This window comes from Hordeum vulgare, chromosome 1H (assembly GCF_904849725.1).
Source record: "Hordeum vulgare subsp. vulgare chromosome 1H, MorexV3_pseudomolecules_assembly, whole genome shotgun sequence".
Classification (NCBI taxonomy): domain Eukaryota; kingdom Viridiplantae; phylum Streptophyta; class Magnoliopsida; order Poales; family Poaceae; genus Hordeum; species Hordeum vulgare.
The window spans coordinates 334,224,665-334,296,258 of record NC_058518.1 but is presented as its reverse complement, the minus strand read 5'-3'; the positions used below and the strand labels follow the sequence as shown (position 1 = coordinate 334,296,258).

Sequence of the window (71,594 nt, the reverse complement as noted above, 5' to 3'; positions counted from 1 at the left end):
CCGGCGACGAGCTTGGCGGCGGCCAAGGCTCGGGCGTCATCGGGGTCTTTGATTCAGAGGGTACTACGCTCGGTTCTTAGCTCCTACAGCATCTACGCGTCGACCTGAAGCTGCTGGTGCCCTCGGAAGGACGAGCTGATCATCGGAGGGCTACCGGCGACGAGCTGCAGCGGCGGTCCTCGTCGGGCTCCGGTGAAACTAGGGCTAGAGGAGGGGATCGACGGGGAAAACTTAGGGGAAATGACCGCATGCTCACGAGGAGTGCAGAGCAGGGCTTAGACGGCTCGAGGAAGGCCTGGGGGCGACGAATCGGGCAGAGCTCGCCGGCGGCCGGAGGTTGAAGACGACGGTGCCGCGGGCGTTGCAGGGCTCGGGGTGGCTTCGGCTTCTGCAGGGAGGACCAGACCGACGAGGCGGAGCTAACGGCATGCTCTGAGAGGGGATCCTATGGCTAGGGGCACGGGCAGCTCGAGCTTTGCTCGGCTCCAATGGCGGCAGGAGGGGGAGGAGAGATCCGAGAGGAGGGGAAGGAACCGACGCTGGGAATGGATAGGGGTGGCCTCGGGGAGCTTATCCCCGGCCTTGCCAGCGCGAGGCGGCGGCCAGGCAGGCGCACAGGTGCGTGGCCGCGCCGGAGAAGGCGGCGGCCACCTCCTGCTCCTACTGGTGCGAGGGAGGAGACGACTCAGGGAGATGGGCCGGGCCAGGCTAGGCGACAGGTAAGAGTTTCCCATTTTTTTCTATTTTTGTTTCTGTTTTAGCTACTTCAATATTTTGCTATTTATTTCAGCTTCAAAACAAAAAGTAAAAACTATTTTAGACACACCTGAATAATTGTTATAATATTCCCAACCATTTCCAAAGTTTTCAACATTTTTGAAAATTTATAGTTTCTGATTTCAAATTTAAAATTTGAAACCAGTGGCTTTTTGCATTAATTTAAAAATGCTTAAAGTGTCAAGAAAATAGTTTTCTCCAATGCTCATTTACTTTCATGATTTATCAGAAAGTTTGAACATTTCTTGAGGCCATTTTGGGTTCATTGATTTCAACTAGTTTGAGATTTCCTTTATTTAAAGTAGTGGCTAGGGTTTTGAGTTTTTCCTTTGCCACTTTCTTGTTCTTGTTGAAACTTCTTAGATGCAAAATGCAAAGAAGACATGAGCACAAGACTAACTTGCTTAAGGTGTCAGGGATGTGACATGTATATGATGCAACCCGAAGGTTTTGTCGATCCAAAGAATGCTAACAAAGTATGCAAGCTCCAGCGATCCATTTATGGACTGGTGCAAGCATCTCGGAGTTGGAATAAGTGCTTTGATGAGGTGATCAAAGCATTTGGGTTTATACAAGTGGTTGGAGAATCTTGTATTTACAAGAAAGTGAGTGGGAGCTCTGTGGTGTTTCTAATATTATATGTGGATGACATATTGCTGATTGGAAACAACGTGGAGTTTTTGGAGAGCGTAAAGGATTACTTGAACAAAAGTTTCTCTATGAAGGACCTAGGAGAAGCTGCTTACATTCTACTCCCTCCATTCCTAAATATAAGACTTTTTAGAGATTCCACTATAAGACTACACGGAGCAAAATGAGTGAATATAGACTCTAAAATATGTCTATGTACATCCGTATGTAATTCATAGTGCAATCGCTAAAGGTCTTATATTTAGGAACGAAGGGAGTAGGCATTAAGATCTATAGGGATAGATCGAGACGCCTGATAGGACTTTCACAAAACACATACCTTGATAAAGTTTTGAAGAAGTTCAAAATGGAACAGTCCAAGAAGGGGTTCTTACAAGTGTTACAAGGTATAAAATTGAGTAAGACTCAATGCCCAGCAACTGCGGAAGATAGAGAACAAATGAGTTTCGTCCCCTATGCTTCAGCCATAGGTTCTATCATGTATGCAATGTTGTGCACTAGACCAGACGTCAGCTTGGCCATAAGAATGGCAGGCGGGTTTCAAAGTAATCCACGAGTGGATCACCGGACGACGGTCAAGAATATTCTGAAGTACCTGAAAAGGATTAAGGAAATGTTTCTCGTTTATGGAGGTGACGAAGAGCTTGTCATAAAGGGTTACGTCAACGCAAGCTTCGACACTGATCCGGATGACTCTAAGTCTCAAACCGGATACATATTTATTCTTAATGAGGGTGCGGTAAGCTGGTGCAGTTCCAAGCAAAGCGTCGTAGCGGATTCTACATGTGAAGCGGAGTACATGGCTGCCTCGAAGGCAACTAAGGAGCGTGTCTGGATGAAGCAGTTCATGACGGATCTTGGAGTTGTGCCGAGCGCACTAAATCCAATAACTCTGTTCTGTGACAACACTGGTGCCATTGATGTAGCAAAGGAACCAAGGTTTGACAAGAAGACCAGGCATATCAAACGACACTTCAACCTCATCCGCGACTACGTCGAAGGAGAGGACGTGAATATTTGCAAAGTGCACACGGATCTGAATGTAGCAGATCCGCTGACTAAACCTCTTCCACGGGCAAAACATGATCAACACCAGAACTGTATGGACGTTAGATTTATTACAATGTAAATCGCATGGTGATATGAGGACTAGATTATTGACTCTAGTGCAAGTGGGAGACTGTTGGAAATATGCCCTAGAGGCAATGATAAAATAGTTATTATTATATTTCATGTTTCAAGATAATCGTTTATTATCCATGCTATAATTGTATTGAATGAAAACATAGATACATGTGTGGATACATAGACAAAACAATGTCCCTATCAAGCCTCTAGTTGGCTAGCCACTTGATCAAGGATAGTCAAGGTTTTCTGACTATGTGCAAGTGTTGTCACTTGATAACTGAATCACATCACTAGGAGAATCATGTGATGGACTAGACCCAAATAATGAACGTAGCATGTGATCGTGTCATTTTGTTGCTATTGTTTTCTGCGTGTCAAGTATTTATTCCTATGACCATGAGATCATATAACTCACTGGCACCGGAGGAATACCTAGTGTGTATCAAATGTCGCAACGTAACTGGGTGACTATAAAGGTGCTCTACAGGTATCTCTGAAGGTGTCCATTGAGTTAGTATGGATCAAGACTGGGATTTGTCACTCCGTGTGACGGAGAGGTATCTCGGGGCCCACTCGATAATACAACATCACACACAAGCCTTGCAAGCAATGTCACTAAGTGTAAGTCACGTGATCTTGTATTACAGAACGAGTAAAGAGACTTGCCGGTAACGAGATTGAAATAGGTATGCGGATACCGACGATCGAATCTCGGGCAAGTAGCATACCGAAGGACAAATGGGATGACATACGGGATTATATGAATCATTGGCACTGAGGTTCAACGGATAAGATCTTCGAAGAATATGTAGGATCCAATATGGGCATCCAGCTCCCGCTATTGGATATTGACCGAGGAGTGTCTCGGGTAATGTCTACATAGTTCTCGAACCCGCAGGGTCTGCACACTTAAGGTTCGATGTTGTTTTCGTATAGTTGAGTTATATGTGTGGTTACCGAATGTTGTTCGGAGTCCCGGATGAGATCACGGACGTCATGAGGGTTTCCGGAATGGTCCGGAAATGAAGATTGATATATAGGATGGTTTCATTTGATCACCGGAAAGTTTTGGGCATTTTCGGGAGTGTACCGGGAGTGACGAATGGGTTCCGGGTGTTCACCGGGAGGGGCCCACCCACCTGGGAGTGAGGCCATGGACTTAGGGTGGCGCACCAGCCCTTAGTGGGCAGGTGGAATAAGCCCAAGAAGGCTATGGCGCCACAAGTGAAAAAAACCAAAGGAAAGAAAGAAAGAAAAAGGAAAAAGGAGGTGGGAAGGAAGGGAGGACTTCCCAAACCGAATTGGAGGAGGAGTCCTCCTCCACCTTCGGCCGGCGCACCCTTGGGGCCCTTGTGCCCCAAGGCTAGCCCCTCCCCTCCTCCTATATATATTGGTGGTTTTAGGGTTTTTGAGACACAACTTTCCACGTGCAACTCAAACCTATTCCACATAGTTTTGCCTCTAGGTCGGATTTCTGCGGAGCTCGGGCGGAGCCTTGCAGGAGTAGATCATCACCACCACCGGAGCGCCGTCACACTGCCGGAGAACTCATCTACTGCTTCGTCTCTCTTGCTGGATCAAGAAGGCCAAGATCTTCATCGAGCTGTACGTGTGCTGAATGCGGAGGTGCCGTCCGTTCGACGCTAGATCATAACGGATCGTGGGACGACGGTGATTTGAATCACGAAGCTGTACCACTACATTAACCGTGTTTCTTAATGCTTCCCGCTTAGCGATCTACAAGGGTACGTAGATCTAATCTCCTCTCGTAGATGGACATCACCATGATAGGTCTTCGTGTGCGTAGGAAATTTTTTGTTTCCCATGCAACGTCCCCCATAAAGGACCAGCTTAGACCAGCTGCGCCGTGGCGAGGATGGCCCACCTCCACGCCAGCCCAGCCAGGCCTCGCCTGCCCAACCTCCGACCGGCCCACCTCCCTAGCCTTCGGCCCACTCCAGCTTCAGATCGAGCCCATGGCCGAGGTGAGTAGCCGCTCCCATCCAGCGCCCGAGCACTTCTTAGTTAATGTGCGTCCATGCCATGCTAGGCCCAATAGGGCAGATTCGGCCTGTAGGATTTTTATTAATTCCGATGAATTTATTAATTTCAGAAACATGCATGATTTTCAAACATCCGTAATTTTTAAACCGGGCAAAAAACGTAGATATGAAAAACATGTAGAATTTTGTGTAGATTAATATTTTACAACTCTCATGCATATTTAAAACTCTTAGCCATGTTGTTTGCATTGGTTTGCATGACAATGTGTTAAAAACGGTTTAGTCCGTAGTTAATTAATCGTAGCTCCATTGGAGATGAGCCATATATGTAAATGGACAAGAACAACAAGTAGAATCACGTGAACCACTTGTTTTGCTCTTTAACAAACTTAAAATACGTTTAGGACACATCTAGACATATTTAGAAGTTAATGCATGGGGTCAATTCAGAGATGCTATAAGTCATTTCCGACCTCATTTCAAATGCCTAGATAGGTAGTTTAATTACGCTTCACCCTTTGCCATGTTTAACAACATTTAATATTGCATGTAAATAAATGGGAGTGAACTAAATAATTAAATGTGGAGTTATGTCAATATGCAACTCATTGCATATTGAGCTTCACTTAATGTGTGGTGTTTGATTGTTGTGAATTGCTATGGCGTGCCTTGCATAATTGAACCGATCATGCATCATAATAGGATCTGCATCATATTGTGCATGTGTGGTGGTGTTATCATGTGTTGATTGTTGTTTGGTTGTTTCTTCTCGATAGAGTTCCGATCCACTTCAGAGTGTGAAGATCCGTTCGACTACGTGTTGGAATTATGCCCTAGAGGCAATAATAAATATAGTTATTATTATAATTCCTGTATCAAGATAATCGTTTATTATCCATGCTATAATTGTATTGAATAAAGACCTATACACATGTGTGGATACATAAACAAAACACTGTCCCTAGCAAGCCTCTAGTTGGCTAGCCAGTTGATCAAAGATAGTCAGTGTCTTCTGATTATGAACAAGGTGTTGTTGCTTGATAACTGGATCACGTCATTAGGAGAATCACGTGATGGACTAGACCCAAACTAATAGACGTAGCATGTTGATCGTGTCATTTTATTGCTACTGTTTTCTGCGTGTCAAGTATTTGTTCCTATGACCATGAGATCATATAACTTACTAACACCGGAGGAATACTTTGTGTGTATCAAACGTCGCAACATAACTGGGTGACTATAAAGATGCTCTATAGGTATCTCCGAAGGTGTTCGTTAAGTTAGTATGGATCGAGACTGAGATTTGTCACTCCGTATGACGGAGAGGTATCTCGGGGCCCACTCGGTAATACAACATCACACACAAGCCTTGCAAGCAATGTGACTTAGTGTAAGTTGCGGGATCTTGTATTACGGAACGAGTAAAGAGACTTGCCGGTAAACGAGATTGAAATAGGTATACGGATACTGACGATCGAATCTCGGGCAAGTAACATACCGAAGGACAAAGGGAATGACATACGGGATTATATAAATATTTGGCACTGACGTTCAAACGATAAGATCTTCGTAGAATATGTAGGATCCAATATGGGCATCCAGGTCCTGCTATTGGATATTGACCGAGGAGTCTCTCGGGTCATGTCTACATAGTTCTCGAACCCGCAGGGTCTGCACACTTAAGGTTCAACGTTGTTTTATGCGTATTTGAGTTATATGGTTGGTTACCGAATGTTGTTCGGAGTCCCGGATGAGATCACGGACGTCACGAGGGTTTCCGGAATGGTCCAGAAACGAAGATTGATATATAGGATGACCTCATTTGATTACCGGAAGGTTTTCGGAGTTACCGGGAATGTACCGGGAATGACGAATGGGTTCCGGGAGTTCACCGGGGGGGCAACCCACCCCGGGGAAGCACATAGGCATTGGGGGTGGCGCACCAGCCCTTAGTGGGCTGGTGGGACAGCCCAAAAGAGCCCTATGCGCCATAGGAAGAAAAATCAAAGAGAAAAGAAAAAAAAAGAGGAGGTGGGAAAAGGGGGAAGGACTCCTCCTTCCAAACCTAGTTGGACTCGGTTTGGAAGGGGAGATCTCCCCCCCCCCTTGGCTCGGCCGAAGTCCTTAGGGGTCCTTGGACCCCAAGGCAAGGCTCCCCCTCTTCCCCCTATATATACGGAGGTTTTAGGGCTGATTTGACAGAACTTTGCCACGGCAGCCCGACCACATATCTCCACGGTTTTACCTATAGATCGCGTTTCTACGGAGCTCGGGCGGAGCCCTGCTGAGACGAGATCATCACCAACCTCCGGAGCGCCGTCACGCTGCCGGAGAACTCTTCTACCTCTCCGTCTCTCTTGCTGGATCAAGAAGGCCGAGATCATCGTCGAGCTGTACGTGTGCTGAACGCGGAGGTGCCGTCCGTTCGGCACTAGATCGTGGGACTGATCGCGGGACGGTTCGCGGGGCGGATCGAGGGACGTGAGGACGTTCACTACATCAACCGCGTTCACTAACGCTTCTGCTGTATGGTCTACAAGGGTACGTAGATCACACATCCCCTCTCGTAGATGGACATCACCATGATAGGTCTTCGTGCGCGTAGGAAAATTTTTGTTCCCCATGCGACGTTCCCCAACACTACGTCGGTTCATCTGCTTGATGGAGTCGTTCTTCTTCCAAGCGGGATCTCAGGCAAGATGATCATTTCCCTAGATACCATTACTATCATTGCCATGCTAGTTGTGTTGTTTATTTCGATATGTCTCGCTGCCTACCACTTAAATGTCAGCCTCCCAACATTGCCATGAAAACATCTAACCTTTCCACAACCGAGCAAACCACTGTTCGGCTAAGTTACCGCTTGCTCAGCCTTTTGTTAGCGTTGCTAGTTGCAGGTGAAGTTGCTTCCATGTGAAAACATGGGTTCCTTGTTATATCACCATATTATTGCTAATTAATTTAATGCACCTATATACTTGGTAAAAAGTGGAAGGCTTGGCCTTCTAGCCTGGTGTTTTGTTCCACCTTTTCCACCCTTAGTTTCGGCTACCAGTGTTATGTTCCATAAATGAGCGCTCCTAACATGCTTGGGGTTGTTATGGGGACCCCCTTGACTTTTGTTTTGGGATAAAACTCGTCTGGCAAGGCCCAACATTGGTACTATATTTGCCGAACATAATAATTTTGTTAATACTAAAAGCATAGGGCGTCTTGAACTCGAGGAGTAATTCAACATAATACATGGGGGCCAGTGCTGCTAGTGATGGTCCAAACTAGAGTCGTTTGCGGGGCCAACCCGGGGCAACTCGGGAGATTTCTAGCAGGCCATCGTACGCTGTGCTTATCCGTTGTGTCCTGAGAACGAGATACGCGACTCCTATCGGGATCGTCGACACGTGGGGCGGCCTTGCTGGACTTGTTTTACCTTTCTTGAGTGTCTTATGCATCGGGATTCCGGTGATGCTTTGGGCTATCTCAGAGTTGAGGTTTTCCACTAAGGGATCCGAGGAGATCACGAGATTCGTGGCCGAGGGTTTCTATGCAATGTGTGTTAGTTTGTGATGGACTAATTGGAGCACCCCTGCAGGGTTAAATCTTTCGGAAAGTCGTGCCCGCGGTTATGTGGCAACTTGGGAACTTTGTTTAACATACGGTTCTAGATAACGTGAAGTAAACTTAATTAAAACTTGCCAATTGAGTGTGTAACCGTGATTGTCTCTTTCATGATCTCCTTCTCCGATCAAGGACACGGTGGGTTTATGTCTGACGTAAGTAGGTGCTCATGATCATTCATTTGATTATCAGTAGTTCACGTCCACTATGCGTAGATCATCCCCCTCTTTTATTTTGTACTCGTAAGTTAGCCACCTCAAATAAATGCTTAGTCGCTTGCTGCAGCCTCACCACTTAACCATACATCACCCATTAAGCTTTGCTAGTCTTGATACCTTTGAAAATGAGATTGTTGAGTCCCGTGTGGCTCACAGATTACTACAACACTAGTTGCAGGTACAGGTAAAGAGTTACTTTGACGTGAGTGTGTTGATTGTGCTATTTGGAGTTTCGTCTTCTTCTTCTTCGTCGATCTAGGATGGGTTCCAGGTCGGTAGCCTGTGATAGCAAGGATGGACATCGTTCTTTTATCGATTGTTTTCGTCAGTAGTCGGATCGTGCTATTCTTCATGATGTTTGTATATTGTTGTATTGATGTAGCTTGTGGCGAGTGTAAGCCAACTCCTTATACTCATCTTTTCAGTACATGTACTTGTAACGATATCCATTCTTGCAAAACGACGAGATGCGTTTACATCCCTCTCGAGGCCCTCGCGGCAAAATAAGGATAGGACCGCATCTTGGGTGTTACATCCTGCGTGCACTTATTACTATTACTTAACGTCAAGAGCACTTCTATGCTTGCCTCTCTACGTATTAAGTTTATGACAAACGAAGTAATGCATGGAGTAAGATGACATGTGATACGTCCATTTTGCATCATGCTTTCATGTTGATATTTATTGCTTCTTGGGCTGTTATATTACTTGTGGTATCATATTTATGCCTTTTCTCTCTTATTTTGCAAGGATTATTTGAAGAGGGAGAATTCAGGCAGCTGGAATTCTGGACTGGAAAAGGAGCAAATCCTAGTCCACTATTCTGCACATCTCCAAATGCCCTGAAAATTACCGTGGATTTTTTCTGGAATATATTAAAAATACTAGGCGAAAGAACTACCGGAGGGGGGCCACCAGTGCTGCACAAGCCCCCACTCCGCCACCACCCCCCTAGTGGCGGTGGGCAAGCTTGTGGGCTGCCTGAAGGCCCACTAGCCCCCCTCTTTTGCTATATGAAGCGTCCTGGTGTGGAAAAAATCAAGAGGGATCTTTTTCGTGGTTTCGCCGCCACCACGAGGCGGAACTTGAGCAGATCCAATCTAGAGCTCCGGTAGGACGATCCTGCCGGGGAAATTTCCCTCCCAGAGGGGGGAATCGTCGCCATCGTCATCACCAACACTCCTCTCGTCAGAGGGGGGCATCTTCATCAACATCTTCATCAGCACCATCTCCTGTCCAATCCCTAGTTCATCTCTTGTAACCAATCTTCGTCTCGCAACTCCGATTGGTACTTGTAAGGTTGCTAGTAGTGTTGATTACTCCTTGTAGTTGATGCTAGTTGGATTATTCGGTGGAAGAGTTTATGTTCAGATCCTTGATGCTATTCATTACACCTCTGGTCATGATTATGATTATGTCTTGTGAGTAGTTACTTTTGTTCCTAAGGACATGGGATAAGTCATGCTGATAATAGTCATGTGAATTTGATATTCGTTCGGTATTTTGATACGATGTATGTTGTTTTTCCTCTAGTGGTGTTATGTGAACGTCGACTACATAACACTTCACCATATTTGGGCCTAGAGGAAGGCATTGGGAGGTAGTAAGTAGATGATGGGTTGCTGGAGTGACAGAAGCTTAAACCCCAGTCTATGCGTTGCTTCGTGAGGGGCTGATTTGGATCCACTAGTTTAATGCTATGGTTAGACTTTGTCTTAATTCTTCTTTTGTAGTTGCGGATGCTTGCGAGAGAGGTTAATCATAAGTGGGATGCTTTTCCAAGTAAGGGCGGTACCCAAGCGCCGGTCCACCCACATATCAAACTATCAAAGTAACGAACGTGAATCATATGAACATGATGAAACTAGCATGACAGAAATTCCCGTGTGTCCTCGGGAGCGTTTTTCCTCCTATAAGACTTTGTTCAGGCTTGTCCCTTGCTACAAAAGGGATTGGGCCACTTGCTGCACCGTTTCTACTACTTGTTACTTGTTACTCTTTGCTTGCTACGTTTCACCTCGCTACACAATCACTTGTTACCGCTATTTTCAGTGCTTGCAGTTATTACCTTGCTGAAATCCGTTTATCAGAGCCTTCTTCTCCTCGTTGGGTTTGACACTCTTACTTATCGAAAGGACTACGATTGATCCCCTATACTTGTGGGTCATCAAGACTCTTTTCTGGCGCCGTTGCCGGGGAGTGAAGCTCCTTTGGTAAGTGGAAATTGGTAAGGAAACATTTATATACTGTGCTGAAATTTATTGTCACTTGTCACTATGGAAACTCTTCCTTTGAGGAGTTTGTTCGGGGTATCTTCACCACGAACGGAAGCACGAGGAGTTGCTCCTCAACCTGAGGTACCTACTAAAAATATCTTTTATGAAATTCCTTTGGGTATGCTTGAGAAACTGCTGGCTAATCCTTTTAGAGGAGATGGATCTTCACATCCAGACTTTCATCTAATCTATGTAGATAAAGTTTGTGGTTTATTTAAGCTTGCAGGTTTGCCCGAGGATGAGGTAAAGAAGAAAGTATTTCCTTTATCTTTGAAGGATAATGCATTGACATGGTATAGGCTATGTGATGATGCTGGATCATGGGGCTACAATTGGTTGAAATTGGAATTTCATCAAAAGTTCTATCCTATGCATTTAGTACATCATGATCGGAACTTTATTTATAACTTTTAGCCTCGTGACAGGGAAAGCATAGCTCAAGCTTGGGGTAGGCTTAAATCAATGCTATATTCATGCCCCAATCATGAGCTCTCGAGAGAAATCATCACTCAAAACTTTTATGCTCGGCTTTCTCATGAAGATCGTACCATGCTTGACACTTCTTGTGTCCGTTCTTTTATGAAGAAGGATATTGATCACAAGTGGAATTTATTGGAGAGAATCAAATGCAACTCTGAAGATTGGGAGCTGGAGGAAGGTAAGGAATCAGGTATGAATTTCTAGTTTGGTTGTGTTAAATCTTTTGTTGAGACAAACACTTCTAGAGATTTTAGCACTAAGTATGGACTTGACTCTGAGATAGTATCTTCTCTATGTGAATCTTTTGCTGCTCATGTTGATCTTCCCAAAGAGAAGTGGTTTAAATATCATCCTCCTGTAGAAAGCAACATAGCCAAAACCAATCAAGTTGAGGAGAAAAACATAGCTTTTAGTGATCCTGTTGTTCCTTGTGCTTACACTTAGAAACCACCATACCCTGCAAGGATGAAGGATTATTCTAAATCTCCAACTGTGATACGTAGGGGTTACATTAGACCACTTCCACCCCCTGAAGAGATTAGAGTTGAACCTAGTGTTGCTATTATCAAATATCTCTTAGCCGGAGACATAGACGGGCATTTATCAAATTCTGTGAGGACTCCGCTAGAATTGCTAAACCTCACGCGAAAGACAAGCACGGACCTGTAGTTGGCCTGCCTGTTGTTTCTGTTAAGATAGGAGATCATTGTTACCATGGTTTATGTGATATGGGAGCTAGTGTTAGTGCAATACCCCGTTCTCTATATGATGAAATCAAAGATGAGATTGCACCTGCTGAGTTAGAACCCATTGATGTCACTATTATGCTAGCTAATAGAGACACTATCTGCCCTCTGGGAATTGTGAGAGACGTAGAAGTCCTGTGTGGTAAGACGAAGTATCCTACTAATTTCCTCGTCCTTGGTACTGCACAAGATAGCTTTTGTCCCTTCATATTCGGTAGACCCTTTCTCAAAACTGTCAATGCTTACATTGATTGCATTAAGGAGACTGTCACAGTTAGTTTCGAGGGTGTGTCTCATGAATTTAACTTCTCCAAGTTTGGAAGACAACCCCATGAAAGAGAGTCGTCTGGTAGGGATGAAATCATTGCTCTTGCCTCTATTGTCGTACCTCCTACGGATCCTTTAGAGCAATAACTACTTGAGCATGAAAATGATATGCATATGGAGGAGAGAGATGAGATAGATAGAATTGTCTTAGAACAACATCCTACTCTCAAGAATAATCTGCTTGTTGAACTGCTTGGGGATCCTCCCCCACCAAAGGGTGATCCCGTGTTCGAGCTTAAACAGTTGCCTGATACTCTTAAGTATGCCTATCTTGATGAGAAGGAGATATATCATGTCATTATTAGTGCTCTCCTCTCAGAGCGCAAAGAGAAGAAGTTACTAAAAATTCTGAGGAAGCACCGCACTGCTATTGGATATACTCTTGATGATCTTAAGGGTATTAGTCCTACTCTATGTCAGCACAAGATTAAAACCGATCCTCACTTTAAACCAGTTGTTGATCATCAAAGGAGATTAAATCCTAAGATGAAAGAGGTCGTTAGAAAAGAAATATTAAAGCTTCTGGAAGCAGGAATCATTTATCATGTTGCTCATAGTGATTGGGTAAGTCGAGTACATTGCGTACCTAAGAAGGGAGGTATCACCGTCGTTCCTAATGATAAGGATGAACTAATCCCACAAAGGATTATTACCGGCTATAGAATGGTGATAGACTTCCGGAAAGTGAACAAGGCAACCAGGAAAGATCATTATCCTTTGTCGTTCATCGACCAAATGCTAGAAAGGCTATCAAAACACACTCACTTCTGCTTTCTAGACGGTTATTCAGGTTTCTCGCAAATACCTGTTGCACAATCTGATCAAGATAAAATTACTTTCACCTGCCCTTTCAGTACCTTTGCCTATAGACGTATGCCTTTTGGCTTATGTAATGCACCTGCCACCTTCCAAAGATGTATGATGGCTATATTCTCTGACTTTTGTGAAAAGATTGTCGAGGTTTTCATGGATGACTTCTCCGTTTACGGGTCTTCCTTTGATGATTGCCTCAGCAACCTTGATCGAGTCTTACAGAGATGCGAAGAAACCAACCTCGTCTTGAATTGGGAGAAGTGCCACTTTATGGTCAATGAAGGTATCGTCTTAGGACACAAAATTTCTGAGAGAGGCATTGAAGTTGATAAGGCTAAGGTTGATGCAATTGAGAAAATGCCTTGCCCCACAGATACCAGAGGTGTACGAAGTTTCCTAGGTCATGTTGGTTTCTATAGAAGGTTCATTAAAGACTTCTCTAAGATTTCTAGGCCTCTTACCAACCTCTTGCAGAAGGATGTTCCTTTTGTTTTCGATGAGGATTGTGAGGAAGCCTTCGAAATACTTAAGAAGGCTTTGATAACCGCACCTATTGTTCAACCACCTGACTAGAACTTGCCCTTTGAAATCATGTGTGACGCTAGTGATTATGCTGTTGGTGCTATTCTAGGACAAAGAGTTGACAAGAAGTTGAATGTCATTCACTACGCTAGTAAAACTCTAGACAGTGCCTAAAGAAACTATGCCAGTACGGAGAAGGAATTTTTAGCAGTCGTGTTTGCATGTGAAAAGTTCAGATCTTACATAGTTGACTCCAAAGTCACTATTCACTCTGATCATGCTGCTATTAAGTACCTCATGGAGAAGAAGGACGCTAAGCCTAGGCTGATCAGATGGGTTCTCCTGCTACAGGAATTTGATTTGCACGTCGTTGACCGAAAGGGTGTTGATAACCCTGTAGCAGATAACTTGTCTAGGCTAGAGAATGTCCTTGATGACCCACTACCAATTGATGACAGCTTTCCTGATGAGCAATTAAATGTCATCCTCACTTCACTTAGTGCACCGTGGTATGCCGATTATGCAAACTATATCGTAGCCAAATACATACCACCCAGTTTCACCTATCAACAAAAGAAGAAATTCTTCTTTGATTTGAGACACTACTTTTGGGATGATCCTCACCTTTATAAGGAAGGAGTAGATGGTGTTATTAGATGTTGTGAGCCTGAACATGAACAGGGACAGATCTTGCAGAAGTGTCATTTCAAAGCCTACGGACGACACCATACTGGAGATAGAACTGCTCATAAGGTATTGCAATCAGGTTTCTATTGGCCCACTCTCTTCAAGGATGCCCGTAAGTTTGTCTTGTCTTGTGACGAATGCCAAAGGATAGGGAACATCAGTAAGCGTCAAGAGATGCCTATGAACTATTCACTTGTCATTGAACCATTTGATGTCTGGGGCTTTGATTATATGGGACCCTTCCCGAGTTCCAATGGGTACACTCACATCTTAGTTGTTGTGGATTACGTTACTAAGTGGGTAGAATCTATCCCCACTAAAAATGTTGATCACCACACCTCTATTAAGATGTTTAAAGAAGTCATATTCCCAAGATTTGGAGTCCCTAGATACTTGATGACTGATGGAGGTTCACACTTCATTCATGGTGTTTTCCGCAAGATGCTAGCTAAGTATGATGTCAACCATAGAGTTGCATCTCCTTATCATCCTCAGTCTAGTGGTCAAGTGGAGTTGAGTAATAGGGAGATCAAGTTGATCCTACAAAATACCGTCAATAGATCTTGGAAGATTTGGTCTATCAAACTTGACGATGCACTATGGGCTTATAGGACTGCTTATAAGAATCCCATGGGCATGTCACCGTATAAAATGGTTTACAGTAAGGCCTGCCATTTACCTCTTGAGCTGGAAGTATATCTGGCCATCTCCGGCCCGGCCCGGCCGGCCCGACCTGGCCCGGTCCGGCCCGAGAAAACGGGGCCTGGGAGGGCCTGGCCCGATCATTGGGTCGGGCCTAGGCCTGAAAATTAGGCCCTAGCAGTTATTGGGGCCGGGCCTGGGCTTCAAGAATAGAGCAAAATCGGCCCGGTCGGCCCTCTCGCAGCAAACAATCAACAGCCCAAGTGCTACATGGCCCGAAGAAAACCCTAGACTCCACGAGACCACGACTCCACCAGGCTCCAGCGGTCCAGCGACTCCATCTCCACCCCTTCTATCCTTTCTCCTCTGCCCGTGCTACATGGAGGCGGCGGCCGATCCATCTCCAAGCTAGCCTGCATCGCCGGCCGTCCAACTACAGCGTCGGCGGCCGTCTGTCTCTCCAGCGGTCCAGCCCCTCGCCTCTTTCTCGCCGGTCGTCGGTCACCACATCTCGAGGCTCCAGCCACCACGCCCGTCGCCGGTCTGCTCGCCGGTCGCCACAACTACCGCTGCACGGAGCAGGACGAAGCCCCGCCGGTCGCCACATCTTCTTCAGCAAGCCGCACGAAGCCCCGCCGGTCGCCACATCTCCTCCACCAAGCCGTTCTCCTCCACCAAGTCGGTCTCCTCCACCAAGGCGATATAGATGATTTTGTTGTTCCACATAGAACAATGGTAGATGATTTTGCTGTTGTACTAGTTTATTGCTGGTATAGATGAATATAAGTGTGATATAGATGATTTAGCTGATGTACATAGAACAATAGTAGGTGATTTTGCTGTTGTACATGAAGGTAGTTTCTTGCTGGTGTACATGAATAGTTATAGTTGCTGCTGTTGATATAGATTTCTTGATGTTGATATAGATTTTTATTGTTGTTGATATAGATTTGACATGGATCCGCATGAACTAGAAGGCCTAGAGGGTGATGAACCACATTATCATCCTGAAGAATTAGAAGGTCATGAGGGTGAGATGGAGTTGTTTATTGTACCTCCAAATCCTCCTCGCGTCCGGCAGAAAACTGCAAGTTCAAAGGGGAAGAAGCCAACATCTAGTGGACGTTCAAAAAATGGACAATCTGCAGGACAACAACAACCTACAGCTGAAGCACAACAGCAACCTACAACCAAAGCACAGCCGCAGCGCACTGCCTCCTCTAGCAATTGCAGACGGAAGTCAAAAGTATGGTTTGACTTCACCAAGATATCCAAAGATGGTGATGCCATTACTATAGCTAAGTGCAACCATTGCCCCGCTAAGTTGTCAGCTAAGTCTGGACATGGTACGTCTCATCTCCTTAGGCACACTGAAGCGCGGCATAAGACTGATCAATCAACAATGAATAATTTTTTCTTTAAATCTGAAACAAATGATGATGGAACAAATGCATTGACAAATGTTAGATATGATGCTCAAGTAGCTAGACATGCAATCTCTATATATCTTGTGTCCGGTTCTCATCCATTTACAACGGTTGAAGAAGATGGTTTTAGAACAATGATGGCTGCTTGTTGTCCAGCATTCAAGAGTATTGGTCGACACACAATAAAAAGAGAGATAATGGCAATGTTTCTTGCCCAGAAAAAAGAATTGCTTGAAATTATTGTTGCTGCCCCTGGTAGAGTAAGTTTCACATCTGATAATTGGAAATTTGAAGTCACCAAGCATAGCTATATTTGTATTACATGTCATTACATAGATGCTGATTGGAAACTGAACAAAAGAATTGTTTGGTTCAAAAAAGTTAATCCACCATATGATGGAGCATCTATTGCCGATGAGGTCCATCTAGCTTTTCGTGAATGGAGGATCGAGAAGAAAGTGATGTGGCATCACTCTTGATAATGCAGCCTATAATGATAGAATGATTGTTTGCTTGCGAACCCACTTGTCTCAAGGTGCTTTACCTTTGTCTGGCAAATTCTTTCAAATCTGTTGTTGTGCACACATACTGAATTTGGTAGTTCAATCTGGTTTGACATTGATTGATCATGTTGTGGCCAAACTTAGAGATGGTATAATGTACCTAAAGGCTTTAGGTAATAGGCTGCACAAGTTTTATAATACTGCTACAAGTATTTTCAACCTAGAAGAATCAAGGAAGTTGAAACCTGACATGCCCATTCGTTGGAATTCAACGTATACTATGCTTGGCTGCTGTTTGTACTTTAAAGAAGCGTTGTAGTGGTATTCTGAGAGGGATAGCATCTTCAAGGTGAAATTTTGGCCATCTGAGGAAGAATGGGCCAAGGTATCTCATATGTATCAGTTCTTGGAGGTTTTCTTCAAGGTAACTACTGTTTTCTCAGGAACAAAATATCCAACAGCCAACTTGTACTTCATGAATGTTTATCTGGTTCATACTGCTATTATTGAGGCAACTGATGGTATAAATAGCTACATGGGTCCAATGTTGTTCGTTATGAGAGCAAAGTTCATGAAATATTGGTCTGATTATAGCGTATTTCTATCTTGTGTTGATGTTCTTGATCCCCGTATTAAGTTCAAGTTCTTAGCTTATTCCTACTCCAAGTTGTATGAAGAGGATGATGCCAACCGTCGCATTGCTGATGTTAGAAGTACCTTGACTTCTTTATTTAATGAGTATGGAAGTGTTTTACCCATTCATGACAACTTAGCCAAAACTAGTATGTCAAGCACTTGTGGACTTGGTGCCTTTTCTGACTATGATCAGTATGTGAAAAACACGAGCTCACATGAAGAGAAATCTTAATTGGAATTGTACTTGGCTGAACCTGTGAAGAGGTTGAATGAGAACATTGATATCTTGGATTACTGGAGCAAGTCTGCAGCTAGGTATCCGCAGCTAGCAAGATTGGCACGTGATATCCTTGTTGTTCCCGTGTCAAGTGTTGCATCAGAATCTGCTTTCAAGTTGAGTAAGAAGGTTATAACCCCGAGTCGCGCCTCACTTAAACCAAAGATGGTTGAGGCCTTGATGTGTTTGCAAGATTGGTATCGCTGCAAATTGAATAAAAAACATGGTATATAGTTTAACTTACTTTGTTTTCTTTCTTCATTCTATGTTTACTTGCAAAAGATTATTAACTCAATCTGTTGTTGTAATTGTAGATAATAAGAGAAAGGCAGAAATGGTTGAGCTAGATGATGATGAAAATTCTTCTTCCGATGAATAAGAATGTAACATCCCTATTCTTTATTCATGTCAACTTCTCAAGTTCAACACGTACTTTAGAGCTTATAGCTAACCTGCTGTTTATTGCATTTTGTAGAGTTCTTGCTAGGGCAATGAGATGAGTAGAAGAAGCAGAGAAGGCATGTCGAGATGTAACCATCCAGGATCCAACATTTTTTAGAGTTCTATGAATTGCCCATATGGCCTGTAACAATACATTTATGCACTTATGTTTCTACAAACTCAAAACTGGAATGTTTTGATACTATTTGATGCGAAGACAATGCACTTTACTGCTGTTTTGGTGCTGCTGTGCTGCTATCTTATTATGTTTATTTTTCTAGACATGTACTTTCATTACAATGTCAAGGGCCTTTGGGAGGGCTTTCGGGCTTTCTGCGTTGGGAGGGCCTGGGCCTGAGAAACGTAGAATTTTCGTGGGCCTGGGAGGGCCTGGGCCTTATCTCCATGCCTTGGGCTTGTTGGGGCCTGGGCCGAGGCCCGGCCCGGCCCGGCCCATGGCCAGATAGAGCTGGAACACAAAGCTTATTGGGCAATCAAAGAGCTCAACTTTGATTTCAAACTTGCCGATGAGAAGTTGTTGTTTGATATCAGCTCGTTAGATGAATGGAGAGCCCAGGCATACGAGAATGCCAGATTGTTCAAGGAAAAGGTTAAGAGATGGCAGGACAAACGGATACAGAAACGAGAGTTCAATGTAGGTGATTATGTCTTGCTATACAATTCTCATTTGAGATTCTTTGCAGGCAAGCTTCTCTCTAAATGGGAAGGTCCCTATGTTGTCGAGGAAGTATATCGTTCCGGTGTCATCAAAATCAATAACACGGAAGGAAATTTTCCTAGAGTGGTAAATGGGCAAAGAATCAAGCATAACATATCTGGTACTCCCATAAATGTTGAGACCAATATCATCAATGTTATAACTCCAGAGGAGTACATAAGGGATGTTTATCAGCCTGTTTCAGACCTTGAAAACGAAGATGTATCTGTTTCGGCAAGAAATTGGACTCCGATACTTTTCCAATAGGAAATTTCCTCAGTTTTGGAATTTTTGGAAAATTAGAAAAATAAAAAAGCAGTCCGGAGAGCAAACGAGGCAGCCACAAGGGCCCACTCCGCCACCACCCCCCTGGTGGCGGTGGGCAAGCTTGTGGGCACCTCGTGTGCCTCCCGGACTCCGTTTTCTTGCGGAGGACTCCTTATGGCCCAGAAAAAATAAATATATAGTCGCCCGAAGGTTTTGATCTCCGTATCACGTAGTTTTCCTCTGTTTTCGTTTCGAGCTTGTTTCTGCCGCAGATCTAGATCATCATGACTTCCCCAAACGCTCCTAAGGACAAGATCTTTGAGAAGGTCATCAATCCCTACCTCACGGAAGTGCTGAAACACCCTCAATCTATCAAGATGAGCGAGGCGATGTTGCACATCCGTGATGTTGAGGGGCCTAAGAAGACCGGAAGCATGGAGACGAGGCTCGAAGCAATGGAGCAACAAGTCTTCAAGTGCCAAGGGATGGTTGAGCGTGGACTCAACGCCAACCACACGATGATCACGGAGTTCACTAGCAATCACAAGATGGATGCCATTGATATTGGGAAACACCTCTCTAGGCTTTACGATAGGGTTGACCAACTTCAGGGCCAGATCTATGACCTGCAGAATCAAAACTGTGAGTATGAGTACAGATTTAAATCAATAAGGTTGGCTGCAGATTTGAGGATTCCGGCTACTCGTTCATCCTGCCATGATGGAGCACCTATGCCTTGGAAGACGGAGGATCAGACTACTCCAACAACACCACCATCACCACCAAAGGAAGACAACTAAGCATTGGTATGGGCAATCCCCTTGGCTTCTGCCAAGCTTGGGGGAGTTGCCCTCGTATCGTATCACCTTTATATCTTTTGCTTTTACCTTTGTTTTAGTTCTTTGCTTTTCAGTTTTTATTTCTTCTTTTAGAGGAATAAGTCTTCAGTTTTTAGTTTGAGTCTTTTGCTTTTGTCTCTCCCCCATTGTATTCGAGCTTACGAGCTATATAATAAAGAGTGTCATAGTCAAGGGCTTTGCTTTGTGCCATGATCAAAAAGTATGAAAAGAACGATAGCATGAAAGATCATGAGACGATCTTATGGAAAGTGATAACTTCACTTATGACACGTATGATGATTGAAACTTGTTGAGAATAAATCAACATAGACATTAGTCATTGTTGCAATTAATAAGAAGTAATAAGGAAAGAGAGGTTCACATATAAATATATCATCTTAGACACTTTTTACAATTGTGAGCACTCACCAAACTATTGCATGCCTAGGAGTAGATGTTGGACAAGGAAGATAACATAATGAATTGTGTTTGCTTGGTTCCAAACAATGTTATATGATTAAAGATCCCTTAGCATGTGACGATTGCTTCCACCTCATATTAGCCAAAACTCCAGCACCAAGTAGAGATACTACTTGTGCATCCATAAACCTTCAACCCAGTTTTGCCATGAGTGTCCACCATACCTACCTATGGATTGAATAAGATCCTTCAAGTAAGTTGTCATCGGTGCAAGCAATAAAAATTGCTCTCTAATATGTATGATCTATTAGTGTGTGGAAAATAAGCTTTGTACGAACCTGTGGTGAGGAAGACATAAAAGCGACAGACTGCATAATAAAGTTCTTTATCACGGGAGGCAATATAAAGTGACGTTCCTCCGCACTAAGAGGACACACATCCAAACCTCAAAAGCGCATGACAACCTCTGCTTCCCTCTGCGAAGGGCCTATCTTGTACCTTTACTTTTTACCCTTAAAAGAGTTATGGTGATCATCACCAATTCCCTTTTTGCCTTTGTCTTGGCTACCGTCACATGCTTGGGAAAGATCTATATTCATATATCAACTTGGAGTTGAGTACTTATGCTTTATTATTGTTGACTTTACCCTTGAGGTAAACCGTTGGGAGGCAAAACTATAAGCCCCTATCTTCCTTTGTGTCCAGCTGAAACTTTGACACCATGAGTACCACGTGAGTTATAACAATTGTGGAAAACAAAAGAGATGATTGAGTATGTGGGTTTGCCTTACAAGCTCTTATTTGACTCTTTCTGATATTGTGATAAATTGCAATTGCTTCAATGACTATGGACTATTGTTGGTTACTTCTCAATAAGGTTTTTGCTTCATGCTTTGCTTTGTGAAGGAATTGTTACTTTCCCATAAGAATCTTTATGATATATTGTTGTCCTATGTGTGATCATGATGCCCTCATGTCCGTATTATGTTTTATCGACACCTTCGTCCCCCAAACATGTGGACATGTTTATGGAACTTGGTTTTCACTTGAGGACAAGCGAGGTCTAAGCTTGGGGGAGTTGATACGTCCATTTTGCATCATGCTTTCATGTTGATATTTATTGCTTCTAGGGCTGTTATATTACTTGTGGTACCATATTTATGCCTTTTCTCTCTTATTTTGCAAGGATTATTTGAAGAGGGAGAATTCAGGCAGCTGGAATTCTGGACTGGAAAAGGAGCAAATCCTAGTCCACTATTCTGCACATCTCCAAATGCCCTGAAAATTTACGTGGATTTTTTCTGGAATATATTAAAAATATTGGGTGAAAGAACTACCGGAGGGGGGGCACGAGGGCCCAACAAGCCCCCACTCCGCCACCACCCCCCTAGTGGCGGTGGGCAAGCTTGTGGGCTGCCTGAAGGCCCACTAGCCCCCCTCTTTTGCTATATGAAGCATCCTGGTCTGGAAAAAATCAAGAGGGAGCTTTTTCGTGGTTTCGCCGCCGCCACGAGGCGGAACTTGAGCAGATCCAATCTAGAGCTCCGGCAGGACGATCCTGCCGGGGAAATTTCCCTCCCGGAGGGGGGGAATCGTCGCCATCGTCATCACCAACACTCCTCTCGTCGGAGGGGAGGCATCTTCATCAACATCTTCATCAGCACCATCTCCTCTCCAATCCCTAGTTCATCTCTTGTAACCAATCTTCGTCTCGCAACTCCGATTGGTACTTGTAAGGTTGCTAGTAGTGTTGATTACTCCTTGTAGTTGATGCTAGTTGGATTATTTGGTGGAAGAGTTTATGTTCAGATCGTTGATGCTATTCATTACACCTCTGGTCATGATTATGATTATGTCTTGTGAGTAGTTACTTTTGTTCCTAAGGACATGGGATAAGTCATGCTGATAATAGTCATGTGAATTTGATATTCGTTCGGTATTTTGATATGATGTATGTTGTTTTTCCTCTAGTGGTGTTATGTGAACGTAGACTACATAACACTTCACCATATTTGGGCCTAGAGGAAGGCATTGGGAAGTAGTAAGTAGATGATGGGTTGCTGGAGTGACAGAAGCTTAAACCCCAGTCTATGCGTTGCTTCGTGAGGGGCTGATTTGGATCCACTAGTTTAATGCTATGGTTAGACTTTGTCTTAATTCTTCTTTTGTAGTTGCGGATGCTTGCGAGAGAGGTTAATCATAAGTGGGATGCTTGTCCAAGTAAGGGCAGTACCCAAGCGCCGGTCCACCCACATATCAAACTATCAAAGTAATGAACGCGAATCATATGAACATGATGAAACTAGCATGACAGAAATTCCCGTGTGTCCTCGGGAGCGTTTTTCCTCCTGTAAGACTTTGTTAAGGCTTGTCCCTTGCTACAAAAGGGATTGGGCCACTTGCTGCACCGTTTCTACTACTTGTTACTTGTTACTCTTTGCTTTCTACGTTTCACCTCGCTACACAATCACTTGTTACCGCTACTTTTAGTGCTTGCAGTTATTACCTTGCTGAAATTCGTTTATCAGAGCCTTCTGCTCCTCGTTGGGTTCGACACTCTTACTTATCGAAAGGACTATGATTGATCCCCTATACTTGTGGGTCATCAACATGATGTAGACAAAGTAAACTCAAGCAATATGAATAAACCCCATCATTTCATCCTTAGTAGGAGCAACACAAATACGCAATGTGTCCCCTTATATACTAGGATATAGAAAATCTCCAGGTTGAACCTACCACATCGCACCTCTCTCACTGAAGAAATACTGATATAGTTGTCCAAACTATTTCAATAGACCGGGGAGAATTACAAAGCTATCATAAGCATGCACATAAGAATCATATAAGTATTCAAGGGTGACTCAAATATTTATCATGAATAATCTGAACATAAACCCACAATTCATCAGATCCCAAAAAATGCATCGCACAAAAAGCATTACATCATATGGATCATAGCGAAGATGCGATGAACATTGTATTGAAGATCAAAGAGAGAGATTTCCATCTTGGTACTTATTATGGACCCATAGGTCTATGGTGAACTACTCACACATCATCGTGAGGGCGACAAGGTTGATGAAAAGGCCCTCCGTGATCGGTCCCCACTCCGACAGGGTGCCGGAACGGAGCTCGAGATGGCCTCCCGTCAAAACGGAGACTTTCGGCGGCGTAAAAAGTGTTTCGGGACTCCCTCTGGTGTTTTTAGTGTACATGATAATTTATAAGCCCAAGAATGGACTCGGGAGGGCCACGAGGGGGCCACAAGTTATCAGCCCCCCAGGTCGCGCCCTGATAGCTTGTGGGCCCCTCATGTGGTCTCCATCTTTCTTTCGATGCTCGTTAGTCTTCTTTTGGTCCGGAAAAATAATCAAAAAGTTTCAGGGCAATTCGACCTCGTTTGGTATGAAAAAACTGCAAAGTGAAAAACACGCAGAAAATAACAACTGGCACTAGGCACTGGGTCAATAGGTTAGTTCTCAAAAAATATAAAATGGTAAATAAATGCTCTAAAAGCATACTAGAATGATAATATATCATCATGGAACAATAAAAAAATATAGATACATTTTAGACGTATCAGCATACGCTAACACACTTTTCGTACTTGAATCATATGCACTTATGATTGGACCTATAGCAAGCATCCACAACTACTAGAAATCATTAAGGTAAATCCAACCATAGCATTAAACATCAAGTCCTCTTTACTCTCATACGCAAACAACTCTCTTACTCGGGTGTAAGCTTATGTCACTCTAGCCACCCACTATAAGCGAATCATGAACATATTACAAACTCTCGAGTGTGAAACCTTCACGTGTGCGCCTCACGGAAGGCACCTTAGGACAACACCATATCAACATACATCTCATATCAATAACATCATACCACAGTTAACCCATAGGACAAAATAGATTTATTCAAACATCATAGGATAGCCACACATAATTGAATAATAATATATAGCATTAAGCACCATGTTTAAGTAAAGATTACAAGATGGAGAAGAGGGGTTACATCGCTGCACAGAGGGGGGAGATGGTGGTGACGGCGGTGAAGTTGTTGGTGTAGATCGTCTTCATGATGGTTGCCCCGACGGTGCTCCGGCACCATCGGAAGATAGGGGAGAGAGACCCCCTCCTTATTCTTCTTCATTGGCCTCCTCCCTAGGTGGGAGGAGGGTTTCCCATCTGATCCATGGCCTCCGAGATTGGATCTATCTCTCCGTCTCTCTTCTCTTTTCTGGCCCTTCGCCGTTTTTTGAATATCTGGAGATCCATAACTCCGATAGGGCTGAAATTTTTGAGTGATCTTATCGGAAAATTATCTCTCTTGCGGCAAAATTATGGCCCAACTGACTTAAGGAGCGAGACACAAGTCATCCGGGCGTGCTCACACCCCTGGGCGCGCCCTACTGGCTTGTGGCTCCCTCGGGCACCGTGTTGTGTTGATTCTTCTCCAAAAAATTCACATATATTCCAAAACAAAATCATAAATTTTTCTCATATATGAAATTCATTTGATATGGAATTTCTGCAAAACAAAAAACACAAAAAAACAGGAACCAGCACTGGACAATGGATAAGTAAGTTAGTCCCAAAATTAATATAAAATGTTGCCAAAAGTATATGAAAGTTATAGAATATTAGCATGAAACAAGCAGAAATTATAAATACGACAGAGACGTATCAACACTCACGCAGTCTAAGACTACACTGAAGGACACTATGAAAGTAAGCACTCGAACTCCTTACCGTACTCTTTACTTCACAAATGTTTATCTTTGCATGGAAAAATGTGCCTATCGTTGTTGTTGTCAATGCAACACTTCATAACATGTTTCCGCAGGCTAGTCACCATGCTTGGGTGCGCAGCCCCTAGCAACATTGATGTGCATGCTCCTAGCACTTGCCTCATCAACTAAGTCCTCGTCACACTATTTTTCACTCGCAGGCAGCCACACCGTTGTAAAAAATTATTTAAAATCATAAAGAGTCTCAATAAATGACCAACATGTGAAAGTTGTGTCTATTATACACATTTCCAACGCCGTATCACACGCCTCGTTCCGACAAACAGTTAAAAAACTGCAGCGAAAACCATACCAAAAAACAAAATAAAAAAAAAACAGAATTCCATATTTCGGTAAATTTGAAACTTCTCTTGAACCGTAAGGAATTAGAGATGCAATCTACATGAAAAAGTTGTGCCTTGACGATATCTCTCCAATGTTGCTTCATTTAGATGAGCGGTTTAGTAAAAATCGCGAAAATACACTCGTTGCACCCGTTAGGCGCCCATCATTTTTGAAACTGCTCTTAAACCGTGAGTAATCCCGAAAAATGTTCAACATGGAGAAGCTTCTTATTTTCCATATCTATCCAACAGTATATTATATGCCTCGTTCCGACAAACGGTCTAGAAACTAGAGCGAAAACAGTGCAGAAGAAACGCGTGTAGTTTTTTCTGCTCACATTGCACTCCTCGTTCGATAGGGACGTAGTACACTCGCGTTGGTCGTGCAGTTTTGAAGTGATGTGACGATAGTTATTTTGCACCCAGTGTCAGAATAGACGGTCTATTCTGACATTGTTTTCTCTCTGCTCGCTCAATAGATGGTCTATATATATATACCCTTTCCCTTGTTGTAACGTGCCATATCCTCCTCGTAAGCTTCACGAGCCCTTGCAAGCTTTCTTGCCCTCTCCTCATCACGAGCCTCCTTCTCTTTGCGCGCCCTCTCCACCTCGCGCTTCTTTCTCTCCCTCTTCTCCTTCTCACGACGATCCTCGTACTCAGCACATTGCAAAGATTCTTCAAACAGTTGTTGCCTCCGAAGGCAGTCTTCGTATTGGTCCTTTTGAACATCTTCTGGCACTTCAGGTCTATCCATGTGAAATACTTGCAAACGGGAGGGGGTGACTGTGTACAAAGCATGCTTCCTCGTTAGTAATACGAAGAAAAGTTGATGATAAAAACTTACGTATTTAACATACCAGGGGGAGGTCGTAGGCGTTAGACGGACGTCTATGATCATGTGCGTAGTTCGGGCACACAAAATATCTCCTTTCTTCCGTCCATGTCTTCTTCCAGTCAGTGGACACCTTAACCTTGCAAACATCTACAAACCAACATGGTGGGGTTTTCAAATCTTTGTCCTTCGTCTTGTCCAAGGTTGCCTCCTTCCACTTGTTTGGCATGTCCTCTCGATCAACGCATGACGGCTCGGGGTGGAACCGGATGAAGCCATGCCTACAAACATTACAAATTGTTAGTAACATATATCAACAAATTATGATATAACAACAAATGCAAGTTTTCATAAAATAAAGCATCAAATTCACCATTTATATTTTATCAACCATCTGGGTTGAGCAAAACGTCAATGGGTCGTCCTCTATCAATCCTTCATCTCTTACTACCACCGGAACCAAGACCACCACCGCTGGTAACTCTAACACTCGGAGGACCTCCATGGCCGCCCCTAGTGGCTCCTCGTGCACTACCTATAACACTAGTCCATCCTCCACGACCATTACTCCTACCTCCGCGTTGGACACCGAAACCGCCTCTACGACCACCTAATTGACTAGTGCTAGTGTCGACATCAGTTGTTCTTGTCCTGTTATTTCCTGGGATGTCACATTGACCACAATTGTTGGTGTCAGGAGGCTCCATGAAATGACCGCTGCCAAATTGTTTCATTCCTGTATATCCAACTAGATCATCCATGTCACTCCTAAATCTCTTCTTTCTTCTTCTTCACTTTGTAGGTACCATGAGTTAAGGATCTGGCACGATATGTGGGCCGTCGTATTCAAGCCACTTTGGATGGTCAAGGAAATGATGGAATCGAGGTGCCCATACCAACCTTGTGGCTTCCAACGTGAACTCACGCAATCCTACGGTCCTTCCATCTGAAACGGATAAGTTCCTTGCCTTCGCAACCGTCATCACATGCAAGCACAACCAGTGATACCCATGAGATCTCTCACATCGACACCGCCGGTTCTTGAGGTGCACCTCATAAGCAACACCGTCGTAGGTCACGCCATCTCGTGTTGTGCCACCTGGGTCATCGGCTTGGTAGATCATTTCTTTGTCGTTGAATCTGATTATTTGTTGATGCGAAGACTTGCCTATTTGAAATTTCAACCAATCATGAACCTTCTTTGGATACTCCATTTTCCACCTTTCTAATTGAAGGTTGATATGGAGTGCCTAAGGAAATATTCGTTCAACTTCAAGAATGTGTATTTCAATATTGTAGTCACCTACAAAGAACGAACACCCTTAAGCACATTGTTGAAGCATTCAACCAGGTTACTAGTCATGTCACCATATCTCCAACCTCCTTCATGGTAAGCGCATGACCACTTGTGTTTTTCCTCATAATTCCTGTTCAAGAATGCTCTTCCCCCCTTGTTCTTTACTAATGCCTTGAAGAGATTATCATATCGATTTTTTAATGAATCAAAGGTGAATGTCGTGCACACATGGGTTAGGTATTTGCAAAACTCTTTGCTCTTGCATGACTGGTAAAAGTTTGCCATGAAATGCCTCACACTCCATTGGTGGTGAAGCTTTGGGAGGCCGGGAATAAACACATCGCCTTCAGAATGTCGTGGCGCCGGCCCGATATGATGCATACCTCCCTATTCCCAATCACCTTGGTTCTCGCATGCCCCATGAAGCACTCCTAGTTGTCTTCATGCTTGGAAGGAACTAAAGCAAATGCATCCGGCACCACGTTATCATTGGACGAGTGAGTCATTGCCACCATTAGAGTGCCCTTGTATGCCATCAAGAATGTGCCATCTATAGACAACACTGGGTAACTCTGATGCCTCGATGCATTGACCAACATTCCACAAGTCACGGTGAAACACTCCATCAATTTCCTCCAGTGCATGACACATGCCAAGGTTCCTATGTGTGATGGCTCCCAACATCCTCGGTAGAATATTGTATGCGGCCTCATAATCACCATGCAACATCCTGATAACATTTGCCTTGGCCTTTCATACCCTTCCATCGTTGACCGTGTATCCGGATCGTTCTTCAACCGAACTCATGAGCAATTTCACCTTCACGTTTGGATCATGGGATATCTCATTCAATAATTTGTATCCTAAAAACTCATACATGAATCGACGGTGTCCATTGTTGCGGTCGGCTTTGTTTGGCGGTATGCACAAGTGAGTGGCCACACAACTCTTCAACACCCATTGCCTGGGTTCTTGAATTTTTCTTCCACGATCCTTTCAAGGGCAACCTTCTTTGTCACATTTGATGGCGTACAATAGTTTTTGGTCGGAATGATCAATAACAAAAGGCCTATGGTTCCTAATGGTAGTCACTCAACCATATTTTGAACTCCTCCAAGCAATCGAACTTGATGCCTTTCTTCAAATGAGCATTATCGCCCTCATCCTTGGGTTTAGGGTCACTGACCTTCGGGCACGGTGTTGGTTCAAACAACCCCAATCTCATGCCACCATCAACAACGACCTTGTCGGCGAGACTAAGATCACAAAACAATGGGGCACCTCTTTCCTTCCCGTCACCTTCTTAAAATTTTCATTTTCTTGTGCGGTGAATCCAACCTCGTCCAATTCCTCTACTCGACCCTCATCATCCGAGTTATACCCATACATACGGCTATAGGGGAGGTTATGATATATGTCTTGCTGGTACAAAATGGCATCCAAGTTGCCAATGGGATTGTAATGAATCTCTTCAGCTTACACATAAGCATCAACATGGGTAATAGCATCATCGTAAACATGAGCATCATCATCAACAACATGAGCAACATTAACATCAACATGAACCTCTTCCCCTTGAATTACCATGGCTCTATCATTCATCTTCGCTTCATTTGGCGGTTGACTTGAAGAATTGGGGACATACACCTCCACCCTTCCATCATGTATTGGGGAGGTGGCATGTTGGTTCAAGTCAATTTGTAGTACAGGAAGCTCAATATTGGTGGCAAATAATTCAAGTGATTTGTCTTGTGATTCAACTACTCTATCCTTGTACACCCCCAATGCAATCCTGAGGTGATAGGCACACTCTTCAATCGATACTTCACCCCACTCCAACATCATACCTTCCAATAAGATTAACTTCATCATTTGGGTCAACCCAATTTAACACACTTCTAACTTTCATAACCACCTCCTCAAAGTTGGGCTTGAGTCAAAAAGCATGGACTCTTCCCCTTCATCGATATTGCCTTTCATAAATGTCTTCTTATCCAAATAATGTAATTAACGAGTCTATCTATCTAAGTACATTGTAAAAAAAGTCAACGATAGGTCGACAACATAATATGGATCAAGAAAGATCTCTGCATTAAATTCAAACAACAACACAAATAACAAAAAAATATTACTTAACCCTAATTACTTACTAATCGCATTGCCTAACCCTAACACTAAACCTACAAAAATGCCTCACAATAACTATAGATCGGTGTTACAAACATGATGATTAGGCATACTGCACATATTCAAGCATAGAAACAACCCAATCATCCCTCAAATTCATTGATTTCACATAAAGATGACCTAAACTAGGGTTTGCACACAAGTATAGAATGCCATCAAATTAGATGATTCCAACCAACAAAAAAGAAAAGAATGAGTGAGGTACCTTGAGTGATGAAATTGGACTCGATCCATCGAAGAAAATTCAAGCAATGAAGATGAATTTGGTGAAGACAAGAATGGAGGAAAGAGAGGGGAGAGGAGCTCAGGTCGGGGAAGAAGGAGATTTGAGGATGAATGGGTGGCTGATGGGACCCACTAAACCATCAACAACTCACTTACCGAGACTGAGTACCCTACCGCCATCCGGTGTGGCGGTAGACTATAACACCACACCGTCGGGCTACTATCCACATCATCACAACAAACAACGTCGTCTATTTTGACCAACTCCCTACCGTTAGAGGTAGTGACTAGCCTACCGCCTTAGCGGACGGTTATAAAAAAAGGGTCAGATCCAAAAAAATCATGTTATTACTGTAAATGGTGTTTTTAGTTCTGCGGTTTTCGGGGTCGTTAGAATTGCTCTTACCTCTCTCTCGCCCCAATAAAACCCTCCTCCTTGGCTCCCTGCTCCTTCTTCTGATTCTTCCTCCTAGGGTCAACCGCCGGCGCCGCCTGAACCCTAGCCCGCCCCGTCGCGCCGCGCCGCTGCAGGTGAGTTGATCTTTTCGCGCCCTTCGCTTTCACTGCGTCCCTCTTATCGGCCATCTTATCATCCGCGCCCCGCTGCAGATGGAGAAGGGGGCGTCGGAGTCGTCGCCGCTCGACTGCGCTCGCTGCGGCAAGCCCGCATCTCTCCAGTACGTTTTCTTCCCCATCTTCCTCCCGCCGCCACCAGTTAGTCGCAAATAGCTGAAAGACGGCGCCGTCCAAGTTCGCAAGCACCTGACAGATTAAGCGCTCTAGAATCTTCAATTTGGCGCAAGTAGTCATTTCCGGGGCAACTTTGCAGCGACAGTATAAATGTGGAAGTTGTGTCGATGGATCTTTAGTTTTGGGATGCTTGTTTTAGTCTGTTATGAGGGCCATTTGTTCCACCCTGCCCATTTGATCCATGCTGTGAAGTGCGGCACGAAGGAACTAGACGAGCTATTCTGTTCAGGTTGTTTGCTAACAGGTCGTTATTTTCAGATGCCCCAAGTGCGCACAGCTGAAGCTCCCCCGTGAAGCTGCTGCTTTCTGGTGAGTTGCATGCTCCTTTTTCTTCCCACATTTTTGTACTGTGATAGACCCAATGAAGATTTTCAGTTGTTCTATAGGTGCTGCTCATTTCACAGCTGACAGGAATTATAATTTGTCATTGAGCTCTTGAATTGATACCAATACTTCTAAGCAGAGTTCTGAATGACCTTGTAAATTTTTTCCTGTTAGATTGCCAGTTCTTAGTAAAGCCTTCTAGATGTTTATTCCATGTTGTATCATCTATTTCATTGCCAATAAGTATGACCTTGGTCCAGTATACCATTCTGTCTAATATATCTTTGGATGACCTTCAGTAGCGAGGACAATCGAGTTACCTGCTGAAGAAAATGAATCTTTGAATGGTTAATGATCTTTTGAAGGCGTTAGCAATTAGCATACATACCAGCCCAGGGTAGAATTGTGCTTCCGAGTGAAAACATTTTATGCTTATGCACATATTATCCGCAGTTCGCAGGACTGTTTCAAGGCAGCATGGGCCTCTCACAAGTCTGTACACACGAAAGTAGACGCATTGTCATCTCAGCTGTCTCAAGAAGGCTGGAAATATTGTTTGAAAAAAGGGCGGACCCGGACACTGGAGCTTCCTCGTTTTGATTGGACAGGGTAAATTTTTTTACCACATATTTATATCTACGTTGTTGTTTTATGCTGATGCTTCTATTTTTTTTATAGCCAACAAGATAAAGTATCTTGCCAGTGCATTTTAGTTTTGTGCTGTACCTCTAGGGCAAACTACTTAAAAATGCATTTCTTATGTTATATTAACTGATCATGTATTACAGCTTATTGAGATCACATCTGGCATAGGGGTACTTTATTTGTAGTTTCTGGTATATCTATATATTAGTAACTCCCTTGGCAAAGTTAGTCTGGGTAAACCAAAAGCGAGCAGTTCTCTCATATAATTGAATTTTATTGCATTTGGAGCTAATTCTCTAGCATAGGACTAACTTTTTTTTACTTTGTATTTATTGTGGTTCAAGTCCATTGAGACCATTTCCTATATCAAAGATGCGTTTGGTGCCAGACGGAATCGAGAAACCTGATTGGGCGCTTGATGTAAGTATCAACTGCGCCTGAGTTTTATTTTGTCCCATCCTCTGTGTGTCTTCTTGGCATTATCATTTGGACTGGTATAGATCTCTGTACCAAAAGAGTGCATCGTTAAGTTGGCAATATTTTGTTATCCTGTAATCTGCTCTAGTACTGATGTTTGATAAACCTTTTTAGGGAATCCCCAAGATCGAGCCTGACAGTGATTTGCAGAAAAGAGTAGAGGTAGAGCTTTCCACAGATATGCAAGTATCATATATGTTCCAAAAATAGACATCTGATGTTATTTTGCTGGATTTGTTTCTGTTATTTCTGTAGATCAAGACCCCTGAGCAAATTGAAAGGATGAGGGAAACATGCCGAGTAAGTTCCCAGCACATCCAGTTTCGTACTTACAAATAATGAAATGTTATGGTGGCATTGTACTGACTGTTCCTCTTTGTTCCCAACTATAACTGTTAGATTGCAAGAGAAGTTTTAGATGCAGGTGCTCGTATAATCAAGCCAGGAGTTACGACAGATGAAATTGATAGAGTGATTCATGAGGAGACAATTGCCAGAGGTCTGATTAACCTTCTTGAAATTTTAAAATGCAGCAAATTGATCACCAGCTGATTCAGTGGTGAATATACCTTTTAAATCACTATTATGTCATGTGAAATGTTTCAGGGAATCTTGTACTTGTTTTTTATGTCAATCTGTTGTGTCTCAGGAAATATACCTTTTAAATCACTGTTATGTTTCAGGAAATCTTGTACTTTTGAATTTCAAGGCAGTAACAAATGTATTTGTTGTACATAAGAGAATTAAATGTATTCCCAAGCTGTTTAATATGCATCTTGATCTGTTTCATAATTTCCATTCTTGATCTACAGGTGGATATCCGTCCCCATTGAATTACCATTTCTTCCCGAAGTCATGCTGCACGTAGGTTATTGTATTATTTGTTACTTACTTATTTAGCATCAAGTGATATTTCTTATTGTTGCCATTTGTATTCAGGTCAGTTAATGAAGTCATTTGCCATGGAATTCCAGATGCCAGGTCCCTTGAAATTCACACACAGAGCTAATCATTCACCTCATTCTTGCTTGAACCTGATGTTGCTTCGTCTAATTTTGATTGACATTTCGAAGGTTAACCATTTATTTCTTCTAACAGAAAACTTGAAGATGGTGACATTGTAAACATTGACGTTACTGTATACTATAAAGGTGTTCATGGTAAAGTCTCAACAGCCTGTTGCTGTATTTAACCACTTACCATTGTTATATTTGGTGTTTGACTGGACATATAACCTTTAAGATGAAACTATTAACTGCAGGTGATTTGAATGATACATATTTTGTTGGAAACGTCGATGAAGCTTCGAAACATCTTGTCCGTTGTACCTATGAGTGCTTGGAGAAAGCTATCGCAATAGGTGATGCTTCGGTTTCAATCTTGTAACTTAGTAATGTCACCTTGCTTTCTTCCTTATCCTTTTCTCTTTGCGGTTATTATGTCTTACTCAAAGATATGTAATTTTCTTCTGTTTGAAATTCCTGCAACATTTTGGAAAACATCATCTCTGCAAATGAGACATGCCATTTGAATTCACCCTTTTGATGCACAGTTAAACCTGGAGTTAGGTTTCGGGAAGTTGGAGAAGTCGTGAGTAGACATGCATCAATGTCAGGTTTATCTGTGGTCAGTATTGCATTGGCACCGACTTGATCCTGAAATAGTTTAGCTTTTCTGTTGCTGTTTGCGTCGTATAATTGCACCTTTACTCCCGTATATCCTTTTATTCCAGGTGAAATCTTATTGTGGTCATGGCATAGGAGAACTGTTCCACTGTGCCCCAAACATCCCTCATTATTCAAGTATGGTTCTTGCAACCTGTTTTTCTTATTTGGATTTCTTGTATTAACGCTGTAAGCTTTACCTTAGTATATTTATGTCCGAGTGCTACACAATGCCATTTAATGAGATATGGTCGCTTCATAATGTAGGGAACAAGGCTGTTGGTATCATGAAAGCTGGTCAGACATTTACAATTGAGCCAATGATTAACACAGGCAAGTTTGTGACAGCAGCAAACATTGTGCATTTGAACACTTCGATGCTACTTTTGGCATAGGCCTACTGCATTGTTCTATAATGAAAGTTTTAATATTTCGCAGGACTTTGGCATGATCGTCTATGGCCTGATGAATGGACTGCGGTAACTGCAGATGGCAAACGGAGTGCTCAATTTGAGCATACCCTTTTGGTGAGTATGCTGTTTTGTTTAGAGGAATTGATCCACTTGCTCATGTATAGTCATGTTGATGTGGTCATGTGATGTGGCCACGTGGCATGGCTATCCTTTTCATAGTTTTTGTTGCTTGAAAAATAAGAAATCCTTATATGCGCCATAAGTTAATCCTTTGTCAAAATTTGACATTTAGACCAAACAGGGTTTTCACCTTTTCAACCTGCCTACAGTTTGTCTACAAAGAAAACATTGTTCACTGTCTTTTCTGCTGTTTGATGGTATACAAAGTCATTCGCTCTGTTCTCCTATGCCCTTAGGTGACTGAAACCGGAGTTGAAGTTTTGACAGCAAGACTGCCATCATCACCAGACGTCTACCCATGGTTGAAGCCCTCAACAACAAATAGCAAGTAACAGGAGCACATCTTTTTGATCAACTTGCCATTGAGACGGTGTCGGCTCTTCAGAGTCCAGACCGTGTGGATTTTCTTCGGGTCACGACTTGCTGCAACCATTGTTCTTTTTACCGAATGTTGATCATTTTGTGCCAATTCGAACCGAGTTATATGGTTGCATCTTGCATGTGGTGTTGGGCACATGAAGTGTCCTGCCATTATGCTATGTGGTGCGACTCAACATATGATGATTCATACAATTTTGAGCAGATTCATGCCGAGTTATATTGTTACATGAGGTGTCCTCCCATTATGCCATGTTACGAGTGAATTAACGAGTGTCGATGAAAAAGATGAAAAATACGAGTGGAGTGGAAACTTGCTATCTATTTGAGTACAGAATGGAAACGGAGCTCAAAAATGGGAATTCACAAAACGGAAGTGATGGAAACTTGAGTTTCCTGTGGGAAACGGAAGAGGAAACTTGAGTTTCTTGTGGGAAACGGAAGAGTGTTTTCAGCATAATTTCTGTTCAAACGGAATTTCTGTATCCACACATGCAGAAATTTTGCTAATCTTTTGGCCTAATCCAATCCTAGACAAAACATTTGAGCGTCCCCTACTTCTATCCCCATCCGTTTGACTACAACGCCTCTGGCATCCTTCCACCAGACCACCATTAATTTTAATTAGTATACAAAAAATTAAACCAATGATAATTCATGATTCCATCCATATTGGATCAATTTTCTATACCACTTTGCAATGAAATGAGGAATGCTTGTTATGGTAAAACTTCGTTTAAAAACTTTTCTGTTATGTTTTCATCTAGGATTTTTTTAATAGTTGATGGTTAGATTAATTCATGGATCATCCTCTACCTTTTAGGGAAATTCATTTAAAATGTATAGAATAAGAATGGATTACTAAAAGGGATTCTAGATTAGTTCAGTACATGTAGTTATTTCGTTGATCTGCTACTGCACTGTTCATTTTAGTTCCTACTTATGTTTTTACTTATTATTTGTGTAAAAACAATCAACAAAAATAATTAATCGGAATTCCAATTAATCATTGAAGCAATGAAACAGGGACCAAATAAAAAAATTCCTCTTAAATGAAAGGATCTGGTTGGAATCTTACATTTTTGCAAACTTTGTGCAACTCTTCTACTTATAGTAAAAATTCTGGTGTCCTTGCCCAATAAAAAGCACCGGTAGGTTGGTGAAGCATAATCCTTGCGTGAGGGAATGCTATACGATTCTTGGCACGTAACTAATTTTCTTTTTAACTAGCATAACTAAACATTTTTGTTGGTTTGGTTGCGTTTTACTGTATGTCCCAAGGGGGGATTTTAGTTCTGGAAAAACCCTACCTTTCGCACCAGTTTCTGCACTAGAACTTATGTTTCCGTTTTCTCCTAAAAGACACTTTCCACTCCCGCTACGTTTTCATCTTTCATCTCGAGAGTAATTGGCATGCCTCAGGTTCAAATTGTGACATTTTATCCCACGTTACATCATTTGAGGCTCATAGCAGCAAAAAAGCTTCTTGCAAACCTTGTTGATCACGAGCTAAGCTGCCGCTGTTGCATGTTAATATGTTTCTTCAAATAAAGAAATGTCGCACATGCCTAACATAACAAATTAAGAGAACGGCTGACACGGAGTATCAAGGTGATGTACAATACTGTACAAGTGTAGCGCACAACGGTATACATTATAGAAGGGGAGAACGACGGCCCCCCTGCTTAGTATCCACTGAATTCAACCAGCGAGGAATACGACGTGTTCTCGTCAGTCGAAGCAGCATTTCGAACATCGGGAGCTCTTGCTCCCTGTCGATTCTCAGACTTGTCCGAGGCGGCGACGCCAAAACCAGCCATCACATTCAGTTCCGACCTCTTGTGCCTCGCTTCCTCGACGTCTCCTTCCCAGCATGTCTCGGCGAGCACTTCCTGGGCTTTATCCATATCTTCCGCCGAGATCAAACTGTCATTTTGCAGCAGCACGAGGTACACCTGATCAGCCGCAGCCTTCCGGATCTGCAAGTTGGCAGAGAGTATCTGAGTTCGGTTCACCACCAGCGTTCTGCACTTCTCAGGCAAGAAATATATCAAATATTACCTTGGGGTATCGATGGCCTAGGAACACTAGAAGTTGGGAGAATGCCTTGGTGCCAGTTCCATCCAGTTGTGAAGAAATATATCCAAGGATTGAGAGGCCCGCACATAACTTTGTGAAGTCCTTCGACCCCTTCAGTTCAGGGCCTAGTAAATTTATCAATTCACTGTAGAAGTCGCCGTGCCCCTGTTGAACGTTACAAGGCCAGAAGACATCAGATAACCAAGTAGCATACATTGTATTGGCCTTATACTATGAAGTGTAGACTCTCTAAGTTATATCCTATGTTATGAGCTTTTAAGTTGTCAACTAATAAAAAATGTGCAGTTTAATAGTAATAGTTTTGGTTTATCTGATTATTAAGTTCCACTTCTTTGTCTGTCAGTATTAATGTTTAACAAAATGAGCTTTGTTCATCTGCCACCACAAATGGAAATTTAGCATTCCAGTTCTGTTTCTGTTGAGTGTCTTACAAAAAATCCTTCTTACATAGCTAAAATTAACTCACCTCCTTGTTCAAGAAAACCTGTTTACTGAGCAGAGTCTCGATAGTCTGCAATACAGGGACCTCGTTAGGATTACCAAAAAGAGTAAAGCAAATGTATGGCACAAATATCATAACAATAATGTAGATACATGTGAACTTTCAGACTAAACTAGTCAAATCGGAACTAAATTACTAGAACTGGTGACCACATCAGTCTAAACATGAACAGGCTTGAGTTTAAATATACAACATATCTTAGACACAAAAAATATGCATCCAGCTTCAGATATATATATACACCATGTTACCTTCAATGTGGGTGTAATTACACGGTCGCACTTCTGGTAACGCTGGAGAACCCACAAAATGTCACGACTCAATAGATACTCTCTACTTTTCCCTTCATCATCTATATTAATACTTGAATCCTGCAAGTATCCTACTAAAGCTGATGTTGAAGCTTTCCTCAAAGACTCCTGCAACCCACCGGTAGAAATCACAAGCCCTGAAAGCACAGGCTTGCTGTAACAGCTAGCCTGAAGAATCTTCACCAATCGTGGATATGATACTGTAGGAACCTAATCAAGGCAAAGGGCTATCAGTTGAAGCTTGAGTGACAGTACGACCACACTTAGTATAATGCACATAATGGTGCAAAATGAATCAGCGTGCAATTTATTATCTTATGGGCCACGGTCACTACAAAACTAGACGCCAAAGACTACGATTTAGGAATAAAGAAAGTAAGTCGGTGAGCAACTGAGCATTAAAAAGATAAGAGCTGAGAGCAACACAGCTAGTTGTACAACGTACCACAATACAAGCATTAGATATGAAATATGATAGATCCTAGTGGATTTGGCAATAATTAAAGTGAAATTGGTGAAAAATTACTTACTGCCCACTCCAAATCTGAATTGTTGGGAATGATTTCTTCCAACAGCTTCCTGTAAGGTATAGACGGGACAAACTGTTCTTGGTTGTACAGAATCCTCTGCAGAGCCCTGACTGCTATTTCTCTTATCTTATCTATTTTCTCAACTGCCTGTTTTGCAATGCCAGCAACCAGATCCTGTGCAATAGCAGAATCAAATAGTTGGTATGTGATACTAATTGCATTTGCATCCATGTCGCTTGGCTCAGACTCATCCTCAGCAGCTGGTGCTGCTCTCACTGCAACAGCATCTCTCTTGCAGAGGATGAACGTGCATCTTTCTAGTGCATCCATTGCTGCTTCACGTACCCAAGAACCCACATCTCCTCTGTTATCTACAGCATAATCATCAAGTGCTCTGAATAAAGCTGGCATGACCTCAACTTTTATGTATGCATATACAGATTCTCCAATATCTGAGCTCTGATCAACATTAGATGTTAATGTTTCGCAAACCAGAATTAGCCCCCTAACAGAATTCATACGTGCTTCAGCATCAGGATCATCAGCCTTATCCTGCACATTATACGAAATAAGAGTTTCAGTCAGAGATTTCAAGAAATGCATCAACAGCACGAGTTATCGTTCCTTATATATGTTTTGCTGCTGAAATGTCAATAGGAAATTTCACTACCTCTATTGTGCATGAGCTACAGAGCTTACTCATGACAGGCCTCCATTTTAATAACAAGAACTCGTACGGTAATATTCCAAGGGCCAGCGCCCCGCCTCGTCTTGCAGCTACATTCGGGTCATCTAGAAGCGTCACATACTTCGAAATGACATCATGAGCAATCTTTTCACCAGCAGAAACCAGATATGTTGGAATAAAATGCTTCAAAGCGTCAACAGCGGCACACTGGAGAAGATTGTGAATAGCACCCAGTCAACAATGTGGGACAACAGTGTCATGCTTATACAGTATGAAACAACAGCAGCAACAACAAATGACACAAAATGGACATCAACAAGCCTTTACTGCTATCTTAACTATTGCATTACTAGCACAAGAAAAAAGAAAGCTCACCTGTATTTGAGAATTGGGATGCCTCAAATTCTCGTTAAGGGTTTCAACTAAACTTCTCTTTGTCTTCTCATTCAAGGATATTGCAGCTATGGAAATACATGCAATGAATCGGGAAACAGCAGAGCGCATAATCTCTCCTCCTTTACCTCGATAAAGGCGTGCCTTTTCAATTGCAGGGACAATGCCTGACAAACCTCTCTGCATGTCTACAGATATACACAGATGCAAGGCCCCCTTTAGGCCTTTAGGGTAAGAAATTCACTGAAAAGTACTACATAGATAATCCAGATATGGACATTTACCTGTCGTAAAAATGAAACCAAGCTGATGCAACTTCAAAGCAATTTCACCAGCAGCTAAAGTAGCCCCATGTCGAGTGCACAGATCTGATGACAGAGTGCAGGGAATTAACTTTTTAAGGGCATGCCCAGAGAAGTAATCCATATCATATTGCACAAGCAAAGCAAGGGCCTGCGCCGCCAACTCTCTCAAGCTTCTCTCCTAGGAAGAAAGAAAGTTCAGCCAAATCATGTGGGGTCTATGGATAGACAAAACAAGAGGAAAAATAACATGGCGATAAAAGGATATAAAAATGACTGATGAAAAGCCATGGATGCTTAATAGGGATCATCATCAAACTAACATCATGTTAAACAATGGGTGTTGCTGTTACACTAATTTACAGAAGTAAATAATACATCTGTATTTGCTATGTAAATGATTCAAGCAGAAGTTGACAGGATTGAAGCACAGGAAATAAGAAAATAGGCAAATGTTGCCGGAGTAGGGAACAATTAAACAGCAATTTCACCCCAACTAAAAAAAGTTGCGCAGTAGTACAGTACCCAGTGAGTTATTTTATTGCACAGCAGCTCTTCTGCAAAGGGATAAACATACTCCTTATACTGAGCAACAGAAACGGCGACACTCAGATAAGAGTTTGACCGTGAAGCCAGTGCAAAGTAGTCTGTTGTATTCACAATATCAATGCCATGCGGATAAGTTCCCTGTCTTCCAACATTCTCTTGAAAGGCAGCAGAAGCAGCTCTTCTACAATTAACCTGATATCAGATACGGCAAATGACACATTAGAAACAGTTATCAAAATATCATTCCACCAATGAAAGCAGCACAAAATGAACCTTGCCTCTCGATCATAACAAGCAACCGTTAGAAGGTGGGGAGCAAGTTGTTCCAAGACCGCCTTCATATCTATGTTAGTATAGGCACGACCAAACGCCCAACAAACATATGCTGCGGCATCTCTTACGTGTGAGCCAATGCTATGTGGGCCTCTACGCACATCATAGTGTAAAGCCTGCAAAGAAAAATATGCCATGAAGTCAACTGGGACATTAGGCTGCTGTGTTATAACTATACAAGGGTGCCGACACTTAAGTATCTTAAATATTTTATCAGAATATAGGTAAGACCATGTGGGGCATGCAACAGCACACCCACATTGCAATTGGTGCCAGAAAAATGAAGCATGCACAAATAATTCAGAAAAGTTCTGGTTATCAGATAGATATACAAAAGTATCTTGCAGAAAAGAGAGTTAAAAAATACTCCCTCTGTAAACAAATGTAAGACGTTTCTTCCATTTGTTTGGAACAAAGCGGGTAGTAAGCATCTCTGCTGCCGGTAGATAACTTCATTGGTACATAGGGGTGGTATCCGGTATTGTTCTATTACGTACCTTCATTATAACGGGAATAACATCAGGAAAGCTAGAAGGCAGCAACAACCCCCTCCGAGCAAGTTCAGCCAAAGCCAAGCAGCCTCCATGCCAGGAACCATCACCCTTCAGTATTCAAAATGCATGAGTTATTTACTAAAGTAATTCACTAAATAAGAAAAGGTGCAATTTTGATGAATCTGAAAATATCTTCAAACAAACAAAGAATACTATGAAGTTCGTATGTCATAAACGGACCTCACCAGGAGAAAAAAGCTGCAAGATTGATGATAGAACTTCTTCAGACAGTGCAGGTGTTAAACGTGCAGTTATCCTGCCAACACCTTTGGCAGCAGACCATCTAACAATAGTATCCTGGACAGAGAGGAATAAAAGCTTTTACTTGTTAGTTTGATGGCTACAATCTTCACGGTAAATGAAAAGATGAATAGTTCCCAGAGTATCCTTCAGTATAAAAACCCCATCAGAGACTACAGTGGTACTCATTGCATCACCCTATCCGAAGGAAACATCAATATTTTGAATGAAAACATTTACTTTTTGCATGTAGAGAAGCATAGTGGCAAGGAGACGTTATAACAACCGCTGCTGCAGAGAATTTATGTGGAAGAAGGAAAATTGACTGTTTGAAGCATGTTCACACTCCATATGACAATGAAACTTTAATGTACATTAATGCCCACGAGACGGTTTCATCACCTCTATTCTAACCCATCCAAACAAGCTGCACTGAATCAAGTTATATTTCACTTATATGTAAACAATTAAAAAAATCTAAAAAAGATCAAACAAGAATGGGTAGCATGATGGTCAAAGTCTCCAAAATACTAAATAATCTGGAGTACGGTTGCATATTTACATAGGATAAAGTGGTGGAAGATTTGCAGTAAAGATACTAGTGTAATAATGATATTAATCAGCATGCATGCACGCGGGAAGAAAGAAACACAGTAGAGATGATGGACCTGCCTAAGGCAAAGAAGACATTATTCTTAAATTTATTAAACATGACACAGAGAACAAACTGAATGTTTTACAGTATAATATTAGATGAGAACATACAGAATCCCTCAAGCCAGTCAATAGTAAATCAATTATCTCTTCCACAATTTCTGGAACATCCATATCTTCCTCCAACCCACATGTGTCCGTTTGATCAACGTTTACTTGTTGGGTTGATCCACTTGAAGACACAGCAGCAGAACTTACAAGGTTTGCACCCAGTGAACTACTTACTGACTGCATGACAGAAAACCAGTAAGCACTATGGTAGACCAATGAAGAACAAACTGATGAACAGATAGAAAACAATTGCAAACATCTCTCACAGAATGCATCTGATAAAAGATAGATGTAAAACATGATATCAATTGTTAAATGATTCTTCTGCATTAGCCATCCCGGAAACTAAAAGCTAAATCACTGCCAGTACTCAGCAAATTTTTCTTCGTTGGGATGTGGTGTAATTTGGTACATGGTGCGCATTTGATGCAGCTAACTAGCATTATTAAAACTCATAAATATTGATTAAGCAAAGGTTAACAATGAAATATTTGAAACCTGATAGCGCCATGATGGCGTACGGGGAGCCAAGCTAATGAGAGCAACTCGCTGTGCCAGTTTCACCAGAAATTTCCTAAGGAGGGGACTTCTGATGGCAATATTAGTCTTCATCACAAATGAACAGTCGTTCCAAATACCAGAATTGGCATCATGTAGCACTCTCCTATTACCAATCTGCAACAGGAGGAACGAAAAGAAAAATATGGTGTTCGCAGAATTATTAGGCTAGGAACAGATATCTCTACTAACATATGCAGTATGACGTTAGAAAGAAACAAACAACGACAACGGCAAACCTTAAATATTGATGCTAAAGCTTCCACTATGCCAATGGACCTAAATTGATCCACAAAGTCATCTGTGACAGACAACAAGATTTTGTGTGCCCATTCCATAAAACTGAAGACAAAATAAAGGCAACTCATTACATCCACACGGTGAAGTTAGCTAAATACAAATTTAGACATAAAAAAGTTCCTAGTAGTGACAGAAACTTGACAGTGCTCCGGTGACAGGATACTTTTGAAGGTAATTTAGCAATATGAAATGTATATGCATAATGGCTATAAGCTGAAAAAGATAACCTGCTGAAGGCCTTCAGCATGTCTGGACGAGTCAACAGCCTTGCAAGCAGCAACCCTGACATCCTTCTCATCGGACCAGAGTTGGAGAGATAATCCTTACAGATGTCCAATATCCTTGTCACAAGCGGAACAACCTCAGACCCAGGCACGTCAGCAGTGGCAGCAATGCTCGTGTCAACGGAGGAGATATCGAACGGAATTAATATCAGTATATAAAGCCACAACAGAACGACACACTTCGTCTCCATTTCTCCTGTGCTCTCTTGCCTAAGAGCTGTCGCTGAGCTCATTGTATGGCACTTCTCAAGGAGAGCAACTGCAAGCTCTAGATCAGAAACCTGATGAGGGAAGAATTTGATGACGCTCTTATACCCACAGACTGTAACCAGGGTGTAGATGATAATACACAGAGGCTTGATGATTTCAAGGAGCTCATCTGTGGCAGCACCAAGTTCCATTATCTTTGATCGAACCAAGGACATAAGTGGTGAGATGATGTCTTCTAGGTATGGCTCGAGAAGTTGACCTTCTTCTTGATATTTGTCCATCTATTTCCCAACAAAAACCATGGCATTAATTTGTATCAAGCTTTTAAGCATGAAGGGTTTGGCATAAATTGCACTAGTTCACAGATTGACAAAACCAATCAATTCCCAGTGCAAATTTGATAGCTAGTCCACTAAACAGCTTAAACAGCACCCTACACTATGGAGCGTTCATCGAGTGTTCACTGAAAAAAAAAGGCATTCAAACAAGGGTTTGCCATTTCCCAAGAGCACGGGGCTTGAAAATTTACATGACCTCTTCAGATTTTGTGTGTGCAATTAACAATCAACGCTGAAACAGATTAAGCTCTTCCGTGACCAGACAAGCAGAATCCAGCATTTTCTTACAGGGCTAGGCATTATTCTCGTAGGGATCTATGGTTCAGCGACAGGTAACATCCGGAGAAGGGGTGGGGGAGAGAGCTTACGATGGAGCGGATCCTGTGGACGTCGGCGGGTTCCGCGACGCCGCCAGCGGCGACGATGCGGCGGAGGATGGCGGAGACCAGCTCCCATTCCTGGAGAAAGTACCGCCGCAGGACGACCTCCTTGGAGTCGTGCACGTCGTCGCAGACAGCGGCGGCGGCAGTAGGACCACTCGAGGCATCCCCAGCGCCAGTGCCTGCGGACTGGTCAGGTGTGACAGGCATGGAGACAGTCTCTGTGGGAATGGCGGCGGCGGAGTGGACAGGTGGCTGCGACTTGCGAGTGTGCCGGAGACTGCGCCGTCGTGTTTGTGCGTGTCTCTGATCGCCTGACGCTTAATAGCACCACAGGCGTATTCCCTTTCTTTACGCATCTGTGACTAGGAGGCGTATTTTCTGTCTACAAGACTCTCGCACGCAGGAAGGCGCCTCCTGCCTGGACAGACCTCTCCTTCCTTCCCCGCGAGCACCGTCGCCGTCGTCGTCCATCCCGATGCAGCAGCGGCGCGGCCGGCCGTCCGGCACGGATGGCTCCGACTTCTCCTACCGCATGGTCGTCGACTCCCGTAAGCATCCAGCGCACCAAAACCCCAAACCCGAGCTACCTTCTTGTTCGCTTCGGCAGGCCTAATCCAGCCCCAAAACATCCGCGATTCTCGCGCGCCATTGCAGGGTACCAGAGGGTCGCCGACGGCAGATCCCGCCTCGCCCGGCTCATCCTCGTGCAGGTACGGACCGGCGCGCTGGCTCACCATTCTTGTCATCGCTGATCTGACAAGTGCTCGTCGTGGTTTGCTTTCTGTAGATGCTGCACCAAGTCGCTGGGGGCGCGTCGCTGCTGCTGTCGCTGTCGAAGGGGGCGGAGATAAACAAGTTCGCCGTGCTGTCCGTGGCCGCCGGGCTGCTGGCCATTCTGTTGGGGGAATTTGGTGATGAGTCCATTACAACTGTTCTGAGCTTTTGTTTCCAGATTCCCTGTCTTCTGACCAGAACATTGGATCTCAATCTGGTCTTAGTAGCAAAATCGCCATGAGATCCTACAAGCCTTTACTAGTTTCAGTAGATGAAATGACTGCATAGTTCAGTGGAAGTCTGAAAAACTATATAAATTGGTATTACTGAGCTAAAATGGGGAGCTTAAAACTATGAGTTGAAATTATATAATTGGTGTCACTGAGCTAAAAAGTCTATAGACAATCCAGAGAAAGCATTGCCAAGTCGCCGACGATGGTCACAGGTCACTCCTTGTGTGGGACTAGCGAAACTAGGAGACTTCAGTACTTCGATTATTCTCGTGGTTATCTTAACTCATGAGCTTCGTTAGAGCCTTCATGTTGTATATTGATTGGCATCCATAGCACGAAACCTTTCCTAGTAAGTTGTAGATAGTACTACTCCCACAGTTCCACTTGAGCGCTTCAAAAACAATCATGTTAGGATAAACAAGTATGACTGTTTACAGCACACGTTATTATGGGCCTTCCATACTGACAAGCAAATTGCAGCACTGTATGAGCTTCTGATCCTTGCCCCAACCGTCTCTCGACATATTGGATAAATGATCAAGGGGTTGTAGGTATCCAAAGTTTGAGGCAGCGTGGTGCTGTGCATATAGCTCCCGCTTGCGCAGGGTCCGAGTCTGACCACTTTGGGTCTTTTGTACGCAGTCTTTCCCTGCATTTCTGCAAGAGGCTGTTTCCAGGACTCGAACCCGTGACCTCATGGTCACAAGGCAAGGGGCAGCTCGGTGCATATAGCTCCCGCTTGCGCAGGGTCTGGGGAAGGGTCCAACCACTTTTGGTCTTTTGCACGCAGCCTTTCCCTGCATTTCTGCAAGAGGCTGTTTCCAGGGCTCGAACCTGTGACCTCATGGTCACAAGGCAGGGGGCAGCCCGGTGCATATAGCTCCCGCTTGCGCAGGGTCCGGGGAAGGGTCCAACCACTTTGGGTCTTTTGTACGCAGCCTTTCCCTGCATTTCTGCAAGAGGCTGTTTCCAGGACTCGAACCCGTGATCTCATGGTCACAAGGCAAGGGGCAGCCCAGTGCATATAGCTCTCGCTTGCGCAGGGTCCGGGGAAGGGTCCGGCCACTTTGGGTCTTTTGTACGCGACCTTTCCCTGCATTTCTGCAAGAGGCTTGTAGGTATCCAAAGTTTACTCCCGCCAAGTTGCAAATGTACTTTGTCAGTGGACATCTGAAGAAATAATCTTCAATACTCCATTTGGTTGTCCGCAGTAGGGCATCCTTTTATGCCATTGTTTTATCCAGCTACCCTCATCAGATTATTGCGTTGTGTTCTAGCTGATCATGTTGATGATGATGTTTGAGCTGATCATGTTGTTTGGTGTTTCACAGGGCGGAGGCGGACTGTGGCAGTGTTTCTTCGGTTGTACACAAGCTTGTCATCAATTGCTATTGCATTCTCTGTGACGTGCATTATTCGTTCAGACTTGTTCGTGAAGGTTTGAACTTTGGACTATGTAATTTAGTACCTAAATATTTTTGCAATTAGTATATGTGAAGTTGTATCTCATGTAAGGCTCTGCTTCTTTGGCATGCTTAAGTACCTCTAAACCCATGCGTTCAATCTTCTTCAACTTAATTGAGATAGCAACCTGCCTTGTCTAGACTGTTACTACTTGTAGTTTGTAGGCCCTGAATTTGCTTTCTAGTTCCACGTAATCGACAGTTATGCACTAGGCTTGAATCCAAAATATATAGCAGAAACGTCAATCACTTGCTAGAAGCTGAACAGTTGAGGGAAATTTAAGTCTTTGTGGCGATTCAGCTACAGATAAGATGTACTATCCTCGATATGGAGTGAGAATGACTATATCAAGAAAGCATATACTCCCTCTGTACCGAAATACTCGTAGTTGGGGGAAACTAGTACAAGTTCCCCCAACTACAAGTATTTCGGTACAGAGGTAGTAAATAACATCAGCAGATTTGAGAAGTTTGATAATCAGGTGACCGTGACTATCCACACGGCTGAGCTTGCTTAAAGGGATACCATTTTACATATACCTTGATCCTTATAAGTCCAATCAACAATAATACAGGTGCTCACATATATCCATTTGGCATTTCCCTTCTTCGCCATCTGGTAACTGGCTTTTCTTGCCAGTTAAATCTGAATTTGAATTTTTGTAAAATTTAGGATAGCAAATTGAAGACATTCATGTGTTAACTTCAAATCAATCAAGGCCAGAATTGTGCTTTCACTTCACTTACTTGCAGCCATATTGTCAGTGCATTCTTTGTGCACTTTGCAGTTCCATGTTGGCAATTTGCTGCACGAGTTTGCCCTTGTTTACCAAGTTATTGTCAGATTCTTCCTCCAGAATACGAATACATGCAATTAACTAGCATCTGGTTCTTTCTAGATCATGAAGCAAAACACAGCAGACATCACAAGCTATGAGATGTTCGATGTGGTCCGTGTTGCGCTTGGTAAGTTCTAGATCGCTCCTTTCATCTGTCGACGACAAAATATGCGATGCTAACTTCAGGCTTCCATCACCCTTCATTGCTTTGGTTAGGTGTCCTGCTCCAATTGGTGGTCATCGCAACAACAACCAGACTCCTGCAAAACATGTCTCCTCCCAAGAGAACCTCATGAAGGCCGTGCGTGACACTGTAGCTGCGCTCTACCAGTACAAAGGAACACCGTCTTGGGTCTTATACTCATGAAATAGAAATGCTATAGACCTCTAAAGAAACGGCAAATCTCCATGAGTCCATGTTGATCATGAGTTGCTTATTTTTAGCCCCTCTTCTGTTCTCCGACTTGCCGGGAATTTTTTTGTGGTGGCTGAAAGGCTAATTGAAGAACTTCTATGTCTGGCTTTTGGTGTGCTGTGTGTGTTTCTATAAATGTTTATGGTGCCGATGGTTTGCCACTGCTCTCAGATGCTGACGGCAATAGCAACTGAAGGCGCGAGTTAACCGGTCGTGTGGATGATTCTGATTTCTGAATGTGACGTGGAACTAACTTGCCCATTTATTGCGGTGCGTTTTCGTGCCCTGTGGATTAGAAGTTGACTGGAAAGTGGAATTATTGCTTGGAGAAAATGCGCAGAGGAGCGCTTGCTTGCACGGAAGCAAGTTCTTGCTCTCGGCGGTTTAGCCCTCGTGTTCATCGTAAACGGCAAGAGAAGCACTGCAACTGAAGTGGACGAGGTGAGATTCGTCCGTCGTATCACAGGCTCACATGCTGCATGAGGAACCTGCCAGAGGCCGAAATCACTGTTTTGATTTTTTTCAGCAATGTTACAAACTGAACTCGGTATAAAAGATCTAACCCTTTTAGCAACGTCATAGCCCGTGGTGTTACTGTCCAACATAGAAATGCCGAGCTGGATAGCTTTTCTGTCTTTGCCCACTGCCAGACCGAGCACATGTATGTGACAGGTCAGAAACGTCGAACTACATCCCATGTAGAGTAGCAACGCCAAAAGCCTTGGCGTTTCTAAACAAAATAGAAACGCCAAGGCCTTTGACATTGTTGTCTTACATAGAAACATCAGAGTTAGTGGCGTTTTCAGAAGCGGGATCTAGTTTGGGGTTTCTAGCCTGCCCGTGCTCGGCCTGACAGTGGGTCAGGGTAGAAACGTTATCTAGTTTGACGTTTCTATGTTGGAGAGTAACATCACGGGCTATGATGTTGATAAAAGGATCAACCGTGAAATACTTTCATATTGAGTTCGACAAAGATTGTTGAGAAGGTCAAAATAGTGATTTCGTCCGCCGCGAGAGGCAAAAGGAGCACTTGTTTGCCAAAGAAGAATCACGGATCAACGTCCGGCGTGTAGGTTCTCTTCCCTCTTTGTGACGGGGGATAGGGCATGCTTGGTTGATAGCCAAAATGTGGCTCGCCTTGCCACCAATTGACAACTTTTGAGAGGTTCACAAAGGAAGTTGTCAGCCAACCAAATTTTTGACTTGCCTATATATTCGCAAGCCAACAATGCTTGGTATCAAACCAAGTAGGCACACAATATTGCACGGACGTGCCTTGGGTGTTGTCATCGCGATCTACTACATGGAGCTTGTGTGCTCCCATGTTTTGTACTTTTGTGCTTTTGAGTTTTTCATCATCGGTTATCGACCAAGATGATGCCGCCCATGGAAAGAAAATACCTCCTTTGGAAATTTCTGCAGAGTTTCTTCGCAGCTATTGGCACCCCCGTGAGGACATTCTAAAGGGTAAAATGTCGCTTGTGTTGGAACCTGAAAGGCCAAAACCGACAATCACAATGAGGCTTTATTTTAAACCACAATAGATTATGATAATCTGAATGATAAAGATAAATTATATAATCTGGTTTATAAAAAATAATCTAGGTGAACATGTTTGGAGGTCAGATTATGTAAACTGTAATTCAGGTTTTACATTGCATAATGACCTTTCTACCCTCTATTTTTTTTAAAAAGGAGGGTGACGGTGGCAGAAATGTAATTATCCCTAACTTTACAAGGATAATGGGTCATTAGCAATCTATAATCTGATTTTAGCTTGGATAGAGTAGATTGTGAGTTTTTAATAATCTATCATTCAGTTTTTATAATCTACACCATAATCTGTCATGTTTAGAGACATAATAGATTATAAAAACTGGATTATAATCTGAATGGTTCCAAACAGGGCCTAAGTTCCTTGTCCTGGATCCTACCTCCTAGGGACCAGGTTGCAATCTCAGTAGATGGGCCGATCTCGGAAGGTGATGGTACGGCAGCGGACGGTGTGATACTACGACATAATGATTGGAGGATCATCTTCGCTGCTTATAGTTCATGTTCCGTTGTAAGAGCGTCTCCTACATACGGCAAAAAAAGCCTCACACGTTAAAAATTGGTCTTTTTATGCACGGGAGACAAAAAAAACAGTGCTCCAGCAGAGGGTGTAAAAAAGGACGTACACAAAAAGCGACAACACATGCACTGTAAATGTTGGGCGTGTTGGCTTCCAGGCTGCATATTTGAAGCACTGGATTGTGCGCATTGGTCGCTGCAAGTAGGGCCGTCGGGTTGGGCGCCATATTTTACAGCGCATGTTGGAGCAAATATTTTCCAGCGCGCTAAAACACTATTTCGATGCTGGATAATTTTTTTTACCACGCGTCTGTTGAAGATGCTCTAATTACACATTGGGAAAAGAGATACATACGTTGATGCAAGATTGCAAGGCATGGCCGTGGTCATGCAACACACTGAGCTTTCAGTTGTCATGCAGTCAAATTTATCAGTGGCCCTATCGATCTTCAGAGATGATTCACTTTCGCTCTCAGTATGATCACTTAGCTTTGGAGATCAAGTCCATGAGAGAGAACATCATGCTTATTCCACGGAAGTTCCATCTTAATCAGAATAGAGTAGCAGACTGTTTGATAGGATACAACCATACCGAACATAGCACAACTGTGTGGCCACTAGGGGTGCAGGGCGGCGTCCTGTCAAGACCCGCATCATGCTATGCTAGCACAAATTGAATTAGCACAGTCCAATTCAGCTAGAACTGATTTTCTCTCCTTTGTATACGAAGCGGGACGGGTTCTGGCGCCGCTCTACACACCTAGTGGCCACATAGACAGACTCCATGTACCTCTATAATCTATAATCCTTGCAAAAACTTTAGGGGTGAGTGATTCATGCGGCTCTTAAAAAATTATGGGATTAACCCAAGTTATTTAGGTTTGGTCTTCTGCGGTATTATCATAAGAGGCACAAGAAAATATCAAGATACCAGAAATGAAGCTATAAATGTTGGCTATGAATTTGTTTCATGTAATGTCCAAGTTTATTGTAGATCTTTGTTGTCAGCATTGGTCGCAAAAACAAATAGCATTCGTTGCAAAAATTCCAGAATGGTCATCCAACGTACTCATTTTCCAAAAATATAGCAACACAGTATTTTTTTAGTATTAATTCTTTTTGAAAAGAATGATGCACATAAGTATAGAGTCAAAACTTACCCATGTAAACTTTTACAAAATAATACTTCTTTGTTCCTAAATATAAGTCTTTGTAAGGTTTCATTAATGGACTACATACGGATGTATATAGACACATTTTAAAGTATACATTCAATCATTTTGCTTTGTATGTAGACCACTAGTGAAATCGTTTAAAAGACTTATATTTAGAAACGGAGGGAGTATATATGATGATTGCGACCTATATGAAAATGACTTAAACCATACCCCTTCGTACCTCTTTTTATTATTTTCAGCAAAAACCAATGTATATATAAGTCTTAACTTAAAACTGACCCATGTAAGTTTTCATAAAATAATATGTATGGATGATTTGCAACGTGTATACGTTTCAAACCTATACATATGTACATGATCTTGTTTGAAATTTTCAATACGTACAAACATGTTTTCAGTTTTACGAAGTAAGTTCGATCATACCCTAATTCCAAAAAATCATCTTCCATGTTTTTATACATTCCACATTATAATCTTTATTTATACTCTCTTTGCTGGGCCAATAAAGCTAGATCTTTCATTTTTGTTCAAGTAAAACGCAGGACGAGCACGCAGATGATCTACACGTACTGTGTACGTACAAGGGAGAACATGTTACACTTCGAGCTACTAACACACGGCAACTGCCAGAAAAAAGGAGAAGAAACACACACATGGCATGTATATTTCCCGGTGGCTATGGCGGCGCCGTTTGGTTGGCCATGGCGCCGACGATGCAGAGCGCGTTGGCCGTGAGGTGCAGGAGGCCGGCGACGTGGCCGCGCACGGCCTCCCTGACGCCGCCGCCGCCGGCGGCCTCGCCCCTGAACCCTTCCATGCACATGTCGCCGTCGGTGAGCGCCGCGCTGGCCCACGTCCGCACGGTGTCCAGCTGGAACCTCACCGTCCTCTCCTGCGCGTGGCCCTGCTCCGCCTCCGCCCCGACCTGCGCCATGGCCTCCACCGACTGCCTCAGCATGCCGACGGCGTCCCCGAGCATGCTCACGCAGTCCCCCGCCGCCTCCGCCGCCACGGGCGGCAGGCGCCCGGCCGCCGCCGCCGCCATGCCCCTCATGGCCGCCGTCGCGTTCCGCGCGCCCGCGAGCGTCACGTTCAGCGCGGCGCACGCCAGCCGCGCCGGGCTGCCCCCCACCGCGGCCGCGTACGGCGAGAGCGTCGCGTCGCACAACGCCGGGTACTCCGTCCCCGCGCACCACGCCCTCACGAAGCCCGCGTTGCCGCCACCCGCGGCCGCCGACGGCCGAGCGGCGGCGGCGAGGCCGCACCAGCACGAGACGAGCAGCAAGAGGCAGCCAACGGTACGCGCCATGGATGGAGTGCGGCAACGTGTCGACGTGTGTGCTGCGGTGTGTACGAGTTTTTTTGTTGGACCGCGCGGGGTCTTGGGGTTATATAGGGCGGGCGCGCGGCCGAGGGGATAAGGGCGCGGGGTGCACGTATGGCCGTGTGGGCGCGCGCTAGCTGAAAAGATCGCCGGTTCACATGCCTGCCATCCCGTCCGTGGCCCGGAGCTTGGTTGGCACGACGTGGCTCATGGTCGGCATGCACGTAACCCAAGCTATAGTAGCTAAGCTAAGCTAGATTGACGTCGCGATCCAAATGGTTACACAAATTTATCTCTCTTGCAACTTGCTCTGTTGTTGGATGTAGGTGCATACGTGCGTCCCTTCAGGTGCAGACCGACGCGGGGGACAGGGCTCGCTTTTGCCGGGGCCAGGCAGGTCGACCGGTGTATCGGTACGGGATCTGTTTACGTCGACGCCGCCTCGTGTCGGGTTCGACGGGAACGAAATATATTTGGCGGCTTGCCGCCTGCATGATGGGTGTGGCTGTATAGCGAGTCCGGACACTTCTTGCGCCGGTGACCGTGAGCGGACTTTTTTTTTGTTGCTGTGACCTTTGGGGTAAAGAAAGTTCAAAATTAAGCTTAGACCAACTTTAATGGGTCGACTCATACGGACGATGTTTTTGTCCGTTTTTCGTCTGTTTGGATCGGTCGTTCGCCCGACTTCGTCCTGTTTTAGATTTAGATCGGCAGTGCGTCCAACGCACCGATCCATTTCATGTCCCTCCACAATTTTTTTAAAAAGACACGCGGTCATAGATCATGTCAGCGGCCATGTCTCATGCCGGCATACAATCACCACACAGTTCATGCTGGCGCACTCGCCGGCGGTCGGCACACATGCCAACATACAAAAAAAAGGGGTTGAAACTTGAGTTCGACCACGCCATTGCGGCCCCGTGGTCATGCCAGCACACCTGTCGGCATACAAAAAAGTCCCGCAGCCATAGATCACTCCTCGTCGGACTTGAGCATGTTGGCCTGAATCTTCTCGAACCACGACCTCTTACTTGGTGACACGGTGTTGAGATCCACCTTCATGATCTCCACCCGGTCATCATGCTCGCGAGATCCACTTCTTTCGCCTTGGTCTTGGCGTTGGCAGACTCGATCTCTAGCATCTTGGCTTGTTTCTCCTCCTCCATCTCAAGCATCTTGGTTTGCTTCTTCTCGTCCATCTGAAGCCTCCTCCTTTGGATCTTCATGAAGGCGTTCATTTGCTCTTGTTTGTAACGTCGGCGCTCCTCCTCCTTTGAGTTCTTCTTGCTCATCATGCCTTCCACGCTTGCGATCAAGGCGTTTGAAGCCGCATCCCGCTTGTCCTCCTACTTGGAGTTGGTCTTCCCCCGCGGTCGTGCGTTCGCGTCGTCCCCAACCTCCTCCACGGCTTGCTTCCCCCCACGCGACTTGAGGGCGGCATATTGCGTCTTGAACTTCTCCTCGTCTTTGATGACCCTAAAGGAATGAGAGAGGTTGAAGCACTTGTCGTTGTGTTGGACCTTGAATGCCTCCAAAGCTTGTAATGCCTACAAATGTATTTCATGCAAGCATATTGGCAAATGGTATGCAAATGAACACGCATGCATAAACTTGATGACACAAAAGAGGGCGGCTTACTAGCATACCATGTCTTGCATGCCGATGCCGCTCAATGGACGGGCCTTGACGCTCTCAAGAGTGGCACAAAATTTGTTGCACTCTTGTTGGGTCATCCTCCGTCGCTTCGAAAAGGACACCCACCCGCGCGTGTTTACTATTCGGTACGGCGGAAACTTCTTGCGCTCATGAAACTCACGATGGACACGAATCCAAAACGTTGAATGCTTTTGTTCGACGCCCGTCTTGGGGTCTTGCCCAATGTTTATCAAACACTCGCAAAGAAGCTTGTCCTCGGCCACCGTGTATGCCTTGGTCCTCTTGATCTTGCGCTTCGGCTACTTTGCCCAGGCAACTTGGTTGGCGAGCTCGTCCTTGAATAAAGGCTCCCCTTCGATGTCGCACTCGTCCTCTTCCTCTTGCCCGTAGTCCTCCGGAAGCTCGTTGTCGAGTGGGAAGCTGTCCACGTCCATGTCGACCTGATCACGCATGAAGGCCACCTGATCTTGATCAAAGGTTGACGACGTTAACGCCCTTCGGTTGTCCTGACTTTGTGTCTCGTCGGGATCATAGCCAGTGGCTGGCGCACCACCCTCGGAGATCAAGTTCTGCATGTAGTCCTCGTTGCTGGCGGCCGGCATTTCATCCAACAGGTTGCGTGCGCCCGGTAGCACATTGGCTGGCATCTACCACGCGCGTTTCCTCGCGCCTCCGGATGACGAGCCACCGACCACCAGTGTGGCGCTGAGGTCGATGGGCGCGGTCGTAGGCGTGGAAGGCGCCACCATGCTCACCTCCGACGAGCACTCCCCGAAGAAGCGGGAGGCCTATGGGTAGACATAGAAGCCGGGCATCGGGGTGCAAGCCGACGCACGGGGCGAGTCTGAAAGGACGTGGATGTCGCCTAGAGGGGGGGGGGTGAAAAATAGGCGCTTTAAAATAATTATAGTTTAGGCTTGAACAAATGCGGAATAAAACTAACGTTTAATTTGTCAAGCACAAAACCTAAAAACAACTAGGCTCAACTATGTGCACCAACAACTTATGCTAAGCAAGATAAACAACTAAGTGATAGCAAGATATATGACAAGAAACAATATGGCTACCAATTGAAGGAAAACAAACACAAGGTATCTAGTTTCCAAAATAGAGCTAGGTTCCAAACAAACCAAACCCTCGACAAATTTTCATGATGGCACAAAGCATCATAAAGAGCAAGACTTTCCTCCCATCAACACACACTTGATGGGGATCAAAAGATGTTGTGATAAACGCATAAATAGAGTGTTCTAAAGAAAATAGTATAACTCCCCCAAGATATGTGCATTATATAGAATTTGCATTTGAATACAAAATGCACAAGATGGAATCATCACCTTCACTATATAGATAAGAACACTAGACATGTTAAAATAGATCCACAAAAGGCACGGAAGACAAACGATACACAAAATCCAATGTAAAGATGTTTAGCAATGTCTACCACATGAAGGGAATACCAATTGTCAAAGGAAAAAAGTATTTGGAAATAATTCCTATTGGTAGAATGAAAATATATATAACATCATCTTTACTCAAAAATACAAGCAAATGACACTTGTACAACTAACTTGCCACCTAGGAACAAGATAATTTACAATATCAACACTAAGTGGCAATATCTCAAATATACACATTTTCTAGGCTTGTAATATCCACATATCATATTACTCCCCATAATGTGATAACTAACAAAATTGACAAGTGGCAAAAGAAAACTAACAAGAGATAATTAATGGATCATTTAGAATTTGAATTTCTCATGAGTAAGACATACCACATAGAGACTAGATAATCTTGAAACATCAATACTAAGTGGGATTCCTCATGTATACACATTTAGAGGATTGTGAGGTGCGCAAAGCACATCACTCCCCCAAAATGGGATAATCCATTAATCTCTCACAAAAGCCAACAAAGACACAAACAAGATGCAAAAAGGCTCAATACAAGACTCACATGTACATGATGTGCAAACCAACATACACATACTCGATTACTCAAGATAAGCAAGTTGGAAGCACATCATATACAAACACATGCAAGGTACAAAACCACAACATGCAAAGGGGAAAGTAACCAACAATGTAAACAATTTAAGTACAAGTTACCGTAAGGAGGCACATTGGATATGAGATAGAAACTCGATAATCCAAACGACTTGGCTTGATATAATATGAATGATGAAGACCCCTTAATTCTTAATTATGTATCCAAGTCTCCAATGTCCTCCAAATTCACCTATTGATCAAGTTTGAGCTTGTTGGTCCCCAACCACGTTGGGTCCTAAGAGGTTAGTCACAATGGGCTTGGCAACCCAAATGGTACTTTTCTTGACACAACTTTGAGTACCAACAAACTTGACAAACACATTGCCAACCTTATCCTTCCCAAGAGAATATATATCATCAATAATGATTGGGTTGGATAAATAACCTCTCGTGCAAGAAGAAGCGAAGTGACCCTTGTCACGACATAAGTAGCAACATCTACCCTTTAATTTCTTCCCTATTGATTTCTCAACATGAGGAGTGTTGGCTTGGGTATTCATGGGAAGAGGCCTTTATTCAACTTGTAGTTGAGTATGTGATTGAACTTGTGGTCGCTTGTCTTGTTGCTTGTGACTTTGGGGCTTCTTCTTTAATGGGCAAGATCTAACATGGTGCCCTTCAATTTTGCACTTGAAGCAAATAATCTTGGCTGAATTCTTGACTTGTTCTTGGCCCTTCTTCTTGAAGTTTTTGGACTTCTTCTTCTTGTTGGAGTTGAATCCAAGTCCATCTTTGTCATTCGGGAATTTTTGCCCACACACGACATTGTTGAGTGTGGACATCCCTTCATGACTCTTTTCCAAGTCTTTCTTCAAAGAAGTGACTTGGGCCTTGAGCTCTTCGATTTCCTCTACATGGTTAGTATCAACACAAGTACTAGAGGAAGTATAAGCTTCATTGTTAGAGCAACAAGGCAAGGAAATTAATTCATCACAAGAGGTAGCAACATTATGAGTAGAAGAATTACGAGGAGTAGCACATGGCAATATAACATTTTGACTAGAAGTAGTGTCATTGTCCACATGAGGTTCACTTGATGTTACCTTGGTAGTAATAGCCTCATGAGATAACTTTAGCACATTATGGGATGCTAGAAGATCATCATGAGAGCTTATGAGCATTACATGACTTTCTTCCAATTTCCCATAATTTCTAGATAACAACTCAAGTTGAGCCCTTAGCTCAACATTCTCCTTTAAAATGGATGCTTCAAAAGAAGTAGAGTTAGTAGCACAAGCATCATCATTAGCAATAAGAGGAGAAGGCACCTTGGCAAGCTCTTTAGCATATGAAGCGTCAAGTTGAGCATGAGACTCGGTGTGTTCGATGAGTGAACTCTTAATAGCCCTTGAGCCATTTTCGAGGTGCTCATAGTCCTCAAGGAGTTTAGCATGTCCAACTTCAAGCTTAACATTTTTAGTTCTAAAATCATTAGCCACCTCGAGAGCTCTATCATGAGATTCCTTTAATCTAGATAATTCTAGAGCAAAGGTCTCCTCAAGAGATTCCTTGGTGGTTTGTTCATTTTCAAGAGCTTGAGAGAGCTCCGCGATCTCATAAGCGTAATCACACTCATGACCTTCCATTCTCTCAATGGTGACCTCATGCTCCTCGAGATGAGCTTCCAACTCCGTAATATATTTACTGTCCTGAGTGGCAATAGACATGATTTCCATGAAGTTGGAACAAGCAAGTTTATTCTTATAAATAGATTTAAAAATCATTTCACCCTTAATTTTTAAGGATGTAATATCATCACTTTCTTCATCTTTATCCTCATCGTCATTATCATCAACATCATCATCATGAGATATATTGGGATTCAAAGTAGGAGATACCTTTGAAGCCTTAGCCATAAGGCAAAAGTGAGAAACAATAGATGATGACGTGGGATCCCTTGAATCATCATTTAAGGCCACATCTTGTTCCATGAAGTGATGGATTTCCTCTACATTGTTAGCACAACAACTCGAGGAAATAGATACATTTTTCTCATGGCAACAAGATATAGAAAGCATATCATCATGGGATTTAGTCAAGCAGTTTTTACATGATATGCATGGACTATAAACACAAGCATGTAAAACATTTAGAGTGCTCAAAGTGTTAACGCCCAAAGATGAAGCATTGCAATAATATAGTGATGAAGGATCATCAACAATAAGCCCACTATCATCATTGCAATGATCTCCACTACTCACCATATCATTACCTTGTGGCAATCCACATGTAGGTGAAGTAGATGAAGTTGAGAAGAACACATGACCGGAGGTGGAGGGAGAACAATCATTTCCACAAATCCTTGATGTGCCATATTTATCTTGAAGCTATGTTCACAACGCATGAGCATCTCGGAATGGAATGAGTTGAAATATAACTACATTGCTCAAAGCATCAAAAAGCACATTAGAAGCTTGAGCATTGAGATAAGAGTTTTCTCATCCTCTAAAGATATATTTTGAGAATCATTTGGAGGAGAAAAACCCATATCTACAGTTCGCTCCAAATTTGGGTCCATGACCCTAAAGTGATTAAGCATGCGAATTACTCAAACATCAAAATTTGTGCCCTCGAAACTAAGAGTGTCAGAGAATCCTAAACCCCTAGTCGACATCCTTACTCTCTAGGTGGTTAAACCTAATAAAGAGAGACCTAGCTATGATATGAATTGAAAGGACGTGGATGTCGCCAAGAGGGGGGTGAATAGGCGCTTTAAAATAATTACGGTTTAGGCTTGAACAAATGCGGAATAAAACTAACGTTTAATTTGTCAAGCACAAAACCTAAAACAACTAGGCTCAACTATGTGCACCAACAACTTATGCTAAGAAAGATAAACAGCTAAGTGATAGCAAGATATATGACAAGAAACAATATGGCTATCACAAAGTAAAGTGCATAAGTAAAGGGTTCAGGTAAGAGATAACCAATGCACGCGGAGACGATGATGTATCCCGAAGTTCACACCCTTGCGGATGCTAATCTACGTTGGAGCGGTGTAGAGGCACAATGCTCCCCAAGATGCCACTAAGGCCACCGTAATATCCTCACGCCCTCGCACAATGCAAGATGCTGTAATTCCACTAAGGGACCCTTGAGGGTGGTCACCGAACCCGTACAAACAAGGTTGGGGCAATCTCCACAACTTAATTGGAGGCTCCCAACAACACCACGAAGCTTCACCACAATGGCATATGGCTCCGAGGTGACCACAAATGCTCGGGGCAACCTCACAACTTAATTGGAGACCCCGACGCTTGCCCGGAGCTTTACACCACAATGATTGAGCTCCGAGGCACCACCAAGCTTCTAGGGGTACCAAGTACCCAAAGGTAATAAGCTTATCAACTTCTCACTTCCACGTATCACTGTGGAGAACTCAAACCGATGCACCAAATGCAATGGCAAGGGCACACGGAGTGCCCAAGTCCTTCTCTCCCAAATCCCACCAAAGCAACTAATGCTAGGGAGGAAAATGAGAGGAAGAACGAAGAAGAACACTAAGAACTCCAAGATCTAGACCCAAGGGGTTCCCCTCACTTAGAGGAGAAAGTGATTGGTGAAAATGTGGATCTAGATCTCCTCTCTCTTTTCCCTTAAGAACTAGCAAGAATCATTGGAGGGATTGCCAGTTAGAAAGCTCGAAGAAGGTCAACAATGGGGGAAGAACATGAGCTAAAGAGATAAGGTTCAATGGGGAAGAAGACCCCCTTTTATAGGTGGGGAAAAATCCAACCGTTATGCTTCACAGCCCGCACAGAGCGGTACTACCGCTCGGTAGGTTCATCAACCATGCTCAGGCCAAAAATGATGCGCAAATAAAGTCCGACGGAGCGGTACTACCGCTAGGGAGCGGTAGTAAAAAATTACTACCGTTCCTCGAACGGTACTACTGCTCCGAGAGCGGTACTACCGCTCCGGAAGCAGTACTACCGCTCGGGAGCGGTAGTAAAAAATTACTACCGCTCCGGGGGCGGTACTACCACTCCTGGAGCGGTACTACCGCTGGCACCAAGAGCGGTACTGAAAGTACTCTAACTTTCGCATACGAACTCCAAATCGAGCAAACTCAAGCTTGCTGAATTCACAACGACAAGAGCTATCCAACAGAGACATAGAATCTTAAGAACATGCAGTTAGAAAATGCCAATGATATAGAGAAGTGATACCTCTATGAATGAAGAACCGGCAAAAACTTCCAACATCGAAAACATCATAGAAGATGCATATGGACTCCCTTTTCGATGAACTTGAGCTTTTCATGAAGATGACCATAAGCTCTAAAACTCACAAAAAGAAACACCAAACATGAACCAAGAAATATGATGCAAGGATGCAAATGGTTTGAGCTCTCAACGACGATACGATCAAGCTAATCACTTGAGAGCTCCCCTTGACAGTACGACAATCTATCCTAAAATAGAAAACCTATCAAGGGCAAACCTATACCTTGCACCTAGTCCTCTTGATCTAGATGATGATGATCTTGGCTTCCTCAAGATGGACCACCTTTCTTGATTGCCTTGGTTTGACGAAGACTAGTTGATTGCTCCCCCATACTCACTATGGGTGAGCTACTCTTCACCACATTTTCACAAGTCCATTGCCACCACAATGAACGTCAAGCTTCAAGCATGATATCTTCGTGATGCTCCACTTGAACTTGCATAGTGCAATCTTGATGACGATCACCACTTGATGTCATCCTTCATAGGTTGAATGAGATCTTCCTCTTGACGCAAACCCATGGAGACACACCTAACCCCACACAGAACTCTCACAAGGACCATGGGTTAGTACACAAAAGCGTTATGGACAATGCTTAGCATACCATGGGATCACTTGATCCCTCTCGGTACATCTTGTACACTTTGTGTGTTGATCATCTTGATTTACTCTTTGCTTAGTCTTGATCAACCTTGTGTCTTTATGACCAATCTTTGGATAATACCTTTAATACCACCTTGGTCATCATATAAACTCCTTGACACCAACAGACGGGCTTCAAGAAGTGCCTATGGACAAATCCTTCGAATATAACTTAAGGCAACCATTAGTCCATAGGGATTGTCATCAATTACCAAAACCACATATGGAGAAATATGCTCTAACAATCTCCCCCATTTTGGTAATTGATGACAATCAGTACAAGAGAGTTTATATAAGGAAATAAGCATAACCAAGTGCACACATACAAAGCTATAATGCATGTGTACAAGATGTAAATGCTTAAGCAATAAAAGCAAAACCCTCTATGCATCACCAAACTAAACTCTCTAAACTTCTCCCCCATTGGCGTCGATTGCCAAAATGGACAAAAAGTTTAGAAAGCCAATATAGTACGTGGTTCTCCAAAAAGTGTGTACTTCTAAACAATAGTGCAAAGAAATATACAAATACAACGATAAACGTTGGAGGAAAACGAACTATATCGAGGACCCAAAGATTGCAAGAAGGATCATATGTCACAAAGACATACAAGCGAGAGAAGCACACAATCAAAAGATACCAATAGGAACAAGCAATCATATGGTCCTTCGAACCACATGAATAAAATATATTATGATAAGGACAATAGCGTGCTTTATCAAAACTAGAGAAGCTCCCCATGATCTGTGCACTAATAAGATTTTTTTAAATTTGATACAAGTGCACAAAATAGGATCGTTGCTCCCCCAAAATTAATAAAAACGCACAAAAAGTGCACGAAAATAGATGGGGCGATAAGTATATCACTTGCACAAAAAATATGGTTGAGCAACATGTAAAAGAGGCAACTTAAGAGTAGGCTCAACCAAAATGATGTGTGTGAGTCATGGCAAGGCACTGATAACCCACAAGTATAGGGGATCGCAACAGTTTTCGTGGGTAGAGTATTCAACCCAAATTTATTGATTCGACTCAAGGGGAAGCCAAAGAATATTCTCAAGTATTAGCAGTTGAGTTGTCAATTCAACCACACCTGAAAGATTTAGTATCTGCAACAAAGTATCAATAGCAAGGTAGTATGATAGCAGCAGTAGCAACGGTAACCAGTAGCAGCAAAGTAACAGCAGTAGCAACAAAGTAGCAGCAGTAGCAACAGAGTAACTATAGCAGCAGTGACAGCAGTAGCGGCAAAGTAACGTAGCAAGGACCAGTAGGAAAGACTCGTAGGCATTGGATCGGGGATGGAATTATGCCGGATGCTATTCATCATGTAATAGTTATAACATGATTATGCATGACATCCATTGTCCATCCCTCCCGTGGCAGCGGGGTTGTAATGGAAACTACAGGATATTAAGGTTCTCCTTTTAATAAAAAACTGGACCTACGCATTAACACTTGGTGAATACATGAACTCCTCATACTATGGTCATCTGCGGGAGTGGTTCCGGCTATTGTCACTCCAGGGTTGCCGGGTCATAACACATAGTAGGTGACTACAACTTGCAAGATAGGATCTAAAACACACATATATTGGCGACAACATAATAGGTTCAGATCTGAAATCATGGCACTCGGGCCCTAGTGACAAGCATTAAGCATGGCAAAGTAGTAGCAACATCAATCTCAGAACATAGTGGATACTAGGGATCAATCCCCGTCAAAACTAACTCGATTACATGATAGATCTCATCCAACCCATCACCGTCCAGCAAGCCTACGATGAGATTACTCACGAACGGTGAAGAGCATCATGGAATTGGTGATGAAGGAAGGTTGATGATGACGATGGCGACGATCTACCCTCTCCGGAGCCCAGAAGGGACTCCAGATCTGCCCTCCATAGGAAGAACAAGAGGTGGCGGCGCCTCCGTATCGTAAAACGCGATGAACTCTTCTCCTTGATTTTTTTCTGGACGAAAGAGGATATATAGAGCTGGAATTGGGGGCGGCGGGGCTCCGAGGGGCTCACAAGCCTGCCAGGCCCAACCAGGGGGGCCCTGGTGGGCTTGTGAGCTCATGGCTCTGTCCCTCCAGTTGATTCTTGCGCCAGTATTTTTTATATATTCCACAAAAAATCCTCGTAGATTTCCAGGTCATTCCGAGAACTTTTATTTCTGCGCAAAAACAACACCATGGCAATTCCGCTAAAAACAACGTCAGTCCGGGTTAGTTCCATTCAAATCATGCAAATTAGATACCAAAACAAGGGCAAAAGAGTTTGGAAAAGTAGATACGACGGAGACGTATCAACTCCCCCAAGCTTAAATCATTGCTTGTCCTCAAGCAATTCAGTTGACAAACTGAAAGAGACAAAGGAAAAACTTTTACGAACTCTGTTTGATCTTGTTGCAATTATGCCTAAATCATATCCAGAATTTCAGCAAGATCATAAGCAAACCCGAAAAGCAAATGACATCTAGGTCTCACGGTATACTCATATCAATGGCATAATCAACTAGCGAGCAAATAATAATAAGTTTCAAACGTCAACACTTCAATCAAAACAATCATGAAGCAGTACAAATAGATGGTATCTCGCTAGCTGTTTCTGAGACCGCAAAACATAAATGCAGAGCACCTTCAAAGACCAAGGGCTGACTAAACATTGTAATTCATGGCAATGAAGATCCAGTCACAGTCATACTCAACACAGTTAAAAGCAAAGCATAAAAATGACAGAGGTGCTCTCTAATTGGTGCTTTTATAAGAGGAGGACGACTCAACAGGAACATAAATAGACAGACCCTTCGCAGAGGGAAGCATTGATTTGCAGAGGTGCCAGAGCTCAAGCTTTGAAAACAGAGATAGTAATTTTGGGTGGCATGCTTTCATTGTCAACGCAATGACTAAGAGTTCTCACCATCTTCCACGCTACACATGCTATAGGCGGTTCCCAAACAGAAAGTAAAGTTTTGACTCCCCCACCACCAATGAGTCACACTCCACGACTAGCCGAATACTCGGGTGCCGTCCATCCAACATCAATCCAGGGGGAGTTTTGTTTGCAATTATCTTTTCAATTTGAGCATGGAACTGGGCATTCCAATTACCGGCCCCTTTCTCGTGAATGATAGTGAATAAACACATATCGAGGATAACACGCCTAGCATGGAAGATACTGATAGCCCCCTGTCACCACATGAGCAGTCCGGGCATGCAAAAAAGATTATTTCTTGAAGATTTAGAGAGTGGCACATGCAAATTTACTTTCAATGGCAGGTATATACCGCATATAGGTAGGTATGGTGGACTCATATGGAACAACTTTGGGTTTTTGGAAGTGGATGCACAAGCAGTATTCCCGCTTAGTACAAGTGAAGGCTAGCAAAAGACTGGGAAGCGACCAACTAGAGAGCGACAACAGTCATCAAAATGCATTGAGATTAACTGACATCGAGTGAAAACATGAGTAGGACATAAATCACCATGAACATGAATATCATAGAGGCTATGTTGATTTTGTTTCAACTACATGCGTGTACATGCGCCAAGTCAAGCCACTTGAATCATTCAAAGGAGGATACCATCCTATCATACTACATCATAGTCATCTCAACATTCATGTGGGCATCCAAGACAAACCATTATAAGTTCCTAGCTAATTAAGCATGGCATCAGCAACTATGATCTCTAAGTTGTCATTGCAAACATGTTTCTCTCACAACAAAGCTGAATCAGGAACGATGAGCTAGTCATATTTACAAAAAACAAAATAGATCGAGTCCATACCAGCTTTTCCAGGCTCAGTCACTTCATCATATATCGTCATTATTTCCTTTCACTTGCACGACCGAACGATGTGAACAATAATAAGAGTGCTCGTGCATTGGACTAAGCTGGAACCTGTAGGAAAACACAAAGGAGAAGACAAAGTAATATGGCTCTTTAACAGATAAGCATATATGCATGCGAGAGCCACTAAACATTGTAACCATGGTCTTCTACCTTGACCCAAAGAAAAAGAAAACTATTTACACGGAAAGCTCCCAACAAACAAAAGAAGAACAAGAAAATCTTTTTGGGTTTTCTCAAACTAGACAGACACACGAAAAGAAAATGAGAAAAAGAAAATAAACTAGCATGGATGATACAGTGGCAAAGTGTGAACACCGACTAACAAAGTGAAATCATAAGAAAGAATGTAAAGTCGGTGAGAAGCATGTACTCCCCCAAGCTTAGGCTTTTGGCCTAAGTTGGTCTACTCCCATGGATGGTCCGGGCGATATCCGAAATCATAATGGGGGTTGTACGAGAGCGCTGCAACCACTGCCTGATTAGCTGCCTCTCGGAGACAAGCAACCTTTGCCTCCCTCTCATACTCCTCTGCCTCTCCTCTGGTTATGTAATATCTCCGTTTTACCTGAAAGTCAAAGAAGGCAGGAGCAGGAAGGGTAATATGGAAAACACGCTGCCGGTTAAATATTAAACGATATAGGAGGGATTCATCATCCCTCTCAAGGAACTTGTAGCGTGTGAAAGCGACGTGGTCAAGGAAAGTTGTATGGAGTGGGGGATCTCCTTCGCGGATGGGTACTCCAAGGAAATTCGCTATGCGAGTGGCATAGATCCCACCAAAGAAATCCCCTTCATTAGCATTATTATTCAGCCTCCTTGCTATTATAGCTCCCATGTTGAAACTTCTATCACCCGTTACTGCGTTCTTAAGAATACTAAGGTCTGGTGCGCAGAGATGACAATGATCAATCTTGCAATTAATGCATCTTCCTATGAAGAGGGCAAAGTAATGCAAGGCAGGAAAATGAATGCTCCCCATGGTAGCCTGCGTAATATCTTTAGTTTCTCCAACAGTTATACTAGAGAAAAAAAATCTCTAACCGAAGATTTAGGAGGATCATTGAGACCACCCCAAATAGGTATCTTGCAAATTCTATTGAAATTCTCTAAATCCATGGTATACGATTTGTCATAGATATCAAACAGTATGGATGTATCATGACCAACTGAAAGTTTGAATCTACGAACAAAGGAGGCAGTGAGCGTAACATACTGTTCACATTTATCGGAGATGAATTCTTCGAGTCCGACGTTGTGAACAAGTGTATCAAACTCATCTTTGAAACCTGCCTCAATCATGAATTCCTCAGAAGGCCATTCACATGGTTGTACCGGTGCGTTCCTCGGTTGGTAAGGATCGGGCTCCCGAATCGCAAGACGGGGACCTCTCTTGCTTGGGGAACCACCATGATAGTTTATCCTGAACATCTTCCTTTTCTGAAATTTTCAGTGACCCAAAGGTAAAGTGAACAAGGCTCAACAAAACTCATAGCAACTACTCCCACAAGTGCCTAGAGGCCATATTACGCATCAAAACTACTTGGGACCAGCAAAAATTAGCATGCAAAGCTCAAGAACATGGTCACCAAGGCAGCAAAAATACGCGAAGTGTAAGGCACTAGAGCAAAAACTAATTGGACCAATGGAGGAGTCACTTACCAAGGAGTAATTTCCCCAAAACAGTTCGGAGAATGGTGCTTTGAGCAAGGAGATCGAAAATCCCAGCAAGAGGAGCAAGAACATGGGTTTGAGCTGCGAAACGGTTTTTTCTGGAGGTAGGAGAAGTGGATGAGAGCTAGAATGAGTGGAGGGGGTGCATGTGGGCCCCACAAGCCTGCCAGGCCCGACCAGGGGGGTGGCCGGGCCTCCTGGGCTTGTGACCCATTGGCGCATCCCCCAGACTAGCTCTTCGTCTTAGTATTTTTCAAAAATTCCAGAAAAAATCATACTTGATTTTCAGGACGTTCGGAGAACTTTTATTTTCGGGGTACTTTTCTATGGGACGCTAAAACAGAAAACAGGGAAAACTAAACTAAACCTATCATTTTTCTTCTAAGCAACCGAAGGTGAAAGCTTGGAATAGAGGTTTGTGACTCCTCGATTCATCCATCTCATGGTCATTGAAAGAAATCCGTCAATGAGGTTGATCAAGTCTCCTCGACAAACCTTTTAGAATCGCAAAAGAGAACGGAGAATTTTCGAATAGTCACTAGGTTACCTCAATGGGGATGTGTATTTCCCCAACAAGCAAATCATACTTCATCTTGACAGGAGGTATAGGGCATTCAAAGCTCCCAATAAGAATTGATGAAGTTTCTTTGATAGCATTGATGCAATGTACTCGATATTGTTTCTTCGGAAAGTGCACCATATGCTCATTACCGTTGACATGGAAAGTGACATTGCCTTTGTTGCAATCTATAACTGCCCCTGCAGTGTTTAAAAAGGGTCTTCCAAGGATGACCGCCATGGCATCGTCCTCGAGAATATCCAAGATAACAAAGTCTGTTAAGATAGTGACATTCGCAACCACAACAGGCACATCCTCGCAAATGCCGATAGGGAAAGCAATTGATTTGTCGGCCATTTGCAAAGAGATTTCAGTGGGTGTCAACTTATCCAGTTCAAGTCTACAATAAAGAGAGAGAGGCATAACACTAACACCGGCTCCAAGGTCGCATAAAGCAGTTTTAATGTAGTTGCCTTTAATGGAGCAAGGTATAGTGGGCACTCCGGGATCACCTAGTTTCTTGGGAGTTCCACCCTTGAAGGTATAATTAACAAGCATGGTGGAAATCTCAACCTCAGGTATCCTCCTCTTATTAGTCACAATATCTTTCATGTACTTAGCATACAGAGACATTTTGAGCATATCTGTCAAACACATATGCAGAAAGACACGTCTAATCATTTCAAAAAATCGCTCAAAATCCTCATCATCCTTTTTCTTGGATGGTTTGGGAGGAAAGGGCATGGGTTTCTGAACCCATGGTTCCCTTTCTTTACCATGCTTCCTAGCAGCGAAGTCATTCTTATCGTATCTCCTAGCCTTAGGCTATGGATTATCAAGATCAGCAGGTTCAATCTCCACATCCTTATCATTGCTAGATTGAGCATCAACATGAACATCACTACTGATATTATCATTAGGCTCATGTTCGTCACCAGATTGTGTCTCAGCATCAGAAACAGAGGCATCGTTTGGACTCTCAGGTGTAGCAACAACATGGTTGCTAGCGTGCAGGTTCCTATCATCTTTCTTCTTCTTTCTAGGATGACTAGGTGCATCAGTGCTAACTCCTTGAGAATCTTGTTCAATTTTCTTTGAGTCATTCTACCGCCTCTAGTGACGACTCTGACAGAATTGTCATTCAACTCATTGAGCAAGTCATTCTGAGCTTTAAGTACTTGTTCTACTTGAGTAGTAACCATAGATGCATGTTTACCTAGAAGCTTAAGATCATTGACGTTTCTGTCCACACAAGCACTTAAATGACTAAGCATACGAGCATTCTGTTCCAATTGTCTGCTAACATGATCGTTGAAACTCTGTTGTTTGGCAACAAAGTTATCAAATTCATCCAGGCATAGGCTAGCAGGTTTATCAAAAGGAATATCACTCTCATCAAACCTACGCAGAGAATTTACTTCTACTACCTGTATCGGGTTATCAATACCATGGATCTCTTTGATAGGTGGTAGATTTTTGACATCTTCAGATTTAATGGCTTTCTCTCGCATAGATTTCTTAGCTTCTTGCATATCTTCAGGACTGAGGAATAGAATACCTCTTTTCTTAGGAGTTGTCTTAGGAGGTGGTTCGGGAATAGCCCAAGCATTCTCATTGCACAAGATGTGATTCAGTAGGATCTCAGCTTGTTCTACAGTTCGTTCCCTAAAAACACAACCGGCACAACTATCTAGGTGGTCTCTAGAAGCATCGGTAAGTCCATTATAGAAGATATCAAGTATTTCATTCTTCTCAAGAGGGTGATCAGGCAAAGCATTCAGTAGCTGGACGAGCCTCCCCCAAGCTTGTGGGAGACTCTCTTCTCCAACTTGAGAAAAGTTGTATATTTCCTGCAAGGCAGCTTGCTTCTTATGGACATGGAAATATTTTTCAGAGAAGTAGTAGACCATATCCTGGGGGCTAGCACACAACCAGGAGCAAGAGAAATGAACCAAGTCTTAGCATCATCCTTTAGCGAGAAAGGAAACAGCTTGAGGATATAGTAGTGGCGGATCTTTTCCTCACTAGTGAATAGGGTGGCTATATCGTGCAGTTTGGTAAGATGGGCTACAACCGTTTCAGACTCATAACCGTGAAAAGGATAAGATTCGACCAGAGTGATTAAGTCAGGGTCGACAGAGAATTCATAATCCTTACCGGTCACAAAGATAGGCGAAGTAGCAAACTTCGGGTCGTATTTCATCCTAGCGTTCAAAGTTTTTTCTTTCCACTTGAGCAGTAGTTTCTCAACATCATAGCTATCCTTACACGCAAGAAAATCTTCAGCTATCTCTCCCTCCATAACATAACACTCAGGCGTATCAGGCAATTCATGTCTAGGAGAGCTAGTTCTAGCAGGCAAAATAGCAGGTTCTACTTCAATAGTATCAGCAGTTTCAGAAGTATCATCACATCTAGCAGCAACTCTAGCAATTTGTGCATCAAGGAATGCACCTAGTGGCAAAGCAGTATCAAGCATAACATCATCAGGCAAAGCAGTATCAAGCATAGCATCATCATAAGCATCATGGGCAACAGAAGTAGCATCATCAAGCACATGCGACATATCAAGATTTCTAGCAGGAGGTGGTGTCGCAAACTTACTCATAACTGAAGGTGAATCAAGTGCAGAGCTAGATGGCAGTTCCTTACCCGTCCTCGTAGTTGAGGGCAAGACTTTAGTTCTTGGATCTATCGGATTCCTCATAGTGACCAGCAGATGTAAATCCCAAGTGACTCAGAGAATATAGTTGTGCCTCCCCGGCAACGGCGCCAGAAAAAGGTCTTGATAACCCACAAGTATAGGGGATCACAACAGTTTTCGAGGGTAGAGTATTCAACCCAAATTTATTGATTCGACTCAAGGGGAAGCCAAATAATATTCTCAAGTATTAGCAGTTGAGTTGTCAATTCAACCACACTTGAAAGATTTAGTATCTGCAGCAAAGTATCAGTAGCAAGGTAGTATGATAGCAGCAGTAGCAATGTAACCAGTAGCAACAAAGTAACAGCAGTAGCAACAAACTAACAGCAGTAGCAAGAGAGTAACAGTAGCAGCAATGACAGCAGTAGCGGCAAAGTAACGTAACAAGGACTAGTAGGAAAGACTCGTAGGCATTGGATCGATGATGGATGATTATGCCGGATGCTATTCATCATGTAATAGTTATAACACGGAGAGATAAGTAACTAGCTCCAGTTCGTCAATCTAATGTAGGCATGTATTCCATATGTAGTCATACGTGCTTAGGGAAAAGAACTTGCATGACATCTATTGTCCATCCCTCCCGTGGCAGCGGGGTCCTAATGGAAACTACGGGATATTAAGGTTCTCCTTTTAATAAAGAACCGGACCAACGCATTAACACTTGGTGAATACATGAACTCCTCATACTATGGTCATCTCCGGGAGTGGTTCCGGCTATCGTCACTCCGGGGTTGCCGGGTCATAACACATAGTAGGTGACTACAACTTGCAAGATAGGATCTAAAACACACATATATTGGCGACAACATAATAGGTTCAGATCTGAAATCATGGCACTCGGGCCCTAGTGACAAGCATTAAGCATGGCAAAGTAGTAGCAACATCAATCTCAGAACATAGTGGATACTAGGGATCAATCCCCGTCAAAACTAACTCGATTACATGATAGATCTCATCCAACCCATCACCGTCCAGCAAGCCTACGATGAGATTACTCACGAACGGTGAAGAGCATCATGGAATTGGTGATGAAGGAAGGTTGATGATGACGATGGCGACGATCTACCCTCTCCGGAGCCCAGAAGGGACTCCAGATCTGCCCTCCAGAGGAAGAACAGGAGGTGGCGGCGCCTCCGTATCGTAAAACGCGATGAACTCTTCTCCTTGATTTTTTTTCGGACCAAAGAGGATATATAGAGCTGGAATTGGGGGCGGCGGAGCTCCGAGGGGCTCACAAGCCTTCCAGGCCCAGCGAGGGGGGGCCCGGGCCTGGTGGGCTTGTGAGCTCCTGGCTCCGTCCCTCCAGTTGATTCTCGCGCCAGTATTTTGAAATATTCCACAAAAAATCCTCGTAGATTTCCAGGTCATTCCGAGAACTTTTATTTATGCGCAAAAACAACACCATGGCAATTCTGCTCAAAACAGCGTCAGTCCGGGTTAGTTCCATTCAAATCATGCAAATTAGAGACCAAAACAAGGGCAAAAGAGTTTGGAAAAGTAGATACGACGGAGACGTATCAGGCACTTGAGAAGACTAAGGTGAGGATGAGCATTACTCATCAATATAGTCTTGAAGAAATAAGAACAAAGTGCAAGACATATCATTCCCACACACACACTACTAGAAAATAGGTTCACAAGCTTACTAATAAAC

At 43.3% G+C, this 71,594-nt stretch overlaps 4 protein-coding genes across 4 annotated transcripts; 2 read left to right on the top strand and 2 right to left on the bottom strand.

Annotated features, from left to right (window-relative positions):
* The first annotated feature begins 30,527 nt into the window (after positions 1-30,527).
* On the top strand, positions 30,528-35,158 carry LOC123434591 (methionine aminopeptidase 1A). The gene is made up of 17 exons (XM_045115521.1): positions 30,528-30,630; positions 30,709-30,776; positions 31,108-31,158; positions 31,627-31,782; positions 32,163-32,238; positions 32,410-32,457; positions 32,551-32,595; positions 32,695-32,794; positions 33,108-33,159; positions 33,235-33,276; positions 33,394-33,455; positions 33,557-33,655; positions 33,848-33,921; positions 34,028-34,097; positions 34,227-34,292; positions 34,398-34,486; positions 34,789-35,158. Exons 2-17 carry the CDS (start codon positions 30,709-30,711, stop codon positions 34,882-34,884), a joined length of 1,194 nt encoding a protein of 397 aa, XP_044971456.1. The 5' UTR covers positions 30,528-30,630; the 3' UTR covers positions 34,885-35,158.
* Positions 35,159-36,428: 1,270 nt separating this feature from the next.
* LOC123434543 (tubulin-folding cofactor D) lies at positions 36,429-44,573 on the bottom strand. The gene is made up of 17 exons (XM_045115518.1): positions 44,256-44,573; positions 43,283-43,830; positions 42,995-43,097; positions 42,696-42,872; positions 42,198-42,374; positions 41,373-41,489; positions 41,136-41,240; positions 40,584-40,754; positions 40,282-40,497; positions 39,739-39,937; positions 39,437-39,642; positions 39,044-39,268; positions 38,374-38,925; positions 37,784-38,053; positions 37,497-37,541; positions 36,992-37,174; positions 36,429-36,909 (listed from the first exon to the last, which is right to left on the bottom strand). The coding sequence occupies exons 1-17, from the start codon at positions 44,475-44,477 to the stop codon at positions 36,616-36,618; spliced, it is 3,810 nt and encodes a 1,269-aa protein (XP_044971453.1). The 5' UTR covers positions 44,478-44,573; the 3' UTR covers positions 36,429-36,615.
* Positions 44,574-44,663: 90 nt separating this feature from the next.
* Positions 44,664-48,097, top strand: LOC123434575. Its single transcript, XM_045115520.1, has 6 exons — positions 44,664-44,818; positions 44,925-44,980; positions 45,058-45,181; positions 46,609-46,715; positions 47,640-47,706; positions 47,796-48,097. The coding sequence occupies exons 1-6, from the start codon at positions 44,746-44,748 to the stop codon at positions 47,873-47,875; spliced, it is 507 nt and encodes a 168-aa protein (XP_044971455.1). The 5' UTR covers positions 44,664-44,745; the 3' UTR covers positions 47,876-48,097.
* Positions 48,098-51,695: 3,598 nt separating this feature from the next.
* Positions 51,696-52,596, bottom strand: LOC123434559 (pectinesterase inhibitor 7-like). The gene has a single exon (XM_045115519.1). The coding sequence runs from the start codon at positions 52,552-52,554 to the stop codon at positions 51,922-51,924; it is 633 nt and encodes a 210-aa protein (XP_044971454.1). The 5' UTR covers positions 52,555-52,596; the 3' UTR covers positions 51,696-51,921.
* Between the last annotated feature and the right edge of the window lie 18,998 nt (positions 52,597-71,594).

What these genes read in the sequence shown, in the direction of transcription:
- LOC123434591 (XM_045115521.1), top strand. Translation starts at nt 30,709, where the DNA reads ATGGAGAAGGGGGCGTCGGAGTCGTCGCCGCTCGACTGCGCTCGCTGC. An exon ending in CATGGAATTCCAGATGCCAG is followed by an intron (nt 33,277 to 33,393) that starts GTCCCTTGAAAT and finishes TTCTTCTAACAG; the next exon opens with AAAACTTGAAGATGGTGACA. An exon ending in AAACATCCCTCATTATTCAA is followed by an intron (nt 34,098 to 34,226) that starts GTATGGTTCTTG and finishes TTCATAATGTAG; the next exon opens with GGAACAAGGCTGTTGGTATC.
- LOC123434575 (XM_045115520.1), top strand. Translation starts at nt 44,746, where the DNA reads ATGCAGCAGCGGCGCGGCCGGCCGTCCGGCACGGATGGCTCCGACTTC. An exon ending in CCCGGCTCATCCTCGTGCAG is followed by an intron (nt 44,981 to 45,057) that starts GTACGGACCGGC and finishes TGCTTTCTGTAG; the next exon opens with ATGCTGCACCAAGTCGCTGG. An exon ending in TGTGGTCCGTGTTGCGCTTG is followed by an intron (nt 47,707 to 47,795) that starts GTAAGTTCTAGA and finishes TGCTTTGGTTAG; the next exon opens with GTGTCCTGCTCCAATTGGTG.
- LOC123434543 (XM_045115518.1), bottom strand. Translation starts at nt 44,477, where the DNA reads ATGCCTGTCACACCTGACCAGTCCGCAGGCACTGGCGCTGGGGATGCC. An exon ending in TGACTGGCTTGAGGGATTCT is followed by an intron (nt 41,490 to 42,197) that starts GTATGTTCTCAT and finishes CTCTCTGTCCAG; the next exon opens with GATACTATTGTTAGATGGTC. An exon ending in AGCTTTTTTCTCCTGGTGAG is followed by an intron (nt 41,241 to 41,372) that starts GTCCGTTTATGA and finishes TGAATACTGAAG; the next exon opens with GGTGATGGTTCCTGGCATGG.
- LOC123434559 (XM_045115519.1), bottom strand. Translation starts at nt 52,554, where the DNA reads ATGGCGCGTACCGTTGGCTGCCTCTTGCTGCTCGTCTCGTGCTGGTGC.